The sequence below is a fragment of the Dasypus novemcinctus genome, chromosome 1 (assembly GCF_030445035.2).
Source record: "Dasypus novemcinctus isolate mDasNov1 chromosome 1, mDasNov1.1.hap2, whole genome shotgun sequence".
In the NCBI taxonomy this organism is placed as follows: Eukaryota; Metazoa; Chordata; class Mammalia; order Cingulata; family Dasypodidae; genus Dasypus; species Dasypus novemcinctus.
This window is the reverse complement of record NC_080673.1, coordinates 183,695,536-183,748,725: the sequence shown is the minus strand read 5'-3', so window position 1 is coordinate 183,748,725 and position 53,190 is coordinate 183,695,536. Positions and strand designations below refer to the sequence as shown.

The following is a 53,190-nucleotide window of genomic DNA, read 5'->3' as shown; positions in this document are numbered from 1 at the left end:
CAAGGGTGGGGGGGAATTAAAAAAAAAAAAAATCCAGTTCCCCTGAGAAGACACAGGAGCTCTGAGCTCCTCAGCAGGAAATGCCTGGCCTGAGATCAGGCCCTCTGGACATCGGCAAAAAGCAGGACCATGTTCATTACCTCCCACCATCTCCGAAACTGTCTTCCTAGACTTGTCTAGGAAGCATCACAAGGCAGGGGCTACTCAAACCTAAGCCTTCAGTCTCCAGGTGCTATATAGTTTCCAGCACAGCCCTCTGCCCACTCAGGAAAGTTTACATAGAGCTAGACAACTGGGATTCCCATCGAGGCCCAGCATTACCCACTGTGTGTTCTCAGGCAAATCACTTAACCTCTCTGATCTCTGTTTTCCTCCTCGGCAGGTGGGTACACATGGGGTGTACAACCTGTGCAGTTGCTTCAGGCCCCCCACTTCAAACAACCCTGTATTTAGTCTGCTGCTCTGCTGTAGATATCTTGAAATTCTTCATAACTTTTGAAGAGGTCTTTTCATTTTGCACCAGATCCTGCAAATTATCTTGCCAGCCCTGCTCTTCTATAAAATGGGAATCATATCAACCTCAAAAGTGTGCCATGAGAATTAAATGAGAAACTGTCTCTTAGGTGCTTTGCCTGGGGCCTGGAAAGAGTCTGTTTCCAGTAAATGACAACTGCTCCCTGTCAGCACAAGTTAATTTTCTCCCAGAGTCTTCTCTGGAGTGCTCAGCTAACCTCCGAATACTCAGAGCCCACGGAGACAAATTCAACACCTGCACTGCCTCAAGGAAGTGGGAGACATTTGGAAGCAAGCAAGAATTCCCAGAGGTGGGGTGTTGTTTCAGTTTTTTCCCATATGAAGGCACACTGAACTTCCCCCCATGACTTTGACACTGCAGATGGAACTTCCTAGGGGACTCCAAGACTAGAAATGCAGGCCATGTGAGTAGCCAGAAAAGCCCCAGGCGAGAGCAGCTCTGAGCTGCTCCCCTAGTCAGACGACTGGCACCTGACATCACTGGAAAGCATGCAGGCTTTGCAATCGGTCACCTCCTGAACATTCCTGAAAATCCTCTCAGCCCCACCTCTCATGCCAGCCACTGCCGTAAGGCTTTGACCAGCTTTGCCCTGGTGCTGCAGGCAAGGAGTCTGGGACCCACCACTCACCTCTGTCCTCCTGCCTTGGAGAATCTCTGATACCATTTTATGGGGTTCCCCAGAACCTACCCAACCCAGAAGTGGGAGAGAATTCATGAGTAAATTCCCCTAGAGTCACCCTTAGGAGAGGCAGCTCTATTGGAACAGAACCTCTCCCTTTAGGAATGTCTGCTGTTCCAGTTACTATTGCCGCATAAGGAATGATTCCAAAACATTGTTTCAGTATCTCTCATTGTTTGTGTTGGCCAGGAACTCAGGGAGAGCTCAACTAGGTGGTTGTGGCTTGGAGTCTCTACACAGTGCAGAGAGATGCAGGCTGGAGTTGCAGAGGAGGCTGCCCAGGTTTCTCTCTTTCTCTGTTTGGTCTCAGGATTTCCTCTTGTGTGGGCTAGCTTGAGCCTCCTCACAGCATGGTGGTCCCAGGGCAGCCAGACTGCTTGCAGGGCAGCCCAGAGCTCCAGGGGAGTGTTCCAGCAAACCAGACAGAAGCTGTCACACATGTTGCAGGGGACACATCCTAGGGGGGGCCCCTTGGTCCCTGCTCCTGGGTATCTATAGCCTTGTCTGATACCCTCCCTCCAGGCTGGGTGGGACCTGTGGCAAGATTCTAACCTACAGAAGAATGGCAGAGGTAATGGGATGTCACTTCTGCAATTATGTTCCATTAGATGACAAAGGTGAAAGGGGGCTTGCAGTGTAGTTAACACCCTTAAACAGTTGGCTTGAAGTTCATTGAAAGAAAAGTGATCCAGAGCGTGCCTGACCTAATCAGGTGAGTTCTTTAAAAGAAGGGCTCAGCCATCCTTGAAATCAGAGAGTCCAAGCAGCTAAACTCTCTCTCTCCACTGCTGTCTTGGAAGAAGCTAGCTGAAGTGGATTCTACAGTCACAGGGAAAGGAATTCTGCCAGCAACCCAAGGGCGTTCAGAAGTGTTCCTTCCCCAGTTGAGCCTCCAGATGAGAACACAGCCCACCCAACACCTCGACTTCATCCTTGTGAATCCTGAGCAGGGACTCCTGCGAAGCCCTGCCCAGACTTCTGACCCACAGAAACTGTGAGTTAGTAAATGCATGGGATGGTCCGCATAGAACACAAAGACAAGATGACCTAGTCTTGGATGTCACACAGCACCAGTTCTGCTGCCTTTTTATTGGTTACAAGTGAGTCGCAAACCCACCCAGGTTCAAGCAGTGAGGTGGGAGATGCTGCTGTGGCCATTATGCAGAGGCTGTCTGCGACACCTGCGCAATCTATTTTAATTTATGGCTCATGTCTGAAGCTAGCTTTTTCGGTGTCTACCTCATCTTAATTTATACCGCATGTTCTCTTTCCCCCATTGGTCTTCACGTGGGCTTCCTCTGAGGCCTGTTTGAACCCCTTCAGAGGGATTCCTGTTGAGGAATCCCCAATACCAGCAGAGATTAGAGGTTTCCAAACACAGCCTCCAGGCATTTTCACATCGTATTTTTATAGATTTTCCTTCACACCACCTTTGCTGCTCCCAGCGACTGGTTCCATTGGCTGAGATGGGGAAAGCACGGGCGTGCTGAGCTCACTGGAAGCGTGTACCTCAGCGCCCGGCTCTGTGCTCCCTGAAACCGCTGCACTGAGCCGGGTCTCAGAGTGGACCCGAGCTGAGGAGCCCCCAGTCTGGGCCTGCGCTGTTCCTGGGGGCACAGAGGGAAAAGCCAGAGTTCAGCACCCTGAGCCCTGGCTGGAACGCTGGAGGCGCCCTTGGCTCTCCACCAGCCAGGCCACTGCCCCGCGCGCCCCCAGCCAGGAAGGACCTTGGAGGACATTTAGGCCAACCAGCCATCTGGTGCTCAGTTCCCTTCTCCAACATCCCCACCTAGTGGACCTGCTGGAGTGCTTCTCCAGTGGGGATCAGAATCCTTCCCAGTTGCCCCAGGGAAGGAAAGGGCAGACTCTAGGCCGAAGAAAGAGGCCACTCAGCAGCTTGAGTCTCCGAGCCGCCTGCCTTGACCTCTTTAGCAAGGCAGGAGTATTGACCAGCCAGGCACTGTCAACAGAAAAGGATTTTCTAAAGTCCTTTCGCTTCCTTGCAATATTAGAGCTGGCCGAGGAGATCTTTTACATAAAACGGAGGGGAAAAACGCCACAGGGTGACGCAGGGGAAATGGGAAGCCCGTGCCCGCCACCGGGGGAGACGGTGGGAGGAAGAGGAGAGGGAGCGGTAGGGGAAGCAGAGCGGGTGTGGGAGGTGTGCTTCAGAGGTCGAGGGCCGGTGACACGCTGCCCCGGGCATCTCAAGTGGCGGCTGTGAGTGCCTCAGAGAAGCCCACCACGTGGCCCCTCCCAGCGTGGCACAGTGCGGGACATACCGGGCCTGCCACACATGGCTGATGAACGAATGCATGAGTGAATGACTCAAATCCCCCAAACGAAAGGCAGAAACGCAAGGAAGGACATTGTACAGCAGTGACCACAGAGGCTGCCAACAAATGAAATCTTTGTGTTTCCTTCCGCAGGGAAGTACCGCTTTCACTTCAGAGTCCTGCTATGTGAGAAGGAGAACGAGCGCCTCAAGGGGAGCCAGAGGTGTGGGCACAGGCCGGCCACCCCCAGAAAAAGGGGCCACGGCCTCACAGGCTCTGGCTGTGCTCCAGCAACTCTCAAGGGCATGGGCTTTTGCGATCTTAACTACTCCAAACTGAGGTGCTCAAAACTATAAATTCCAAGGGGTGTCATGTTCATCATCTTTCTATTTTAAAGACCAAGCAGCAGCAGGAAATTGGCACCAAATATTGCACGGGACGTACTTATACTAAAAAAATGTTTCCTTGTTTCTCTGAATTTCAAAGGCAACTGGCCATCTTGCATTTTCTCTAGTGACCCTGTTCTGGAGGCAAGCAGGTTAGGTCACAGCCCAGGTCTCATTTGCTGGGCAAACTTGAGCAAGTCACCTAACTGCTCTGGATCAGTTTCCCGGCTTTGCCACTCATTAGCTGTGTGAGCAGGGGCAGTCCTCAGCTTCTCCCTGCCTCCATTTATTCGCCTATAAAATGGAGATGTGACAGTGCCTGCTTCATAAAATAATAGTGAGACTGAATGAGTTAAGGCATGTCACACCCCTTTGCCCAGTGCCCGGCCCTCTATCAGTATTCATTCGGCAAATATTAATTCAGGATTCCCTTTGTTCTAGGCAATGTGCTGGTTTCGGGGCACACAGCAGTGATGTCCCAAGACACAGCCTGGTACAAGAGCTTCCTTCTACCATGCCCCCTACCCTGCCCATGTCATTTATGCTTAAAGTCTCCCTGTCCCTTGAACATCTTTAATTTCCTAACAGCTCAGGGAGCATTTGTTTGAACTCACTTAATTTTTCCCTTTACAAACGTCCAGTGTTCCCTCCATCGGGGTTATCACCACTATAAATCATCATCTGTGATCCCATGCTTAGAAAGAGGTAGGGCTAGAACCCACTCATTGGAGGGTTTTACTGGGTTATTTATTGTGACAGAAAATGTAAATGCGCTGGCAGTAAACAGAAGGGGAAAAAAGCCACCTCAGCACTATGTGCGCGGCGTAAATGCAGATGGAGAACCGGGGGAGAGTGTGTCATTTTTAGTAAGTAGAGCAGATACTCCACTTGGCTGAAAATACGAAATACCAGAAAATCCTCCTGACTTTCTATGTTATTGAAAGAAATTTAAAGTTGACCTGCTTCTTCTTTCAGGACCCTGGAATGACATTGTATTTCCCTCCACTTGGTGCTATGCAATGTGCGACGCTGATAAAACAGCAAATAAAGCAGGAGAAAGAGCTGGTGAGGGAGAGCAGCGCTCCCTCCATCGCTCGCACTGCAGAAAGAGCCTCTCTAGTGCTGCCAAACTTCCCTCTTTGCTGGGCAATTTCATACCCAAACATTCTTTTCCAAGTGGTTAAAAATATATTGCCCTGCTCCCTGAGGATAACTTGCCAAGAGAGTTAGGAAGTGGTGAGCCAGGGCTGCCCAGATCTGCTCAAGGACAAAAACCATCGCCTTGTGGAGCACGGGTGACGTCGGAAGGGAGGGGGCTTTGCTCCTTCTCATCTTTTCTTCCACTGCAGGGAAGTCCTGGGACATCATACTCCTGGCTCCCTGCCTACCTCACTCCACTCTACCCCGGAGAAGGTGGGATGTCCTAATGAGACTGGCGAGTTAGGCTGGAGAACCTGGATGTGCTCGAGCCAGCCTCACCTCTCCTTCGGGTCTGCCTGCAGAGAGCAAAGTTCCCTGTGCTCCACCAGGCTGGGAAGCTGTGCTCCGCCAGGCTGGGAAGCTGTGCTCAGGTAGGTAACTGATTCTGGGCTTGCGGTTCATAAATTACCCGTATAATGTAGCCTTATCAAGAAAACGGTGCTCTTTTGGCATTCTCATTATTTCTCGATGGGTACAGTGCTCAGACAGAGAACAGGAGCTCGTAAAAGGGTTGCCTCAAACTCCAGTCGCTGATAGACCATCTCCCTGACAGAGGTGTCTCAGATGGTCTCCAGAGCGTTCTCCTCCTTCCCAGGGTCCCTCACAACTCACAAAACACAAGCAAGGCCTTACCTTCAACTAGAAATCTTGAGAGAAGTTAGGGAAGTCAAGGCAATTACATTCCTCTTCCACATTCAATTCCCAGCCAAGACTGCTCAAATGCCTTCAAGAAACCTCCCCTGATTTTCTAGCTAAGTTGAATGTTCCCTCCTTTTGATGTCACTACTGCTGTTTATTCTTGAGGCATATACCCCGGCATGGATTATTTGTGAAATGACACCTCTGCCTTATACAATGTATATGTGGGGGGGGGGGGGGTGTGGGGTTATGTGTGGAGTGTGTGTGTGGGGTGTTGATTGGTTCCGCAAATTTCTCAGATTAATAGAGTCATTTGGCAGCAACCTCATTCCCACAAGCCAATAAAAATGGGGGTGTGGGAAGCGGATGTGGCTCAACCGATTGGGCTCCCATCTTCCATATAGGAGGCCCTGGGTTTGCTTCCCAGGGCCTCGCCTGCAGAGAAATGACGGCCCGTGCCCATGGAGAGCTGGTGCAGCAAGATGATGGATCAAAGGGAGAGAAGTAGACACAGAATAACGTGCAGCAATTGGACACAGAGAGTAGACAGCAAGCAAGCAGCAAGGGGGGGGGGGTAAATAAATAAAACAAATCTTTTTAAAAAATGGAGGTGTATTAGTTATCTGTTACTACATAACAAATTGCTACAAAAATCAGCAACTTAAGGCAATAAACATTTATTTTCTCATGGTTTCTATTGATCAGGAATCCAGGAGCGGCCTTGTGGCTCTGGGATTCTCATGCGGCCGACACGGTCAAGAGGCCAGCCAGATCTGCCGTCTCCACAGCTTGCCTGGGGTTGGCAGATCCACATCTCCACAGGCCACCTGAGTGTCTCCTCAATATGGCAGCTGGCCTCCCTCTAGACAAGCAACCCAAGAGTGAAGCCAGAAGGAAGCCGCAGTCCTCCGGTGACCTACTCTTGGAAGGCTCACACCCACAATTCTGCCACATCCTACTCTTTAGAAGCAAGCTCTCACTCAAGGCGAGGGGACTCAAGCTCCAGCTCTTGAAAGGAGGCATGTCAAAGAAATTTTGAACCTATTTTAAAACCAGCACAGTTGACAAGGTGCAGAAAGAGGGAGGCAAAGGAGAAAGAATGTTAAAATGTACTGAATTTACTGTAGCCAGAATAAGACGCATTACTGTTGGAGCATTTGGAACTTTTGTCCCTCTCCCAGATACCCAAGAAAATCACTGTAGAGAAAAGGAAAGGGGGCCAAGCAGTAGATGGAGAAATGACATAAGGCAGAAGTTTTGTTGAAGAGTGGAGAAGGAGGAAGGGGGCAGGCATGGGGTGTGAGAAGTTGGAGAGCAAGAGGCTTGAGGGGGGACCGGGTTTACAGAGTGCCATGTGAAAGGCTAGGAACTGGCTTTCTTCTTCTTTCAGGGACACAAGTTAAGATCAGAATTACGTGTAAGGACTTATAGTTTGGGGGCTGTGTCATCGAGGGTAAGACTGGGCCGCATGGGTCACATTATTAACCCAAATATATTGACATTCCCTGAGAATTTCCACCTGAAATGTAAAATGGCAGGAAAGCACTATTTTTAAAGCTTCTTCCATGCATATCTTAAGACTAATTTTTTATCCTCAGCACTTAGCACAGTGCTGTTCATGTCGTGGATACTCAGATAATATTAACTGAGAAGAATCAAGTGAAAAAGTCCATTTGGGTTCTAATGTGACACAAGAGCCAAAATGCTATGATCCACGTAAATGGGAAATAAAAATAGTTTGGAGTTGCAGTGTGTCCAGACTCTTAGATGCGTCAGGAGAAACAACCGTAAGAGAATAAGAGTGAATCGGAGCAGGGTTGGCAGAAAGTTGAACCTGGGCCGAGGGCAAGGGTCCAGAATGCTACTTTCTCCTGAGACCCCAGCCTGCCTTCCTATTTTCTTCAGCCCACCTTGCACTTGAAAGCAGATAGGAAGTGAGAGAACTGACAGGGCTGGCCCCACAGCCTGGAACCCCTCAGCCCTGTAACTGGAGCCTCTGATCAGCTGATCAGAGTTCGGTCCCTTCTGGGGATAGTGGGTGGTATGTGGGGGGAAGGAAGGCAGGGGAGATGTGCTCAGAGGGAGGTGAGATGGGTGATGGGGTGGGGTGGTTTATTCCCCTCTGCCCTAGCAATTGTTACTTGGAAGAAGGGAACGTGCTACGCTTTCTCTCTCATTTTTACCAGACTTCTTGGAGGTGTGTGCAAGATAGTGCATTTCCAGGCTCACCTACAGATTGCAGAAAAGGGCAGGGAATTCTGTAGAGAAATTCCATTGCTACAGACGCCTCTTCCTGGTGGCCCTGGTTTGCTGTCCAGCTGACAGTAGGAGAAGCTCAAGTTTAGCAAGAGGCTGCTTGGAGCAGAGGCCAGGAGGTGGGATTTATGTCAGGCCTTAAGTCTCCGTTCTGGTACCAATTTATTGGAAAAAGTCATTTGTGCCAATTAAGCCCCAGTTAGTAAGGCTTGTCCTGTCTGAGAAGCAGGTACAGAAGCCAACTGCAAGGACAGGTGATCAATGAAAGTGACACATTACTTCTGCCTCTAATTCTTCTTAGACTGTTAGTCCTCAATTAGCTCTGTGAAATAGGGAAAATAAATACATTTGCCTTTCTAATGGATACATGGTGAGGGCTGAGCAATTTACATGGTGCACTTTGGTACAAAGATGAAATGCACTGAGATATTAAGATTCGTCTCTACATTAATGAGCTTCAGATGTGCAGGTTTGGGAAAGTTCAGTTCTTTTCTGCACTTCTCCACAAAAATAAAAGCAATATTTTGAGGATGAAACAATACTGAAAAGGGTCCAGGCCCTTCTCTTCCCTCTCCGCTGCTCAGAAGGGCTCTTCTCCTGTCCTAATGTGACATTTTCTCCTATGAATTTATTATCTGGATTCACAGCTCATATTTTGCTGGAAGGCACTGGGTCCTGTTGGGTGGTTGTTTATGGGTAGGGCCTATTCTGATCAGCTGGGCATCCATTCTGTTGGTTGGCGCTGGTGGCAGACACACCACTCCCCCCACTGAGTCTTGCCCTTGTATAGTCACCTCTGCTTGAGTGAGGGCGAAATCTGTGACCTGCTTCAAACCAATAGAATATGGCAAAAGTGGAGGAACGTCACTGCTGTTACTCCCACTGACCTTGAAGAACCCAACAATTATGTCCTGAGGTGACTTCTGAAGAAGGCTTCCTCCAGCCAAGCACCAGCAAAAGAAAAAAGGGAGGTGGGAGTGCTCAGGCCTAGAATCACAAGGAATCCAACTCTGCCACCAACCTGAATGAGCTTGGAAGTGGATCTTTCCCTAGTTGAGCTTCCAAACAAGCATGTAGTGTGGCCAACATCTTGACTGCAGCCCTGGGAGACCCTGAGCAAAGCACCCAGTTAGGCTGTGTGGGGTTCTGAACCCCGGGAACTGAGATAATGCACGTGAGTTAAGTCACTAGGTTTGTGGTATCTTGCTGCACAGCAACCGAAAACGAGTGCAGTGCCCTTGCATACCAGTTGCTAAATAAATACTTGGTTAGCACCCCTACAGGCTTCCTCCATGATGCAATTAGTTGCACATCGCTTCGTCATGCCAAATGTTATATAAGCCTTACATTGTTGACTGAAGTCTCAGGCAATTATGACATTTTCCTCTTAACTAGACTGTCAGTTCCACAAAGGCAGACTCTGTTCTTGTACTTTTACAAAAGACCTGTGGCAGAGCAAAGCACTTGACACACAGCCGTTTGTGATTTTAGTTTTGGGCCCTTTGTTGGTCCAACTAAACCCAAAGGATCTTAGATAAGACATCGATACATGCAGCATTTACTGTGTGCCTACTATGTGCCAAGCTCCTGGACGCGAGGAGAACAAGTTGTGTAACCTGCCCTTGAGGAGTTCTCCTTTAATCCCATCTTCCTCTTAGCATGTAGAATTGCAAGATACCCAGAGATATCTACAGTTCTTGGTCAACTTGTCAAGATTATGGTTCTACAGACCAGGTAGAGGTATAACTGCAGAGCTCTTCTGTGAATTTTTAGTTTCCAAGTAAAGACCCTGAGGAGTCCATCTTCCATTTAAACAGTGAATGACTACAAAGATAAACGAGCACACCCTGCCCACCTGCAACAGCCCATGTGGGCAACTCTTCAGCTCTATGACAAGAGGATATATCCATATCCAATCAGAACAGAGATCAAAGCCAGGTTAGGCATGAGCTACTTTTTATTCGTAGGCTTACAGAATATATAGAATTAAGAGGCATGTAGTTTGTTAACTCTATTTACCAAAATGAGCTAAATATATATATACAGCCTTAAAATGCATCCATTGTAGCTTGCATACTGCAAAGTTTGCTTTCATGTACATATAAACTACTATTATTTTACCTAAAGTATGCATTGAAAATACATAAAAACAATACCAAATGGCATATTGGCCTATTTTATCGCAGTCCTCAGACATTCCTGATAGTCAAGGGCATGGAGAGGGAATGCATAGTTTCCTGCTAGAAAAAAAGGCAGATTCTGATACAAGCGATGGAATATAGTAAGGTGAAGAGAGTCGCTATGTAGATCTCAGGAGCTTTACAATTCTTATTTTAATTATCTTTACAATTGGTTCTGTTCATTAATTATCAGGATGCTGTTCATTTGCCTGCTCAATTTACCCTCTACTTGCCTGGCTGGTGCAAGGACATCATTATCACTTTTTTTTTTCTTCCAGATTATTTCTCTTCTCCCTGAAGAGTTTCCTCCACAGTCATCTGTCCTGCTTTTCTGCCCATTCCCTTTACACTGGCCCCACCTCTGGGCCACCCAATTCATTGCCTTAGCACCTGAAGGACTGATTTCCACACCAGGGTGCTGCTCAACAGCTTCTTTGGCCACTGCCTAATTAAAGAAGTATCCTCCAAAGCTGCTGCAAGTGAGGGGCTGCTAGATATTTCTGTAGAAAAATCAGGAAGCCTGCTGAAAAGATTTTCTTTAGGTGGCATGCAAATAGACTCCCCTCCTGCAGACCTCCATCTCTCTTTCATTAGACCCACGGTCGGAGAAATTTCCTGACAACCAAACCTCCGGCATCCCACACCGATTTCTTTCCTAAAAATACACAGCCTCTTACTCCATGGGGAAGAAAAATGCAACACTGCCATTTCCAGCGTGCTCCCGCAAAGGCTGAGGACGGCTGGAGCAATTCTTCATCACTAGTGCCTTCGAGTTTTTAATTTTTCCCTCATAAAACTCTTCTTGTTTATCTTGTGGCCACTGAGAAGAACCAGATGTGCATCAACCTTTCATCCTTCCCTCAGCTATGTGGAGGGGAGAAACAACTGTGCCAGCTAAAAGCCCTTTTTAGAATAACAGAAAATTATCAGAAACTTCTGGAAGACTTTAAAGAGCAGGGTCTTGCATGTAATAGCAATTCCGGGTGTTTTTGATTGTTAATTGGCCCAAATGATTGAACGGTGCCTATTCTACAATATTTTCCTTCTGGCTATGCATCTTTTATTTTTTTGTTTTATCTCAAAGTACTGCTATATTCAAAATCATGACACAAGTGAAAGACTTTCTTTGGGAGGGCATAGCAGAGTACTGTAGAAAGAAAATACCAGGCTGCTGTTCAGGGGGAAAGTTCTAGCTATACCACTCACTACGGATAATCTTGGAAAGGCAATTGACTTGGATTTTCTGTGTCCATTTCCTCTCTGAAATTAGAATAATACTAGCCACCTCTCACTCATGGACAAATGAGATAAACATACACTGCATTGAAAAAAACATAAAGCTTTGCCTACATTATTATCCTGCCCAAGAGCGCAGTGCTATTCAAACCTGAGGCCTGTCTTTGGAGGTTTTATAGGAGATCTATTCCCAACCCCAGGGAACCTGGAGACAAGCTCTCGCCTGAAGGCATGTCCCGTGGCCTTGCAGACAGACAGCCTGGAAGCCCAGCCACCGAGGTTACCAAAAGGAAACAAGCTGAGAACACCATCACCCGACCGTCAGGGAAAAGAGGCCAGCGCAGCCCTGAGAAAGCTCATCTCCACGAGCCATGGGCCCCAGCGTTTGTCTGCTTTGGTTTGGGGAGTATTTTTGTTGTTGTTGTTTGTTTTCCATTATTGGAAGAAAGTTTCTTGCAGACTTTGTTTAAAGCTTCAGGGATTCTTGGGAGGGAGCAGTAAGATTACCAAGCAAAGCTTCTGCCACCTTGTGCCAAGAACATCCGCTCCTTTGGTAAATTGGCCAGAACAACTATCTCCTCCCACAGCACAGGGACGCTGGTCCCTAACCTCACATACCCATTTTAAAAAACGAAAACCCGACCGCAGCGGAGTGGATGCCCTGTGCTCTCATCCCCTCCCCTGCCCCGTTCTTTAGCTCTTTCTTTTACCTCTAAGGCCCCACCTGGACCAGCAAGGCTGCCCATCACAAGCCCAGCACCACGTGCTTCCTGAGCTTCCGGGTTCTCGGCCCTGCTTATTAGAGAGGTGAGTTCAGAAGGTCAGTGTCCACCTTCCCCCTCCGAGGGGAAGCTGTGATGAAGAACCCCAGGTGCTTCTTACAAGCACCTGGAATTGGGAACATTGTGAGCTGGCACACGTGCCAGGACTGTCACGGACACTCTTGGCCAAGGGTCAGTTTTTCCACCCAGGCTCATCAGAGGGGTGCCATGTGCTGGTCTTTACAGCCCGAGGAATAGCAGAGAGCTGTCCCACTTCCAGCCTGCCAGGAGGGGCTGTGGGCATTTGTAGTTAATTCAAATAAGAAGGCCAAAGAGTGCCACAGAAAGGCGCAAGACCACAGAAGAAAGTGTGGCTTGTCCGGCAAAAAATGAAAACAAACCACTCTTCTCCTGCTCACTGGTGCTTAGCTGAAAATAAGTTTCAAGCAGTAGCACTTGGCGTGGGCATCAGTTCATTAAAATCCCTGGTTCCCCCGGCAGGAAGGTCTCAGCCTGCAGTCCCCCGAGTGGCCCCAAGAGTGCTGATGTACCATCAACACATCGTTCTCCGAAGTGCCATTTATTGCCTGGGTTCTGCATTGCTTCAAGTCAGGAAACAACAAATACATTCATATTTGTGGCAAAACATCTTCCTACTCACGACTTAGCAAACAATCCTTGAAAACTAACAATACAGAGCAGGACGATTATGCAACTTTCACAGCTAGAAGCCAGGTCACTGGGTTTTTCTTTTAGAGCCCCAGTGAAGACAGCAGGCTAACCAACACCCTCTGCAAACTCATCTGCACTAGAGATGCCCATTTTGAAAGAGGTCCCCTTGGCCCTCTAAGTGTAGTCCTGGCCTGGGGGATTCAGCTTGTCTGGCACCAAGGCAGCCCCTTCTCATCAGCCTCAGACCCACCCACTCCCATGACTGGAAAGGATGATCCCACTGCCGGCACACGCACCTTTGGGGAATGTGGGGAGGGGGGCTGGGAGTTTTCCTTTGCTCAAATGCTGGGAGAGGAAGGAGCATTGCTTAAAATGAGTGTATCTGCAGCCCCTTTGCTGGGGCCGCCTCGGCAGCAGCAAGACGAGTAAATTAACCAAGCAGGACTGCAGGTTGGATAAGCAGGTAGGCGGGCAGGCAGGCAAGTAGAGATGTTGGTATGCAATTCCTCAAAACATTAAGTTGTCCAGAGGGCAAGGATGTGCATCAATCACAGGGCCACCTCCAGCGTTCAAAGCAAATCAAGACCTGTGTAAAGTCCCCTTGGCCGCCACAAAATCCCATTGCAAAATTCTTACCAAATGCTCATCATATGGTAACACCTGTTCCCTCTCTCTGAAAGGAATGCAAAGCACCAGTCTTGGGCCTGTCTGTCGGGTTACCCACAAACTCAAAGGTGGGGTCAGCGAGGTGGATGAGTCCTGGAGACAATCAAATAGGCATCACCACTCTGGCCCCCAGGGGTCAGCTTAGATCCCCAGGGAAGAGAAGGGCTCACTCCTGGGCCTACAGCCCAGGCTGGGTCCAGAAACACGTCACCAGAATATTTCCTTGGTGGTAGAGGGAGAAATGTCAAATATTAAATTGTGAATGACACCCATCATGAGCATTCACGTGAGTCAATGAAATAGCCAAGGTTTTGCTACTCAGGAGGATTCCAGAATGCTGGGCATTACTCTTAGGAAACTGGAATGGCTCAAAATAGCATTGCTGAGTGTTATAAGATTTTAAACTAATCATCAGCAAATCTTTTCAGCTGACTTTGGCTTTAAGTGTTCTGACCAAAAGGATTGCTAAAATGGCAGGAGAAGGGCCTGCAGTTTTTTAAAAAAATTAGATTGCTAAAATGGCAGGAGAAGGGCCTGCAGTTTTTTTAAAAAATTACTATTTCATGATAGGAGCTGTCCCATCTATCTTATCGAATTCTGTCTTTCCTCGTTTTAAAAAAAAAAAAAAGCTCATTGCCTTCCCAGATGGTAAGAGTTAATGCTGTTCTCTTTTCTCAGTAATTACAGGCTTTAAGATGTCTTTTTAAATGGTAGAATGGACATGTCATGCAGTTAGCCAATAAATGCAGTCCCTGATTAAAAGGTGAGTTCTAAAAGTTTGAAAACTTCTAACTATTTCCCCAGGGCATTTTTAATGTCAGAGCTCTGAGTGCCTCCCCCCTCCCCCCTCGGTCGTCTCTTGTGAGAGCTAATGCTACTTGTCTTTTAAAGTCACCCATCGCACCTTCACAAACTTAAGTCAACAATTATGTGTTCAAAAATCTTTGTTTTCCCTTTGAAACTGGATGCAAAAAAGAAATCTCTCCTGTCGGTGGAGACGGCCGTGAAGGAGCGAGGCGCCTGCACATAAATCTCCTTGAACTTTTTGAAGAGCTGCTGCTCTTTATCCCACTGGTAGATCTGGGAGAATGTGTAGTCACTCCCCAGAGCCAGGTAGTGATTGTCTTTGAAAGAAAAGGGCTGCAGAGTCATGGCTCCCCGGGATGGGAGAGCCTGGATCTCCACAAACTGCTTACTGTTCCACCTCATGACCCTGGAGTCCCCGATGAAGCGGGTGAGGGACAGGTAGAGGCTATTCTGCATTCGAAAGCTCTTCACGGCCAGCACGTCCTCCATGTTGGGGATGTCGCCGTGGGGGACGAACTTCTTGGAGCTTTTGTTCCACTGCAGGATGATGGGGACCTGGGAGCGGCTGGACAGGATGAGATGCGATTTCCCGTCTATGTCAACAAACTCGGCATCCGTGTCCCTGAACCACTCGTGCAGGGACTGGTACGAGTAAAAGCCTTTGCTGTTCCATTTATAAACCGTCGACAGGCCGGCTTTGGAGCTGTCAGCGATGACAAAGAACTTCTCGTCGTCGATCTGAAACAGCTCGATGTCGTTGGGCTTGGAAATGCGAGAAACTTCTATGTCCTGGAATTTGACAAACTTGGTCCAGCTCTCGTCGTACTTGTAAATGTGAGAGCCGCCGAAGAGCTGGGCCACCACGACAAAGACCTGGTCGTCGATGAGGATGGCCTTACAGCCCACGATGGACTGACCTGTTCTCCGAAAGAAAGGGGACGGATTAGTGCCGCCACAGTTAAAATGCGCTTCCGTAGACACTAAGTATGCAAGGGCTGCTCAGGCCTCTGGAGACGTCAGAGGCAGGCGTGCAAGTCAATAAATGGACTAAAACGCCAAATGAATTGTCTTCATGCTATTCGAAAAATTATCTCCCCGCTCCATGAAGTAGAATGAGGCAATTAAATGGACTTTTTCTCTTGGGGTGGCAAAAAGGTGGAGGAAGTGGGTCTCAGGCAGGAGGGGAAAAAAAAGTGTGAGGGATCTCATAGATATTTTGAATTCTTCTGATTTCCAAAGCCAAAGGAAGGGGAGTGGAGGGAGAACAGGATGGGGCTAAAACTTAAACTCTAGATCAGGGCTGGAAACCCAGCCCTGTGCCTGATAATCTTTCTGACCCAGGGTCAGTTAACTCAACTCTCATCTTGAAAGTGAGATTGATACTATCAGCCCTGACCTGAGACTAAGTGAGATCATTGACAGTAAGTGTTTAGGACAGAGTGCCAGGCACACGGGAAGTGGTCAACAATTAGTAGCCACTGTTATTGGATAATTGAAGCAATTATCTTGATAATCAAAAGACCTTGCCCCTTTAAGTGCTTGCCCGCAGCAATGAGCAATGATCCAAATGATCTAGCTCAGATGCCACAAAACTAGAACTTGCGCGGGGGGCAAAAGGGGAACATTTTCAGAGGTGCCTCTGCTCCCACCACCGTCTCCCTCCCTGCACCCATACCCCGACACCTTCCCCTGACTTTCCCATTCCAGGAGACCATCTAGCAAGCCACAGGACCACCCACGTCTCAGACATTATGGATCCTCCAGTCTAGATCATTCACTTAAAGGGCATTCCTTTTCCTTAATTATTTGGTAATTTGAAGCAAAGTGAATTTAGTCTGTAAATTACAAGGAAAATTACCCAATTTCTGTCCTTAGTATTAGCATTGGTACAGACTGTGTGGGTTTCAGGATGGTATTATTTCCCCTCCCCCCCCCCCCCCATTCTTCTAGCCCTCTTGTAAAAGACTGGTCCTTTTCCTTTGTTTAAAACAAATTATTGCATTTATTTTTTCTGAGTATTAAAGTGTTCAGTGATCACCAAAGCAAATACTGAAAATAATAATAGATAACACTTGGAGAGTGTGAACCAGGTCTAGGCACTCTTCTAAGCTCGTGACGAGTATTTAGCCATTTAATTCTTACAACAGCCATATGAAGCAGGTACTGTTATTAACTTCACCATTCCCATTTTACAGAGGATGAAAATGAGGCACAGAGAGGATAACTTATACAAGGTCACACAGCTAGTTTCATGGCAGAGTGTGGGAGTCAAACCCAGGTAGTCTGGCTCTAGTCTGTACTCTACTACCAAAGTACCAAAAAGCACAAAGAAGAAAATAAAACTCACTTGCAATCACTGAAATAACACTGTTAATATCTTGATATGTTTCTTTAATTCATGCATATATTCAAATGTGCTTTTGTAGAAAATATAAATCTGGGCTTATAGGATACATAAGCTTTTATAACCTACTTTTTCACTCTATCCCTATGCTGGAAATAATTTCCCATGTCCTTGACTTTTCTACAACTTGATTTTTTAATATTACACAGTATTCCATTGCATGGATGCACTATAATATTTAACAAATCCCCTACTGTTGGACACAGCAGTAATTTCCATTTTTTCACTCTTGTAAGTAACAGGTTTCCTTGTAGAAAAATCTTTTTTGAAAATCATCCAGAGGTATTCTTAAATATAAGAATTTCTGGGGTGAACACTGTGCACATTTTTAAGGCTTTGGGGTTTCAACCACCAAACTGCTCTTCAAAGCACACCCATTTCCACCCGCTGACAGAGCAGAGCATGCGCTCCTGGCGCCCCTCCTGAGCAGCCTGGCCATGAAGGCCCTGGCCACCTGGAAGCAGCCTAGAGGCCTGTATGCCTCCGCCAAGGGCCATGGGAGACAGCAGGAATTCCTTCCTTGGAGAAGCTCCAGAACGCTTCTCTCCAGGTAGTCACTTTCACCTCATGGAGTTGTCAGGAGCACGAGAGAGCATCACCTTGTGGTTTTTTTAACGTAGGAAGACAGATTGCTGGTCAAACATACTTAGCATGCAGAAATCAAAAGGCAAACCAAAGAAACCAAAACACAGGAGAGCTGAGAGGAGACAGAGAGAGGAAGAGGAGAAGAAAGCAGGAGAAAAAGCTCGGGGTAGACAGGGCCATAGGTTTCTCTCTCTTTTCTGCAGATGGATGTTCAGCTGGAGGCCTCTTCCTTGCACTGTGGCCAACGGGGCAGCAAAGGGGAAGGAAGGCCCTCTGCTTCCTCAGAGCCCCGCTCTTAATGGGCATGTCGTGAGCAATCTCCTTGCCTGCACTGGGATTGCCCCATGGCCAAACAAGCTAACAAACGAGGCATGCACAGCCTAGCAAGGGGAGAACGTTCAAGGCCAGAACTTCCAGGGGCCTTGCTTAGCCATTGGTCATCTGCTCAGTGCACACGTGCTGTAGCACTCTCCCTCTGACCAGGCTAGATTCCTGGCTCTCCAGAAAAGACCATTCTCCTGCCTTCCCAGAACAAGCACCCTGATTCTGTAACTGCTCCCCCCCCATCTCCTTCAGGCTGTTCACTCCTGATTCCAGCAATCTATTATGCTTATGAAAGTTGTAGAGGGGTTTTGATTAAAGTCAAAGAGTCTGGGGGAGAAGGAGAGCTGCCCCTAGCTTATCCCCAACACCTGGGAGGAGTTTACTAAGTGCCAAACACTGTGCTAAATCCTATACAGACACTGACCCATCAACTCTTTATGATAGTTCCATGAATTCAGTACTGCGGTAGGCCCATTTTACGGATGAAATGGAAATTCATGGAATGCCCAATTTATAGATGGAAGGGGCTCATGGAGATAAAACTGCCTGATCAAGGTCACCTGCTAATGAAAACTGGAGCCAGGATCTAAAAAAAACAAAAACAGTCTGAAGTTGGCACTCATGAGCTTAATGACTAGATTATGGGATCTCATTCTCGGGTTGACTGTGAGAATCCAGACTGTGACTAGTAGGGCTTCGTGTCTGGACTCTCCATGGCTCAGAAGGTTCAGATTTCAAGACTGAATGGCTGAAGAGCACCTGGAAATGAGCAAGGTCCAGCGCCGGCTCTGCCCCTGGGCACCCTCTGCATCTCAGTGACCTCCTCCTCCCCCAGCTGCCTGCTCCCCATTCAGGCCATGACTGATTCCCTGAATTATGGCAATAGCTTTTGTCCCCTCCCCGCTGCAGGCTACTGTCAGCCCATGAGCAGGTCACAAGTCAGCTCAGATCCCACCTCTGCACAAAATCCCCTACAGCTGTGCAGTGGGTTGAGTAAAGGCCTAAGATCTTCCTTAGATCTGCATGATTAGCAATTCTTATCCCTCTGACCTCATCTCCCATAACTCTCCACTGCAGTCTGGCCAAACCAGCCCCATGAACGTTCATGAGGGCCAGGCGCCCAGCCGCTTCTGGGCCTTTGCTCGTGCCGTTTGCTCTGCCTGGAATGCTCTTCCCAGCTGCCCATATGGCTCAAGCCCTCAATTCCCAGGGTCTCTATTCAAATTACATAGTCTTACTGAGGTCTTTATCAGACACTCCACTTAAAATTTCAATCCTCCCACCCCCAGCTCTTCAGATCATCTACCCTTACCATCCATTTTTCCTCTTTAGCACGTTGCTAGTGAATGTGCTATAGTATATATTATGATTGTCTTTTTTATTGTCTATGCCTCTTCTACTCTAATGTAAGCTGCTTGCAGGCAGAGGTTTTTCTCTGTTTTGGTCACTGCTACAACCCCAGCAGCTAGAACACGTCTAACTCAGAATAAGTGCTCAAGAAATCTTTATGACCCTAATCAAAATTCCAACAGCCTACTTTGCAGACATGGAAAAGCCAATTACCAAATTTATTTGGAAGGGTAAGGGGCCCAAAATAGCCAAAAACATCTTGAAAAAGAACAAAGTAGGAGGATTCACACTTCCTGACTTCCACTGTAGTATAAAGCTACAGTGGTTAAAACATCATGGTATTGGCATAAGGGTAGATATATTGACCAATGGAATCAAATTGAGAGCTCAGAAATAGATCCTCATATCTATGACCAATTGATTTTTGATAAGGCTTCCAAGTCTCTTTAACAAATGGTTCTGGGAAAACTGGATATCCATATGCAAAAGAATGAAAGAGGACTCCTATCTCACGCCATATAGAAAAATTAACTCAAAGCAGATCAAAGACCCAAGAACTAGCACTGTAAAACTTTCAGAAGAAAATGTAGGGGAACATCTTCAACATTTTTGGTAGGCAATGGTTTCTTAGACTTTACACCCAAAGCATAAGAAACAAAAGAAAAAAAGAGGTAAATGGGACCTCCTCAAAATGGAAAACATTTGTGCATCAAAGTGAAAAGACAACCAATTCGATGGGAGGAAATATTTGTAAACCATATATCTGTAAGGGTTTAATATCCAGAAGGTATAAAGAAATCCTACAACTCAATTTAAAAATGGGCAAAAGATGTGAATACACATTTCTCCAAAGAGGAAATACAAATGGCTAAAAGGCAGATGAAAAGATGCTCAACATCACAAGCTATTAGGGAAATGCAAATTAAAACCACAAGATATCATTTCATACCTACTAGAATGGCCACTATTTTTTTAAAATCCAGAAAACTACAAGTATTGGAGAGGATGTGAAGAAACAGGAATATTCATTCATTGCTCCTGTGGAAGCCAGTTTGGCAGTTCCTCAGGAAGCTAAGTATAGAATTACCATATGATCCAGCAATCCTACTACTAGGCAATGTGTACATACAAATGGAATATTATTCAGCGATAAAAAGGAATGAAGTCCTGATGCATGTGACAACATGGATGAACCTTGAGAACATTATGCTGAGTGAAATAAGTCGGACACAAAAGGACAAATATTGCATGATCTCACTGTTATAAACTAATTATAATAAGCAAACTCACAGAGTTGGAATCTAGAATGTAAGTAACCAGAAGATAGACTGGGGTTAAAGAATGGGGAGTTGATGCTTACCTTATACAGAATTTCTATTGAGGCTGATGGCAAAGATTTAGAAGTGGATGGTGGTGATGGTAGCATATTATTGTGAGTGCAATCAACAGTACTGAACTAGATGGATGAATTTGATTAAAAGAAAACTTTAGAGGTTGTATATTATTAGAATACAAATTAAACGATAAAACAGGACTATACAACACAGTGAATCCAGTGGATACAGTGGACTATAGTTAATGGTACAAGTATAAGAAGTTTTTTTTTTTTTCATGAATTATAACAAATGTAAGATACTAATACAAGGTGGTAATAATAGAGTGGTATATAAGAAAATTACACCCAATGTAAATAATGGATAATAGATAGAACTATTTTGATAATCTTTCATCAATTGTATCAAAGGTGACTACTGTTTAAAAAAAAACCATACAATTATAAAAAAGTGCTATCATCAGCTGTATAATAACAAATGTTTCATAACAATGCAAGATAATGTGGGGTGGTGTACGGGAATCCTATATTTTATGCATGATTGTTTTGTAAACTCACAATTTCTCTAATACAAAAAAGAAATTCTGTGAATGAATGAATGACAGTGAAGTAGGGGAGGCCACCAGCAGTTTGTCAGAAGGGCAAGTGGAGGGCAGTGCCATCCCTTCCTATGAAGGTAAACCTGGGAGGGAGGGGGTGGAGATGATGGTGACAGATCAAGGGAAGTGACTCAGCAGGCCGGAGCCTTTGGTTTCTCCATTTGTAAAAAGTTGGGAGAAGGAAACAGGCATTGAAAGCATTTGCTCTGTACCTAGGACTCACTGGACCCTCACAACATCTACATGAAGGTACAACTACTCTCCACATTACAAGCTCCCAAGGTTACTGGTGCCTCCTAGCTCTTGAGGGAGTCAAGAACATAATCGGTGTCCCTTGTTTTCCAACATCTGAGTTCTTCAAGGTGTACGTGCACGCCACCTCTCTCTGGAAAAGAGGGCTCCGTCCTCTATGTGTGAGCAGGCAACCACAGTAATAACTCCAGGGGCTGTTGCGAGTTCCCAATGAGATAAACGGGTGCTCAGCCAGCCCCACAACAAACACCGGTAACAAACACCACTCCTTGCACAAAAGCAGAGCTTCCCTCCACTCCCACCTCCGGCAAAGGAGAAGAGAGAAGGCACAGGGCCACTTCATCCATCTCTCACCTATTTTACAAGTCATTAAAAAAAAAAAGGGGGGGGGGAGGCAGGTAGGACACGGGGACATAAAGCCCCTGTCTCACCTCCCGTTCCCTTTTGATGCGAGGCCGCAAGGCCTCGGCTACCCTAGGCAGGTTCACCTGCGCTGCTGCGCTGAATCTGCATTTCCAAACAGAGCAGCTGCTCCCAGGAATGTGAGCTCAGCAGAGGAGACCAGATGGCCTGAGAGCAGTGGGAGCATCCGGATGTGTCTCTAGACCTTCAGTGCGGAGAGATTAGGCTCATTAGTAGCTCTTCTCCCCGAGGGTAAAACGACACTCTTCTCGCCTCCCTCCCGGTCCCTGCACCTGCTGCAAAGCCACTTGGTGCCTGAGAGATTACCAGAAGCCTCCCAATCTGGAAATTCTACCTAGGTAGGCTTCGTGGGACTGCAACCTTAAAAGGCTGCTCTAACTCCACATCGGGAGCCTCCAAAGGAAATCCTCTCCCGGGGCAGTAATTAGGCCTTTGTGGTGCTGTTTATAAAGTTGGTGTTTTTACCGGATTTCACTTTGATAAAAAGGTTATTTTGACCCTGTCTACTTGTTTAAAAATCTGCCCCTTTTCAGCAGCGCTGAGACACTGGGATCCCCTGCCAGTATTGAAAGAAGCATTGACCGGATCACATCCCAAGGCTTGGATTTAGGGATCTCTTGATTCTTATTTTGTATGTACTGAGTAAAAGAAAGCAGTGATCCCTAGGACCTGGCGACAGTAGTAGGAACAAGCAATAGAGCTCCACTCTCCCCTAGAACCTCACACCATGATGGAACATTCTTTCTGGGCTGTTCAACATAGTAGTCACTTGCCACCAGTGGCTATTTAAATCTTTTAAATTTATTTAAACTAAACACAGTGAAAAATCCAGTTCCCCAGTTACACGAACTGCATTTCAAGGGTTCAACAGCCACAGGTGGCTAGTGGCTCTCTTATTGGACAGCCCATTAAAGAATATTTTCATCATCAGAGGAAGTTCTGTAGGACTGTGTTGTGTAGAGGGTTCTGGAAAGTATGCTTTAGCTCTGTGGAAATCATTTCTGAAAGAGGCACTTTATTTTACATCTTGGCTCCTGTTAACTTGAAGATGTCATTCATTCACAGAATTTCTTTTTTGTATTAGAGAAGTTGTGAGTTTACAAAGCAATCACCTTGGCTCATGTTAACTTTTTTGAGAGGACTGCCAGATGGGTGTTGTTATGGGTTGAACTGTGTCCCCTAGAAAGATAGGCCATAACCGATCAAGTTATAACCCCTGGTTCTGTGAATGTGAACTTATTTGGAAAAAGGATCTTTGAAGATGTTATTTGTTAAGATGAGGCCACACTGAATTAGGGTGGGCCTTAAACCAGGGCTGGTACCCTATAAAGAGAGGAAATTTGGACACAGTAAGTGGGAAACTAAGAGATGATGGCCATGTGACAGAGGCAGAGATGGAGTAATGCCACAAACCAAGGCACATCACAACAACCCAACCCTACAGACTTCAGAGGCAGTGTGGTGCTGCCGACACTTTGATTTGAACTTCTAGTCAAGCCAAGGAGTCTGTGATACTTTGTACAGCAGCCCTGGAAAACTAAGACAGGTATGTTAAGGAAATCTGGTAGACAGAAAATATTTGGTCTTTAGAAATGCATCTGAGGTCACGGACTTGGCCCAGTGGTTAGGGCATCTGCCTTCCACATGGGAGGTCCGCGGTTCAAACCCCGGGCCTCCTTGACCCGTGTGGAGCTGGCCCATGCACAGTGCTGATGTGCGCAAGAAGTGCCGTGCCACGCAGGGGTGTCCCCCGCGTAGGGGAGCCCCACGCGCAAGAAGTGCGCCCCGTAAGGAGAGCCGCCCAGCAGGAAAGAAAGTTCATCCTGCCCAGGAATGGCACCGCACACATGGAGAGCTGACACAACAAGATGATGCAACAAAAAGAAACACAGATTCCCGTGCCCCTGACAACAACAGAAGCGGACAAAGAAGAAGACGCAGCAAATAGCCCCAGAGAACAGACAACTGGGGTGGTGGGGGAAGGGGAGAGAAATAAATATTTTTTTTAAAAAAAGATAGAAACCATGTTTAAAAAAAAAAAAGAAATGCATCTGACCAGGTCAGTTACATCAGCCTCATGGTCAGGATGGAGGACAAACAAGATGAATACCTGGGCAACGACAGGAAACCCTAAGAGGGGAAGTCAGCACAGCCACACTCTGGGGGGCAGTCAGGAGAAGGCCTCAGTGGTGCACCCCAGACTCTGTCCTCGGCTTCGGCTGCTCAGAGTCTCAATGGACAATGTGTACAAAGAGGCAAAAGGATGATGGTTCACAGAATCTGTGAGTGACACTGAGCAGGGAGGCCCATGGAAACTGTAAGTGACAGGACCAGAAATCAAAAGATGTGGCAAGGGGCTTGAAGACAGGGTAAATCTAGGAAGAGGAAAGGTCCAAAAGGCCTACTGCTTCAGTTCAGGGTGGAGAAGGCTTAGCATTCAGCAGCATAAGCCACAAAAACGTAGGTTGTGGATTGGATCATGGCCCCTACAAAGACATGTGCCCAGACCTGTGGGTGTGAACTCCTTTGTAAATAGGATCTTCAAAGATCCTCTGAAGATGAGGCCAAACTGAATCAGGGTGGGCCTTCATCCAATGTGACTGGAGTCCCTAATCAAGGAAATTTGGACACAGAAGCAGGAGAGAGGAGTCAAGAGAAGTCAAGATACCTTACCTTTGGACTTCTAGTCTCTAATACAATAAATTTCTATTGTCTAAGCCAACCAGTCTGTGGTATTTGTCATAGCAGCTGTGACAAACTAACACAATATATATACATTTCATAAAATGCATTTTATATTTATATATACACATATATTATATATAAGCATATATAATATTTATGTAAACACACATATATTGATATGTAGACGATGTGACTTCTGGAAAGTGCCTGCCTCAGATGCATCCCATCCCATCACCCTCTCCCTTTTCAAAAGGTTCACCAGAAATAATAGGATCACCTCCTGAGGTTTCTGTCCTCACCAATAACTGACCATGCTGAGAAAAAGTTGGACAGACAATGAGGTTGGGTTGGAATTTGTTTCCCAAGCTCTCCCTCGTTAGGAAAGAGGACGGTCCTTCTCTGGCAGGCTTTAGGTGATGCTAAAGTTAGGTCAATCAATCTGCTCAAAGCCACAACACACCTGTGATATTGTCGTAGCTCCGGAAATTCATCTCGATGTGGTCCCACTCCAGCACCATGCAGTTCTCCATGCTGGGTTGAGCAATGGCCACGTACACGTCGTTCTTGGAGTTGAACGTGTCCACTGAAACCGACTGGTAGGGCAAAGTCTGATGGACAACAAAATCTGGAAACGGGTGTTTAAAAAAATAAACGTCATAAAATTTCTTGTGATCGCCTTTTTATCACACGTTCTACAAAGGACTGCAGAGGGAGGAGGAGGACAGGGGAGAAGCAACACCGACATCACAGCGTAGTTTACTCTGGAAGATTCCCGAAGGGTTCTGGCCTGCACAAGATTACCAGCCTGAGTGCACAGCTTTGAATACAGCTTCCTGTAGATAAATAACTCCACAAGCTAGGCTAAAGGATCTCCTTGTTTTAAAGAAATGTGTTGAGTCCTACTTTTCCAAAGAGCAAGACAGAAAGGAAGCCACCGAGCGGCATTCCTAGAATGGTCAGGGCTCCCTACTCTGTGAAGCGGTGCCGGCCTGAAATTCATTTGGTAAATGCTGTGTTTCTAGCCCTCAGAGCTGCCCAAGCAGGAAAGAAACTTGTTTGGTTTTACTAGCTCGGGTGATTCTCAAACTTACCTGAGAAGGGGGCCCATCTTCCTGCTGCTTTTATTCTCCCGGGCTTTTTATTACCCCTGCTGGGTATTACCCTACGGCAATTGGAGAACCCAAATCACACCAATCCCAAAATTGCACTCCGCGCTTCTGGAAACCAAACCAAATCCTCTGAGATGGAGAAAGCTGGCCTGAGTGTTGGCCCTGGGTGCCTGGACTGGGTGCAGGGATAAGGAAGCACTGGTCTACGCTGCTCTGCAGCTCAACGGGCCGCTGTAGGAGCTCTGCGAGGCTTTCCCAGCAGCTCGCGGCCTCCTCGCTCGGCCTGGGCTCTACGCCTGCGCTTAGGGAAAGTCAGTGCTCTTGACTGTCCTGCTCCCCTGAGCCGCAAACGAAGTTCAGGAAAAGTAACTGCACGTCAGCGGCTCTTTCTTCAGAGGTGAGCCCTGCACGCACTCTTGGTGGGCCAGGTGCATCCTGGGTGAAATGTGGGGAGGTGGTGGGCGCCTGGCTAAGGAAAGTCATTCCCATGAGAGACCCTGGCTTTCCCCTTCACCTCCTCTATTCTCCTCACACCCATCTCCCCTGCAGGGTCTTTCTGACCACTGCCACGCTGACCGTGGCCCTTCCCCGACCCCTGGGCTCATAACCATGCACCCTTGTTTCTCTCTGATGATTCCCTATGATAGAACTCCCCACCTAGCAACCTCAGAGTGAGATTTGGAGTGACAGAGGGGCTCTTGGAGTCTCGAGCCTTTTTACAGAACCAAAGTCTGCAGCCCAGAGAGGGCAAGTGCCTTGCCATCATCGCACAGCCGGCAAGGGTGCGTCCCCTCAACCCAGGGCTCGCTGAGGTTCAGACTGGCTTCTAAACTGCTGGGTGCCTCCCACAGCACCTAGCACACAGCGCCCACTCAAGAAACAACTGCTGGTTTGGAAGCCTTCTAAAAGATGACAGATGAGAGAGGCAATAAGGGACCACTCAGTAATGAGTAAAGAAGGGGTGAGAGAAAAGGAATCGAGGCAGGAGAGAATGTGAGAGCAGTTGAGCAAGGGTTGAGGTGGGAAGTGTGGGCAGGAATGGGAGAGCAGGTGGGAGGCAGGGGCAGGGGGCTAGAGTCAGGGAATGCACACAGCGTGCTGTGCAGGAAGGAGCACTGTGCCTGGAGTCCAACCATATGAAGCCACTTCCAACCCCCGAGACCGGGTGCTGGCCAGTTTACTGACCCACAACCTGTGGCCAACGATACTTACCCCCCAGGCCTGACGGCAGGGACAGATCGGTAACATTGGTAAAATAATGCCTATCTCAGGGGTCGGTACATAGTATGTGCTTTGTAAGTGTGGACCTGAGGTCCAAGAAAGTTCAGAAAGGCCAGTCCACCTTGGTCCCAGCCACTGCCAGCCCCATCTCAGGGCAGTTTCCATTTCATCTAAGATAAAGATGCAGGGGCTGTGCAAGTTCCTTAATCTTCCTCCACTTTAGTCTCCTCATCATATACTGTGATTTCAGACTCCTTTCAAACGGTGCCTGGCCTGTGGGGAATGCTCCATCCACATTCACTTCTGGAGGTGCCCAACACCTCACTCGGGGTACACGGTAGTGCTTAATAGATGCTTGTTGATGTACTGATTCCCTGCCCTTGTGGTCCTCTCTGAAGACCTGAGGACCTCTGGAGGTGGGGGCGGGATGGGGATGGAGTGGAGGTGGGGGCGGCTGAATGAATGATGCAGGCAGGCTCCGGGAGCAAAGAGCAGGCTGCCTCAGTACTCCTCCAAGCAGCAGGAGGGGACTAAGGCCCCGGCGGTGGGGAGGGAGGTGGCTGCAGCCGTCAGAGTAACCTCCCTGCCTCCCCTTCCAGAGAGTAGAGTGCCCTGGTGAAAAGCTGGGGCTCTTAGGCAAGACAGATGGGGCTTCAGGCTCTCCGTCTGCCACTCTTAACTCTGTGGCGTTGGCCAAGACACTTGAGCCTCAGTTTCCTTTTCAGTAAAAGGAGGATATCGCCTATTTCCTGAGAGCAGGTGAGTGCTTACTACTCTGGCTTGTCTGGTAATCCCTCCATGGTTTCCTGTATGTAACAAGGAGAATATGGAGCCTGTGTGAGTGCCTTCCCCCTCCCCCAAAATAACAGCTTTGCTCTGCTGAAGACGACACACAGGAAAATCTCCCCCTCTGTTCACTCCTGCTGGTACTGGCCGAATCTGCGCAGATGCCAAAAAGCACTTGTTGACTTTACGAGACCTTGCTTGGTTTTCCCTGTTCACAAGTAGACAAATGGAAAAAGAGCAGAAGGGGAGGAGCTGCTGTGGGCTCCCTTTCCTAGAATATGAAAGGACTCAGGGAACACAGCTGCATCATCTTAATGACAGCGGAGAGGGCTCTAACCCCCTCTCCTGGCTCTCGGGTTGCGTTCGCCTAATCCAAATCTGCCAAAGGTTCCAAACGCTCCCACGACGCTCATAACTCACTCGCCTCCTTCCTGCCTGTCGTTTCCCAATAGTGCTCTTAACTCTCAGAAACATTAGCATAAAATTAGCTTAGAAATGCAGGCCGTTTAAAGTGCAGACCCAAAAGTTTAAGTTTTGTGTTAAAGACTCCCCAAATGAAAAATAGCTGCCAAAATAGAGAGCATTTTACTCACCTAAGAGCCTCGAATAGTTCCATTTTAGTCTATTTTTGCCAAAACCTCAGTTTCATAATATTTCATATATTCATAATATGTTCTGTCAGGTATAGCATAGACTATTAAGTCACTTGTATTATAAATATAATTCTTCATAGGAGATGGAAGGAGGGAAGAAAGGAAGGGAGGGAGAGAGGGAGGGAGGGAAGAGAAGTGGGAAAATGACTGATGCGTATGTTTGTGTGTATGGGAGGGGCTTGTGTGTATGTTTGTGTGAATTTCCCTCACTCCCTTAGTTCATCTTTCACAAATGGCAAAAACACATGCATTGTGGAAAGATCTCAAAGAATGCACAGACTGATATGACATCAATTTACTAGCGTTAAAGTATTAATGGCATTCTCTGGAAAAAAGAGCCGCCGCTTTCATTCACATTGGATTAAGTTCATGATGTCAGTAGGACTCGTACTATTCAGTCCTTGCTCCCACTGGAATCAATAGGTTTTTGCATAGCTATATATAGCACTGGCAGAAAATAAATTATACATGATGCCGATCCCATTGGGAGAGAAACTGCACATTAATGCATTATTTCTCTTTGCATTTTCATCAGCCCTGAAATAGGGAAGCTAACAGGACAATTAGGATGCAAAATTCACTCCCTCTAAGGAGTTTTAGTGAATTATCCACCTGACGTGGAGAATCTTCAGTAGGAAACAGGGATTTCTGAGGTGGTTAAAAATAGACTTGGAGCTGAGGGTGATGGAAGGACGGCGATTCATCTAAAGAGCCATAACAGCCCAATGGCGGCTTCACAGTATTAATTACAAGCCTTTGCCAGGAACAGGATGATAAGAGGACTTTCCTCTCCACGGGAAAAACAGGGCAAGGCATCTACCTGAAGAACAGATGCTTTCCTGAAAATCTGAACTAAAAGGAAAGGAATGTACTTGGAAAAATGTGCTTCTTCCCAAACCTTTAGTGAGGCTATTATAACCACACTACAAACGCTTGGATTGGACTTTCCATCTTCCACTTCCTCCCCCAGGCCTTTAATAAAGCACAGAGAGGACAAGGCCAAGTGTGAGCAGAAGATAGCTCAGAAACTCACAACTTATTGACCTAGTTCTCATGTTGCGGGGATTACAGATTTAGGAGTGTGTCGTGTTGGCAGAAATTGTGAGCATGAGCTAATTTGTTCAAGATAAAACAAAGACAGAATCATCTCCCTGTTACTAGAAAACCTCATGCTGACCTTGTCAGTGTTAGTAAGAAACTGGTTAGCCAAGACGAAGACAGAGAAAGTCCCAGGCTCAGGGGCAGCACACAGCGCAAAGAGAGTCTGGGTTTCGGGCAGGTTTCATTCCAAGCCACCTCCCTTCTTCATCTGACAATGGACCATTTTCATAACCATCCACAGCACTCAAAGGTCGGAAAACATGTTTTCTTAGACAAATCATCCCCGGTTTGCAAGGCCCTCTGTAGCCCCTGTCATTCCCCTCATAAACCAACTAAGTCTTCACACACTATGACCAGGTATGAACGGAACAAGGCAAACGCTGCTGACTTCACCCAGGGTTTAGAGAACTCTCTGAAAGACTGAGAAAGAGGCAGGGAGGTGCCTCGGCCAACTTCAGGTTTAGCATTTAATACTCAATGGCCTTGAATGCCACCTTTCTGTGCAAATGTCATTGGCCATGGCCTCTGATTTATTGCACTGGCCCTACAGTACAATAAATAACCTCGTAGTGGCCTCAGCTGTTTCAAGGGCACCTGCCAATTACACAACTGAATAAGCCCCCAGTCAAAGGGTATCTCCTTGAGATTTAAGTTTTTCCATCAGATAGAACAGGTCTTGTAGTGTCCCTTATCTATAAAGAAAGATAGCTAGAAATAATTTTTACACTGTGGGTTTTTGTTTGTTGTAGCAGTTTGATATTATTTATAAGTTCCAGAAAAAGAGAAAAGATTATGTTTGTAAATTGGTCAATTCCTCTGGGCGTGATACCCTTTGAGTGTATTAAATTCAAAGGTTTTAGGTTTACTTGATTAAATCAAGATTGGGGCTTTGATTCGACCACATCATTTAGGGTGACTCAGGGTTGACTCCCCGCCCCCTTGGGGGGCTATATAAATAGACACTCACACAGAGGAAGAGACATGGGACTAAAGCGAGCTCCATAGACACTGCAGAGGACACAACTCTGATGCTGGGGCCCCAGAGAGAGCTGAGTCATTCACCTGATAGTTTGCAGCTGAAGAGACCAGAGCCCTGAGTGCTAAGAAGTCCAGGAAATAAATGAGTCCTCCAGCCTACAGCTGAGATGGAAGAAGCTGGGCCCAGGAGCCTTAAGAGGAAGAAGAAGGCTAAACCCTGGCAGATGTTGGACCATCTTGCTCCAACATGTGGCCAAGGACTTTGGTGAAGAAGTACCTCTTACGGTACCCTGAGCTGGACTCTTTAGGGCCTTGTACCTGTAAGCTTTTACCCTCAGTAGACATCCTTTACAGAAGTCAACCAATTTCTAGGATTTTGCATCAGCACCGCTTCGGGTAAGACATTTGTTTATTTGTTTCGAGGGTGGCAGCAGGGATTGATCTAAATGTGATTGTTCTTGGGTTTTCTTTCGTTTTGCTTTGTCTCTTGAGTTTCTGTAACTATTTTCTGAGTTCCCATTCATGCCTTCTCCCCCTGGCACACCTTATGGCTTTGTAGATACCAACTTTCAGCCTAAATGTTTATTTTTATAAGTCTGGAAAGGAGGTTGCAGACACTCAATTGATCCTCTTTCTTTGAAAACCTGACTTTTTAGCCTTTCATGTGGAGACAGTCACCTGTTCTCTCCAAGCTGTGACACTTTAAACAATATTTTAATTTTATCTTATAACTTAAAAAATGTATAAAACAAAACCTTGAGGCAGGCTCTGAAAAACAAAGTCAAGCTTTCTTTACACTTTTCCCTGGATGTGAGTGTTTTTTCTTTGATGACTAGTTGCTCAACTACATATCCTACTGGGCCCTGAGTTACAATTTACTGCATTATCTCTTTTTACATGGAACTACAAAAATGATTTATAGATATAAAAATCTGGTATTTATTAGTTAAATCTTCAAGAGACTTCAGCTTATCGAATCAAGAGAAGAGCAACAATAGAGTAACTTAGTAATTTAATTACTAAATTTAGTAATTTAGGTCTCTCGGCTTTGACATTCCCCGAAATCTAGACTGATTTACAGAATGTTCTTATGTCAAACTCACAGGTTTATACTTTGGTCTGAAGAAAAAAAAAAGACTTTACAGAACTTTGACTTTTGTAAAGAAACAAAATCAAAGCCGGTACACTTAGCAAAAATAAAAACCTTCCAAACTGTTGAGATATTTTCCTTACCACATCGATTCACTGCTTTCAGAATATCTAAGTGCTCTCTAAAGTAAGTTTGATAGAAAACTTTTACATCCACTTTCCCTCCTCGCTGTTGAAATTCTCAAAGAAGAACAAAAGGACTGTCTTTAACATCAATTTTCGCCAATACGGTTTCCGAATACCTGTCGTCGTGCACTCGTAGTCAAAGCTGGCCACGTCATTTAGCTTCTTTTCCCGGTATTCCGGTGGACCAAGACACAGCACATCAGAAACAGTGGAATTCGTCATCTTCAGCCACAGGTACAACCACTTGGCTTTGCAATCACACTCAAATTTATTGCCCCTTAAATCTCTAAAAACCAAAACACAGACAGACACAGAGAGAAAGAGATATGCTCGAAACAGTTTGGCAGCAATATGAAATTCTAGAATTGTTAACATCCTGATATTTTTCATACCCCTAAATCAGATCTTTTTAAAACAATTGTATTCAATGCATCCTATTCCCTGTGTTTGGCACTGACTTTAGTTCCTGGGGCCCATGATTTTAACTCTATGGCAAACGGAGCACTCTCAGTGCTGACAGATCATCATCTCTCCAAACCTCCTCTCATCTGTCACCACACCAGGCTGGAAAGTGGTAGTGGTGGGAGGAAAGATACTAGAAATACTCCAAACACAGGTTTTCATAAACAAAAACAGGGCATTAAGGGAAGACAATTTTCACAAACACTACTGAAACCTTATGCTCTTGTTAAACTGTCCAGTAAAGCAGTGACCAGCACTAGAAGATAAGGGTGCTGGAAGGGTATCTTGGCCCACCCAGGCAGCCTAATTTGCCATTGACCTTAATGTACTAAGTATATTATAAAATGGCAAAAGCCAGCCCAAGTCCAACTAGATGCTGTTTCCCAGTAGGCAGTGCTGTATTATAGATTTTTAGCTACCGCATAAAAAATGCAGTAAAGGGGGAGAGGGTTTAAAGACATGATTAACTGGGCACACTGGCAAGCACACATAAACTTAATTTTCATTACTTACAGTTCAATCAGAGAGTCTAAATCACTGAAGACATCCCTTGGGAGTGCTTTTATGTGGTTATTGGCCAAAGAACTAGAACAAAAAGTCACATTGTAATGTCGTTATCATGTCTGTGCCCTGTCACTCTGAGCTCGCTTAAATAATGCTAATGATTTAAAAAGGAGCTCTAAACCTCTTCATCACAATGTGGTCCAATTTCTGGCTTGGGCCATCAATACTGAGATAAAGAAATGGGTTTACTTATACATAGATAACAGTATAGAAGCTGGGATTGCAATTAAAGCTTTCCGGCTTTGTTTTTTAAAAGAGCATTTATTTGGCTCTTTATGCACATTTGGTAAACCTCCAAGGCTTCCCAGTTTCGCTTGGAATAAAAGCCAAAGTCCCTTTGATGCTTATGAGGCCCTCCCATGTCTAGTTACCTCCACTCCTCCTTGCCTAGGGGACCACATCTCCCACTACTCAGATTGTCACACCCACCTCCTTTGCTTACTCTTTCTCAAACAGGCTAGACAGTCTCCCAACTCCAGGCCTCTGAACTTGCTGCTCCCTCTGCTGAAATGCTCCCCCCAGACACCCAGATGGCCCACTCCATCACTTCTTTTAGGTTTGTTCTCAACTGTAATCTCAGTGAGACCTTCCCTGACCTCTGCACACCTCCTTCTCTTCTTTGCTGATCTCCATGGCACTACCGCCGTTTATAACATAAATAATAACAACTTCAGTGATCTGTTTATTGGCTGTACAACATGAGGACAGAGGTTTTTGTCTATTTGTTCACTGCTGCATCCTCAGCTCCTAGAAAATTGCCTGGCACACAGAAGGATACTCTGTAAGTCTTCGTTGAATGACTGAATTATACATCAACAAGAGAGTGTTAAAAGAAAAACAGTCTTGACCCAACAAGTTTCCTAATACTCCACCTAAGTGAATTCTGTCACTTGGGACTCTGAGCAAGGAATCAGTAAATTCTCCTTTACATAACAACACTGAGTTCTAACCCTTCATGATAATATAACAATATCACAATTTGCCAGAAAGTTTAGGGAATGATTTATTGTGATCAACTTCATTTTCCCATTAATGAAGGTTGACCAGCAACCATTTGGCATTTTAGCTCTTAGTGCCGAAGGTTTTTTCTTAAATGTCTTAGTCCTCTCCCACCACCAGGAAGTAGACCAGAATGCACTCGAGCAAATCTTTCCCCGATGATTCAGGATTTTGCAGTGCCTGGTCGTCATCCCACTGTGGATGAGCATCCGTCCCGCAGGGCTGATGACAGAGAAAAGATGCTGGGTATTGAAACGATGTACGTTGAGTCTGTGATTTCCCACAAGTGCCATGCTCTGGTGTGAGCTAGCCAAAAACTTTGCCCACTTTTTTTTTCTATTACATATATAAGTACAAACAGCAAAACACATAAATGATAGTGATGTAGACAGCTCAGGAACAAGTCCTTTAAAAGCATAGCTGAAATGGACCTGTGAAGGCAATAAAATGACCCTTCCTGGAAAGGTGAATTAAAGGAATGGGTGTTCTACCTTAGTGCTGACTGGCTGGCTATTTTAATTTCCCAAATGCTAAAACCAAAACCCGACAATGGGTTGGCTTAACAACAGGGATTTCTTGGCTCATGGATTCAGAGGCTAGAAAGCTTGCTTCCTCCCGGAGTCAGTATCTTCTGGCCGGCCAGCCATCTTCGGGGTTCCTTGGCTTTTCTGTCACATGGCCATGCATGCCTCTTCTCCTTTCTCTTATGGGTTCTGTTGACCTCCAGCATCTGGCTGCTCCCCGTGCTTCCCTTTTGGGGCCTTCTCTATAAGGCCTTCAGGAATAGGATTTAGACCCATCCTGATTCAGCTGGGCCACACCTTAAGGGAAGTACCCTCATCAAAAGGTCCTATTTACAATGGGGTCACACCCAGAGGAACGGATTAAGAACATGTTTTTCTGGGGTACACAGCTGTAGGCCACCACCCTGTGCCTAGTGGAAAGCTTTGAGCCCATTTCTTAAACCCAAACACACTTGCTTCAAGATATCGACTGAATCTGAGGACACCCAAAGTTTCTGAATTTTATTCCTTCCTATCTCGGTAACCACAAATGAATTAAAATGCAATTTCATGTATTGTTTTATCTTTCTTTCCTAAATGGTTTATTTGTGCATTCAGGTTTTAAAGATGTTGGAAAATAGGCATTATCCAGAGTATACACAAAGTCACTTTGTGCAATTATAAAAGATGGGAGATTAGTTTTAATTTTTTTCTGGTCAATGGTCACTTTTTCTGGCAAGTAAAGTACAAACATTTTTTTTTTTTTGCTAATTAAAGATTAACTATTTAACTAAAATTTTTAGCTCATTGAGAGTTATTGTATTGAAATGATAAAAATATACAGACTAATCAAGACCAAAAGAAGTAACCATGCCAAGTATTCCATTGAGATTTCAGAAAACAGAATTATTTAGATGGGTTAATCGTCCCCACTCACATTCAGTACACAGCATCTTAGTTTTCCACCTCATTTTGTCTACACACTCATGGCACTTCCTTCATTTCTAATTCTACTTAACAGCTCTCCATCCCCGGGGTTTTAGAGGACTGTGGGGGTGTGGGGGTAGGAACACCCTAGTTTTTAGTTAGAGATTGACCCTGCTCCTTCATTGCTTGGAAACCTAATCTATGTTTCTTTACATATGTATGTGAGTCTGAAGGTGTCAGGAAAGTTTATGAAAGACAAAAATCCTATGCTTAATTGAAATAAGCTAATTCCAGAGAGTGAATTCCTTAAGCAGAGAAGCCAACTCTTAAGAGTTGATGCCATCTCTTTGCACAGAGGTTAAAAAAAAAAAAAGGAGTGGCTCATTCTTTAAACAATATATTAAATGCTTTAATCACTTAGTACAGGTCCACCCTAATACCGGAAGTAGAGTACACATGGAAAACCTAGGTCTATAAGCAATCAATCAGAAATCAGTGAGAAAGGATCAGAAATATTTCCTGCCTGCTTGGCTCTATGTTAGACACTGTTGGGAAGTGTGTGGTGTGGATCCGTATGTAACTCAGAAAAATACTTTCTAAAATCTCATCCACTCCATTGGGTGTGCACCCACTGTAACCAGGACCTTTTGATGAGGTTGCTTCAGTTAAGGTGTAGCCCGTCTCAGTCAGGACAGGTCTTAATCCTATTACTGGAGTCCTCTATAAATGGAATGACTACAGAGAGAGAGAGAGAGAGGTAGAACCAAGAAGCTGAAAGCAATGAAACCTGGAAGAGAAGAGAGAGACCAGCAGCTGCCGCCATGAGCCTTGCCATGTGGTGGAGGAGCCGAGGATGGCTGGTGGCCAGTCTTCAGGAAGAAAGCATCACCTTGATGATGCCTTGATTTGGACACTTAGCCTCAAAACTGTGAGCTAATAGATTCTCAATGTTTAAATGGAGCCTAGGAAACTAAAACAGGGAGACAAAGGGAAAAACCATGAAATGGCACCAAGCCATCTAGCCAGTGTTTGCAGAAGAGTGCTGGCTGCATGGGGCTGACGGTGTGGGCTACAGGAGGGTGGGGAAGGAGATCAGGAATGACTTTCTGGGGGAAGACAGATCTTAATCCAGACTCTGAAAGGAAATGAAAATTCCAGGCGACCAAAGGCAAAAGGAACAGCATCCCAAGCAAGGCATGAGAGGAAAACTCAGCAGTAGGACATGTTGGGTGTGCACGTGGGCCCACTGAGACCCCTGCGGTACAGAGGTCATTCAGGGCAATGAGGCTGGAAAGCTGGAGAGAGGGGCTCCCTGTGGCCTTGACTGCAGGGAGGTAACACCTGCTGGGACAGGCCTAGTTCTCCCCTCATACATCAGGAGGTGCTCTGGACCCAGGCAAGGACTCCCTTGTCCCCTCTGAGTTTGGCCATGTCCCACAGAAAAGGAGGTGCCTCTTAGACACATGCACACGATAAGCACATATGGTGGTGTGTGCAAATACACAAGCACGCACACGCAAACTGTTGAGTACACACACCCATGGACACCCATGCACCAAGGCAGACAAACATCTATACACAATACCTGCATATCCACACCCTCCCGCAGGCAGGGGACTGGAACCATTGGGCAAATGAAAGGGGCCATCTGGGTCCACACAGCCAGTCTCATGGGTTTTGCTTTAGGTTCATAATCTGCCCAAAGCCTTTGATCAAAAACAAAGCTCCTCATTTCTGGCTTCTGGAAACTGGACTTATCTGCCCACAGCTGTTCCTCTCCAGACACCCACAGCTGTCTTCTTAGTAGACTGTGTCTGGCCCAACTGCAAGGGCTACTCGGCATGATGATGATGATGATAACAATAACAATAGCAATAACAATAATAAAACAATCACACCTAAGCATTTACCAGAAGTGATATGAGGGATGCTTTGTAAGCAAGCACTAATCCAAGATGTACAGCAATCCTAGGACCATTTTAAGGGTAAGAAAACCAAGGCTCAAAAAGGCTAAGCAATATTAACAAGTGGTGGCCTTCAAATTTGAACCCAAGTCTAGGTGAGTCCACACCCATATCCATACCCTCCATAGGCATGTGGGGACTTGGCATTTAGGTTGAATTGAAAAAAAAAAAAAAATCAAGGCTTTTACAGGAACAGAAGCAAGCCTGGAGCAGTAGTGCCAAACAGAAATGTGACTGTCTCCAGGATCAACTGCTGCTCCATATTCAGCCCTCCCACTTCTACTTTCTCATCTCCTTACTCTATAAGCTTTAACTCATGGCAGCGCTTTGGCTTGTTAGCAATCCAGAATCAAGGGCTCACTGAGTCCACTGACACACATCCAGCCCAATGTCCGGGCTTAGTGTGAGTGACTGTCTCGCTGATTTATAGCCACACTATTCGTCAGGGGTCCCCACACTGAAGGCACGACCACCCTGGCCCAACACTCTCATTTAAACCCTCCAATTTCCCCCATCTTCTTTATAGCACAGTGAGGTGGACTATGGAGATGAGAGATGTGTTATCTTCTTCAAATACAAAACATCTATCATGCAACCAGGATCTGCTTCCTGGCTAAAAAATTACTCCTACCAAAACAATGACTGTTTTTACATTTTTATAAACTCAGGTGTGATTTTTTTAGTTTCAAAAATTTGGGAAGTGTGTGTACTTGCGTCATTCTGATCTGCCAATTCAAATCAATTCGTTTCATTTTTTCTCCAGAGAGCTATTAAAGAAGCCAGAGAGCTTAGCTTAAACCAAAGATTAATCCGATATAAAAGAAAAAGCTACTTGCATTCAAATTAGAAGAACCATGAAAATGTCTCTATTCTACTCTGTCCCAATTCCAATCCTACATTTGACATTCTTTAATGAGTCATTTAATCCTCAATTACCAATCTGCATTTTGGGACACTCACTGATTATTGTGAAAGATAGAGGAGAAGGTACCTAAGTATCCCAGTAGGTGCATGTTACACGTTAATTTCCTTCCCACCTGTAGCTAAGCGACATAGGACCATGGGGTCTGTAAAGGTGATTCAGGATGATGGAGAAGATAAAAATGCCAAGGGTGTGAGCAACCAGAATGGACTGATGTCTGATCAACAACCTAGAAATCTCTTGGGCAACTTGAAAATTATATCCTTTTTTTTTTTTTTTTAATTTTATTGAGGTACAGGGATTGAACCGGGGACCTTGTACTTGGGAAGCAGGTGCTCAAAGACATCTGCTACCCCACCCTCACCCCTTATTTTTTTAGGAAACACCTTTAAAAGGACTTACAGGTGAGTCAGGTCACGCAGGCCACGGAAGGCATTTCTTGATATGGTTTCTATTTTGTTCCCTTCAATGAATCTAAGGAGAAAAGTAGTATAATTAAACTGAATTTTCTCTTTCCTTAATATCTCTAAAAATGACATTGGTATGATTTCTGAATAGTATCTAAAAGCATCATGAACTTTTAAAAATTTATCTCAGAGAATAAGGTCAGCTACACAAGACTCCAAGGGGGAATAGGAGATGGACATGCAAGAACGCACACATGGGAGTATGTTCTACACTCCTTCCAGAAACGGCATGGAAGTCTTCAAATTTAGAGTTGGCAACAGGAGAAAAAAATCATCTGGGGGTGGGGGAAGAGGAAAGCATTATACAAAGGCAAGAAATTCTCAAATCTCTGCAAGACTGGGACGCTTCCAGACAATTTCCCTCCTCAGTCCCTCTGACATTTCGCAGTATCTGCTGTTAATACATTTGTTAATATCATTGTCCCTTGAGGGGAGTCCATTGTTTTACATCTCTATATTAAAGATTTGGCTGATGGAGAGTGCTGTGAAGGTTGGCTGCCAGCAAAGTTGAGTTCATCATGTCCTACACAGTCAGATGTCTAAGCCAATGGGTGACAAGCCAGGATGTTTTCATGATCTCTAAGCCCCTAGGAAGTAGGAAAAACCATGAGGACAGGAAAGGGCTCTGTCCTACTCCATGCTACAATGTCTTCGGGCTCACACATGGGACCTTGTGCAACTCTGGCCATGCTTTAAAGGCTTTGTGGGCTGGGACACCTGAAGTGAATGCACCATGGCTATTCCCTAGGGCCACAGAGAATTAACTTTTGCCTTATATTATTGCATTCTGTCAAATACAAGTGGGTCTTTGATGAGACAGTCCAAAGGAGAGGGTTTGCAACAGAATGCCACTAGTTAGGGAAACAGGCCTGACTCTTGCTCTGGGAACTTTCTGATGCCTGTTTTTTAAAAACCAGAGGGTTCTTTAGTGATGGACTTCAGCATCGACCGATAAGCGAATCTCCTATTTCGAATCTTCTCTCCAATAATGTTGACACTAAAATGAACTGCCTGTAAGAGAAAACTAATTGCTTTGTATTTGCTACCTACCTTGGCTATTTATGAGCTCTGATAGACTCTAGTTGGATTTATCACTTTCCAGTCGCCCCACTTTTTCCATATTATGTATACCAGGAGAGTATACACATTATGTATACTCTGGAGAAAATTTCTCCAGAGACATCTTTCCTCAAGACATAAAATCGGCAGCAAGTTTTCTTTTGCCCAGAATGTATGTTTAGATTTCAAACATCTGCCTTGTGACATAAAATCGGCAGCAAGTTTTCTTTTGCCCAGAATGTATGTTTAGATTTCAAACATCTACCTTGTGACCTCAGGTAAGAAAGTAGAAAGAAAGCTTTGAAAATCCCTTTGGATGCTAGGTAAGGAAATCCAATCTGATAGCAGGATTAATATTATTACAAGGTTACAAAAGAGAAGAATGAAAAGACTTATAAGGAAAAGAGACATGAAAGTGGGAAAAGATCACAATCAGAAAGAGGGTAGAGCTCACTGATGAGGTGAAAAACACTACACATAAAAAAAAAGAGAGAAATAACCTTTTTTTAGGAGCAAATAAAATAAAATTAGACCCTTAGCAGCTGCTCACAGGAGATACTGCAAAGGGGATATAGAACAGCTGAATTAAAAATGGGAAATTTATATAAAAATAAGTAACCCTCAGAACCCTTCAGCTCTATTTCTGGCTGATCAGCAAATCCATGCCTCTTTATGAGACGTAAAAATATCCAATTCAATTTTCAATTGTGCTTACTACATGGCAAATTAAATGTCAGCAGAGAACGAACAAGTATCTTTCCTTCTTTGTTTCCTTTCCCCCTCTTTGTCTCCAACCTCCTCCTGCCCAGCAAGCTTATAAGCAAGTAAACTTTAAAAGGTCAGGGCTGAAAAGAGAATGGGGTTTTCTCCATTTTCTCCACCCCTAAACTCTGGCAGTCGTTCTGGTCCAGCATGGCATGCATTCCAGCGGTTCTACTGAGATAACGCAGGCTTGGCAAACAGACAAAAGGACACAACTTACAGGTATTCGAGATGAAATAGTCCAGCAAACGCATCATCCCGGATGATAGTGAATGAGTTAGAATTCAGCAAACTGAAAATAAAGGATAGGTCTCAATGTGGAGATGTATTCACATAGCCTAGCCATTTCTGTTTCTTTGGCTATTTTCTCCTCTGTGGGCAAGCCAGCGTCTTCTCAGCCTAGGAATGGCCCATTTGGCACACAACCCAACTCTCAGAAACTGCCAATGGACCGTGGCTGGTGGATTTCTTTAGACCAGATTTTCTGGTCATCCCCATTAGTCCATCCTTTCTACCCGTGGGTTTTGGTAAATATGATGTTATTTTAAAACATTCTAATGCTCAACACAACTAAACAGTCAGTGAAAGCTTTATGCTGCAAAAGGAATTGTAGCTATAAGAGGATCATGGAATTGTAGTGATAAGAGGATCTGAACCAACTCCCTATTTTAGAGAACTTTGACCCCAGAAAAGTTAAGTGACTTGACTAAAGTCACACAGCAAGGACAAAAAAAAAATCCTTTCTACTACATTATACATTTCCATGAGAAATAATTTTAAAAATTAATTTAAGAAACCTTCAGAAGAGCCTATCTTCACATAAATTTCTATACAAATGTATACAGTCACCACTTAAGTCCATTTAGCAAAAGAACACTTAAAATTGAATTTCCATTATATGGAAAGTAAATTTTAACAAAAATTCAATTTCTATGACCCTTCAGGTTTAAACATATTAAGCAAAAATGATAGGCATAGAACATTGCAAGAATAAAGCTTTCAACTTTAACTTTATTTACAATGAGTGGTGATCTATGTTTCATTTTTCCATATTTTTCTGTAGCACAAAGCTTATCATCTCAGCTTTAAAAACCAGAACAAATAAAGAAAATGAGTTATGTACCCATGACTTTGCCTATTACTGGTCTGCCCTTAAAAGTTACTTTTTGAACATTTCTTTTCATCAGCAACCATAAATTGATGTGAGCTGCAGGGCATGGCGTGGCCACCTGCCACAGTTTCTTGGACACTGCTTGCTAAGCAGAGCTGGGATGCAGTTACTTGGGCTCTGCGCCCTGGGTTAGAATCCAGGCTCTGCAATTTGACTTCCCTGAGCCTCAGTTTCTTCATCTGTCAAATGGAGAAATAAAAATACCCTCCTTAGAGGGATGAAGTCATGATTAAATAACATATGTAGGATGCTCCTGACAGTTTAAGGCATCAGTGAATGAGAAATAACTCCTATTTTCAGAGTACCATTAAGATTTTTAAATGCAGGCTTTCTTTTAAAGTGAAGGGAACAGTTCAGTTAGAACTTTCTGGTCGTAATTCAAGGCAATCACCTCTCCAGTTGCTGGATATGGGTGTCGGGATCTACAATAAAGTCTTCGAGGAAAACATTGTTCCAAACTAAGGAAAGGAAACCAAGCAAGGAGCCTCAACTGGTTGGGACAACACAGGGCAAGTTAACACTGAGAGCCAGCCCCTTCTAAGACTGTTCTGGCTTATTGTGGTTGATCAATTACCAAGAATGCTAGTAGTTACATGCCAATGACCCGTTTTTCCTCTTTTTCTATGATATATATGGATTTCTGGGAGTGATGGTGGCAGTGGTACCTTACGTCAAACACTCAAGCAGCCTCCTCAATGTTGTCATCCTCTGGTGAACACTCCCAGTATATTTTCTCAATGTCTGTTTACTTAAAATGGTTCGGAATGACAAAAGTAACAAGCAATAAAATCTGAATTACAACAACAACACAAAAGAGCCAGTCCCTGTTTCCTCATGGCACTTGGGTACTCAAGGAAGGACTGACACCAAAGAGGCAGAGGTACCCCTCCCAAGGAATGCCCTTCAAGGGACCCCCACCTCCCCATTTTGCAGAGAGAACTTCCCATACTCACAGCAGCTGCAGGGAAGGCAGATGGGAAAACATTCGGTCCTTGATTTCTGAAAACGTTCCATTTACCAGGCTCCTATGGAAAAAAAGGCAAAAGAGGTACGAAATGAAGCCCAGGTTTATTTTAGGAAGTGCTGGGAAGGGTGGATAATTGACCTCATCCTCCACCTTGACCTCAGACTCTTCCTCTCAGAAGTGAAGCACTGATAATATCTTCAAGGAAGTAGAAGAGGCCAGACATCTTCCAATGAAGCAGATCACTGGGAAAACTAGTCTGAGCAAGAGAAATCTTTAACATCAGTCTAGCTCCTCTCACAGACTTTATCTCAGTCAGTTTAAATCAATTCCCTCACTTCCTTTTCTTAACTACAGGAGGCCCTGGGCTGAAAATGGATAATTACTTCACCTCTGCCCATGATTCTGTTTGTGTAGACACAGCTCTAATGTTGGCCAACGAAACTCCGGGTAGGATTAAGCATTCCCCTCGGGGAGCACATCTCTGAAAGGCACTCAGAGCACTTTTGATTAAATGCACCGTGAAAACCCTGGGGGAAAACTCAGAGACACCTGAACTTGAATGTGCAGAGGGAAGCAATGCCATCTGCTAGAGGAAACGGTCATCACGGGGGCAAGAGGCCTTGGCTCTGTTTTGCCATGACATCCCCCATCCTTCTGGTCATAGCAGGACTTCAATATATTATTTCAGAGCAACTGAGTTAGCATGCAGATCAAGTAGGCAGCTGCTGGTCTAAGGGACTTAACAAGGGGAATTCCTGCTGGCCAGACTCTCCTGACTTTTTGGAAATGCAAACCGGAACCGCCTCACAACAGGGCACTCTGGGGTCCCCACACTCTGTGGGAAACAGAAGAGTACAGCCCAAGAGAAAGCACCCTGAACGCCAGCACCCGCGGACACTCTCCCCCACCTCCCAGGGATTTCCCACCCTTCAGTTGAGGGGGCATCACCTTAGCACCTTAGCCCAGAACAAGGGCCTCAGTTAAGCAGGAATATTCCCTAGCAGTAAAGGAGCCCAGAGCTCTTTCCACAGACCTTTCGAGAGCTGGTCATTTGGTTGGAGTGGCTGTGTGAGGGCAAGTTGAAAGCATTTCTAGGCAGGTGACAGATAGCGCGAGCCCCTATCTTGTCAGTTTCTCCAGGGTTCAAAAGGCAGTCAACATAATGAGTGGCTGGGAAAGGGGCAAGAAGCCCTCCTGAAGGCAGGCTGACCTGCAGCACTTGGCAAGTGGGCTGGGCAGCCCCCACGCCCCCACCCCAATGCCCAGCCCTGTCCGCACCCCTCTTCCAGGCCACAGGGGCAACCCCTCCACCCCCAGAAGCTGCAGCCCTACCTGCCCTATGGAGAAGCCGTTGGGGGCCACCATGAGCACCCCCTCCCCGGGACTGAGGTGGGACAGCCAGGCCTGGCCTCTTCCCTTTGCACTCCCTGCAGTCACGTTCAGCTGCTCACGTTCACGCCCCTACACCATCACCACCCCCCTCCCACACACACACACTTATCCCCTGTTCCAGCGCCTGTCAAACTTTAACGTGCCCTGAAACCACCTGGGGACGCCAAAGGCAGAATCCCGGGCCCCCTCCAGAGACCCTGCTTCAGCGCGGGCCTCGGAATCTGCATTAACACAAGCTCCCCCGGGTGGTCTGATGCAGGTGGCCCGCGGGCCACACCTGGAGAAACACACAGACTCCGGGTGGCGTGTTCCTTCCACCCTCCCCAGGGATTCGAGACTCCACCCACGTCCCGTGGCGCGCCCCCCACCCAAACGCAAAAAACAAAAAAAAAGGGAGGGAGTGGTTGGAGAGTGGGGTCAGGGTCCGGCTGTCCCCGCGCGGGAGGCAGCGAGTCCCTGGCGGCGCGGAGTGGGGGCAGGAGGGGTCCCACTCACAGGGAGCTGATGTCGCCCGGCACGATCCTGGGCACCCAGGAGGAGCCCACGCAGATGATGGACTCCTTGGTACAGCTGCAAGTGGCGGGGCAGCGCGCCAGCCGCCTCACCTGCGCGCTCCGCGGGATCAGGCACGCGGCGCCGAGCAGCAGCAGCGCCAGCGCCCAGCGGCCGCCGCCCCTCCGCGGCGCCATGCCGGGGGCCCCCGCCCGGGCCGCGACCCCGACCCCCGCCGCCGCGCCGCCGCGCGCTCGGACCCGGCGCCGCCGCAGACGCGGGCGCCGCTCGCTGCTCGGCCGCCGCCGCCGCCGCTGGCGAGGACTGGGGCGCCGCGGGTGTGGGAGGCCGAGCCGCAGCCGAGCAGCATGCTGGCCGCCACCCCCACTCGGCGCCCCCCCACCCGAGCCCGGGCTGCTGGGCGGCCGCCGCCGCTGCGCCCGCCGCACCCGCGCCTGCCTGACATCAGCACTCGCGCCCGCAGCCCGGCTCTGGCCAATGAATACTGCACGCCGGGGGCCCGCCCCGCGGGGAGGGGGCCTGGCGCCCAGCCCGCCGGCCCGCGGGGCCCCCGGCACGCCCCCCGCCCTTCCCGGACCCTCCGCGGGTGCTGGGCCGGGGAGGAAAAGTTGGGTGACCTTGGAGGCGGGGCAGGGGGTACCCCCTCTGGGGGAGAGGGAGCGGCCTGGAGGAAAACCCTGTGGGAACCTGACTGGGGAGGGGGGTGGGGGGGGAGGATCAACCGCCCCCAAATCTCTCCACTGGCTCGAAATTATCGGGAGGAGGCCCTGGGCTCCTTTGAGCCGGCCCCAAACACCAAGTAGGGGCTGGCGGGGGCGGGGGTGGATCGGGGTGTTGGGTTCGGGGCGCTTTGAGGAACACAGAATTGTTATCACCCTTTATTAATTTTTAAGAGGAGATAGGGAGTAAATGCTGTCCTTGGGTCCAGAGGGGTTGGTTTTGCTTGTCATTGGCGATGGGGCGCGGGGTCTGTCCCCGGATTCCACAGCACCCCAGAGTGAGTGAAGTTAGCCACCCCTCCATGTAGAAGGAATGTGGGAAAGAAAAGCTGCTGTCCTGGGGCTTGCGCCGGCTGTGCTGGAGGCCTGCCTGCTGCTAGCATAGAGAAAGAGCAAACGCCTGCGGAAGTTTGACCTCTCGAGCTCGCTCCCTAGTCACCCACCCCAACCCAATTAAATGCCAGAGGATAATAACTGCTAACAGAGATTGGGACATTCTAGGCACTGTACACTTAATCCTCTCTGAACCCTTTGAGGCAGGGCCTATTAACGCCCCCAGGTTACAGATGAGGAAACTGAGGCACAGTGAGCATCCGTAAGTCACACGGTAAATGACTTCACAGGGATAGGGATTGGAGCCGGGGCTGGCCCGTAAGGGAGCCCTGGCTGGGTCTCTCCTCTCCTCTGTCAAGTTTTGATAAAATGAGCTTGAATCTTGCCACAAGTTAGTGGGCAGGTGGGAAAATAGGGAAAATGACCAAAGAAGACCCAAATGATGTTTCAGGGGGCTCAGAGCGGGAAATCAAGGCACCATCGGCAGGCTCGACCTCCAGGAAATCACTTCATATGTTCATTTGCCAGAAAATGGCAGTACCTGATGTGTCATTTATTACCATAGGAGTCATCAATACGCTTACCTCTTGAACAATCATTTTGAGCATGTTCCATGGAAAATACCGGGCTGACTACTGTGGGAGGGGCAAAGGGAACTTGAGGTCTAGGTGGGCAGATAGCCCTAAAGAAATCACTCTACAAGCTTACCTGGGGATCACAGACTGACCAAAAGGTTTCAGGAGTTGAAAGTGTGCTTGTTGTGGAGAAAGTGAAACTACAGTTGGAAGTTCATTGCAGGTGATCATTTTATATCCAGCAGCCAGCACTAGTACTAACCGGTCTAAGGTATCATCATTTAATTCAACTACCCTGAGAAGTAGTTCTCATTTTATAGATAGGAAAACTGAACTCAGAGCTGTTTTTCTCTCTCCCAAGTCACACAGGACACAGCCAAGTAGGATCATACTCCAGACTTGCTCTGTGTCTACCCCCGGCTGCTGGGTTTGCCACATGGGTGGCAAGCCTTTGCTCAGAAAGCACTTTTCCTGGGCCTGGAAGCCCAGTGCCAGGGAATGAGAACGCAGACCATTGCCTTGGGAGGGTGACAGGCCCATAATCGTGGTCATGTGTGCTAAAGCGGTTGTCTTTAGAGGGACAGGCTACTGCTTTATAGAAGGGAGGGCAAGAGGGGGCGCAAATGCAGCTACCTTCCTGTTGCCCCAAGAAAAGGAAACCTGGTTCTCAGCTACATGGGAGCAGAGTGATGGGAAAGAGTGGGATGGATAAACTCTCTGGCCCCACAGTTAGACAAGTTTAGGTTTGCATTCCAGCCCTGCCACTTACCAGTTATGTAATCTTAGGTAAGTTGTGACCCTCCTATGCCTCGATTTCCTCACCTATAAAACGGGTGATAGTTGGATCCACCTTCTGGGGTTAAATGTGATCAAGAATATGAAAAGCTTAATGCCACACAGGAGGGACCGAGTATGTGTTCAGAGTTCTATGTGACACTGTGGGCAGAGCAATTCTCAGGTCAACCCTGGGATTGTAGGCTAGGGGTGAGGGATGACGGGATGTGAAGGGAGATGAGTTTTCTTGACCTTGGTGCCTCCATTTTAATCAGAGATAAGGACACACAGCCTAGTGCATTGGTTCTCATTGAGGAAGGGTGGGCACATTTTGCTCCCTCCTCCAGAGATACTTGGCAAAATCTGGAGACATTTTGGGTTGCCACACTGTGGTGGGTGCTACTGGCACCCACTGGGTAGAAGACAGGGATGCTGGTAAACTTCTACAATGACCAACAAAGAATTATCCAGCCGAAAATGCTGGGGTTGGGAAACCCTAGGCTAGTGTTCTGGAAAGGCCCTTGGCACGAGGAGTTCCAGAGATGCAGATGCTAGACCTGGTCCCACCACTCACGAATCAACCTTCTTGATCATGCCACTTCCTATTCCCCTTCTGTTTTCTCACCTATAAAATAGGAATAATGAGGCCTTTCTTTCTCTTTCCGAAATAAATATGTCATCAATATTACTATCCTTACCCTCCCCAAGTTAGGACTAACTCTAGCTCATCCTCTCCAACCTAGAGAACTGGAAACTTCCTGTCTGACAGAGAGAATACTTGGGTAGCTTAGCTGGCAGAGTTATTATTTGTTTCGGCTCTGTTAGAGACACTAAGCAAGTGAGTGCTTGTAAATTATAAGGCGCAGTTTATAAATTAAGATATAAAAATGGAAATGCAGATTACTTTGGTTTGGTTCCAAGATCTTCAGCAGTTAAAAAGGGAAGGGAAAAAAAAAACTTAATAGACAATCAGAGAGACACAATCTGTTTCCAGGAAAGAACTCGAGTTTTTGAAAATCTGAAAATCCTTGTTCAGATGTACACTTACTCAAGCTGTTTCCATGACGTGAGCATGCATTCCTACAGGGGATGAGATGGTTCAGGCCACAGGACTGGCCTTTGCTGAAGTCCCAAACCTCTTCTGCCCTACATTACTGCATGTATAAACAGCTCAAAGCATGGTTCCTCCATCCGCATTCTCGTTCAGCTACCCATCAGTTCTTTCAGCCAATATCGACTGAGAGCCTGCTTGGTGCTGGGCACCAGGAATAAAGTAACGACTAAAACAGGCACGGTCCCCACCTTCTTTGGGGGCAGACATTCAATAAAATGAAGTTACAAACTAACATGCAATTGCAAACTGTGATAGTATCTATGAAGGAAGAGAAGGGGGGATGTTTAATTTAGATGGGGTGGAGGGACGTGTTAGAGAAGTCCTGTCTGAGAACTAAGCTGAGAACTTTGAGATGAGAAGGAGCCAGCCAAGTGAAGTGGGCTAAGGGGAGAGGGAAAGACTAAGGGAAAGGCAGCCTGGCAGAAGGCACAGCATGTGCAGAGGCATCAGGATGGAAAGATGCCAGTGCTTTGTGTTTCTGAATGAAGTCCAACGAGAATGAAGGGGAGGGAGATATGAGAAGAGGACTGACAGGAAGGCGCCAAATCATGCAGGACCTTGTAGGCCAAGGTAAGGAGCCTGCATTTCATTCTAATTGCCAAAGGGAGCCACTGATGGACTTTCATAAAGACAGTGGTATGCTATCATTTCTGCTTCAAAACAGTATTTTTGGCTACTGAGTAGAAAACGGATCGGAGGAATGGAAGTAAAAGCAGACAGCTCAGATAAGAAGCATTTGAAGCAGCCCTCGTTGGAGATGATGGCAGCTGGAACTTTGGTGGTGGTGAAGATGGAGAAGCGTGGCCAGATTTTAAAGGCAGAATCAACAGGATTGGCTCTTGGTTGGATTTGTGGGTGGAATGGAAGGAAATGTCACAAATGTCTCCCAGGTTTGGGGCTGGGTCAGTGGATAGATAGATGGTTGGTTTGGCTGGGAGAGAGGTGACCTAGAGTGGAGACATTGAGCTTGAAATAACCATGTGGCATCTACAAACAGATGTCTAATTGGCAGCTAGATGATCAATGGGGATGGAGAATGTGGCAGTTTGGTATTGTTCATGAATTCCAAAAATAGGTATTGGGTTGTTTATAAACTGGTCTGTTCTTCTGGGCATATTAGATTGTATTCAATTCAGAGGTTTCACTTTTCCTTTATTAAATCAAGATTAGGGCTTTTATTTAACCATGTCATTAGGGCAACTCAGTTTGAGTCTCTGCCCCCTTGCCGCCTTTGTGGGCTGTATAAACGGATGCTGAATCAAAGACAGGGAAATAAATACACAGAGAAGGAGAAAACAGAGGGCTTAGTTTTGGATGCTGGAGCCCCAAGGAGAGAACTGAGCTATTTGCCTGACAGTTTGCAGCTGAAGAGACTAGAGCCCTGAGCAGTTGAGAAAGCCCAGAAAGAAACAAGCCCCAGGGAGAGAGAGAAGCCTTATACTAGCCTACAGCTGAGATCAGAAGAAGCTGGGGCCATGAAGCCTTAGGAGAAAGAGGAAGGCTGAACCCTCTCAGAGACCAGCCGCCATCTTGCTTCAACACATAGCAACAGACTTTGGTGAGGGAAGTAACTTACTCTTTATGGCCTTGTGACTATAAATTTCTACCCCAAATAAATACCCTTTATAAAATTCAACAGATTTCTGGTATTTTGCAGCAGCACCCCTTTGACTGACTGACACAGGGAGAAAGAGATGGTATCTCTCCCAGGTAATACATTGAGTCCCCTTAATAAGCCCTCAATGCAATGTGGTTGATTGATTGAATGAATCAATGAATAAATGACCTTTTTGAAATGCAGATATTACAGAGAAATATCTCTCAGGTATACTCAACAAAGAACAACAAAAGTCTTACAGAGAATGTGAAACTAAGACTATTGTGGTTTGGGAATGTATTTTAGACCAAAAAACCTCCAACTTCTAAATCAAACTGAAAATTTTGTAAGAATCTTGCTTACAAGGCCTCATCATGCTTCTAATCTCCCTCCTTCTTTCCCAACCCAAGTCTACCTCCCTGTTCCCCACTCTTCCCCACCCCTGTCTGGCCTTCTCACTCGGTTTTTAAGCTTTAGAAAGCCTTTGCTAAAGTCTAACACTTCTGACTCTGATGCTTGCTGTAATAAAGGAAGAAAAGTATTCATCCAAACCTCAAAAGGTACTTGAGTAGCCAACATCACCCTAATACCAAAGCCTGGTAAAGATACCATGAGAAAAGAAAATGACAAAACAGTAACACTTATGAATACAGATGCAAAAATCCTTGACAAAATACTAGCAAATCAAATCCAATAGAATGTCAAAAGAATTAAATACCATGATCATGTGGGATTTATCCCAGGTATGCAAGGGTGGTTCAACATAAGAAAATGAATTAATGTAATACAGCACATTAATAGAACAAAGGGGGAAAACACACACACACAAGCATCTCAATTGGTTCAGAGAAGGCATTTGGCAAAATCCAGAACCCTTTCTTGGTAAAATAACTCAGAAAAATAGGAATGGGAAGGAAACTTCCTTAAGATGATAAATGTCATACACAAAACATCCATAGCCAACATCATACTCAATGGTGAAAAACTGACCGCTTTCCCCATAACATCAGAAACAGGACAAGGACGCCCACTGCCATGCTGTTATTCATCATTGTACTGAAAGTTCTAGCCAGAGCAATTGGGCAAGAAAAAGAAATAAAAGACATCCAAATTATAAAAGAAGAAGTAAAACTTTCCCTATTTGCAAATAGGATCATATGTATGGAAAATCCTTAAAATTCACAATAAAGTTATTAGAGCTAATAGATGAATTCAGCAAAGTGGTGGGGTACAAGATCAATATGCAAAAATCAATCATATTTCTATACACTAGTAATGAATAGTCTGAAGAGGAAATCAAGAAAAATATTCCATTTATAACAGCAACTAAAAGAATAAATTTAACCAAGGATATAAAAGACTTGTACATGATAAACTATAAAACATTACTGGAAGAAATCAAAGACCTAGATAAATGGAAGGAAATTCTGTGTTCCTGGGTTGGAAGTATTGTTAAGGTGTCAATAGTACCCAAAACGATTTACAGATTCAGTGCAATCGTAATCAAAATTCCAACAGCCTTCTTTGCACACATGAAAAAGCCAATCGTCAAATTTACATGGAAGGGAAAGGGGTCTTGAATAGCCAAAACCACTTTGAAAAAGAAGAATAAAGTTGGAGAGCTCATACTTCCTGATTTTAAAACTTATTACAGAGCTCCAGTAATCAAAATAGCATGGTACTGGGAAGCAGACTTGGCCCAATGGATAGGGCATCTGCCTACCACATGGGAGGTCTGCGGTTCAAACCCCGGGCCTCCTTGACCCATGTGGAACTGGCCCATGCACAGTGCTGATGTGCACAAGGAGTGCCCTGCCACGCAGGGGTGTCCCCCACGTAGGGGAGCCCCACACACAAGGAGTGCACCCCTTAAGGAGAGCCGCCCAGCGCGAAAGAAAGTGCAGCCTGCCCAGGAATGGTGCCACACACAGAGAGCTGACAAAAGAAGATGATGCAACAAAGAGAAACACAGATTCCCGGTGCCACTGATAAGGATAGAAATGGTCACAGAAGAACACACAGTGAATGGATACATATATGCCCCTTTAATTAACACCATGCATTAATATAGTACATTTGTTATAATTATTGAAAGAATATTATTATAATTGCACTATTAACAATTATAACCCATGGTTTACATTAGGTTTTATACTGTTGTATAGTCCTGTGTTTTTTTTTAATTTTTTATTCTACTAACACATATACAACCAAAAATTTCTCCTTTTAACCACATTCAAATATGTAATTTGGGGCTATTATATTCACAATGTTGTGTTACCATCGCCACTATCCATGACCAAGACTTTTCCATTACCCCAAATAGAAATATTCTAGTTTATGACTCTATGAATTTGCTTATTCTAACTATTTCATATCAATGAGGTCATACAGTATTTTAATAGTAGCCATTCCGGTGGGCATGAAATAGTAACTCATAGTTTTGTTTGTTTGTTTGTTTTTTAAGATTTATTTATTTTTATTTTATTCCCCCTGCCCCCTGCCCCAGTTGTCTGTTCTCTGTGTCTATTTGCTGCGTGGTTCTTCTTTTGTCTGCTTCTGTTGTTGTCAGTGGCACAGGAATCTGTGTTTCTTTTTGTTGCATCACCTTGTGTCAGCTCTCCATGTGTGTGGTGTCATTCTTGGGCAGGCTGAACTTTCTTTCATGCTGGGCGGCTCTCCTTACGGGGCGCACTCCTTGTGCATGGGGCTCCCCTACATGGGGGGGACACCCCTGCGTGGCAGGGCACTTCTTGCGCGCATCAGCACTGCGCATGGGCCAGCTCCACATGGGTCAAGGAGGCCCAGGGTTTGAACCGCGGACCTCCCAAGTGGTAGACGGATGCCCTAACCACTGGGCCAAGTCCTCTTCCCTCATAGTTTTGATTTACGTTTTCCTCATCCTTTTTTCACAAGGCTGCCAAGTCTTGGAAAGTCTATGGAAAAAATAGTCTCTTCAACAAATGGTGCTGGGAAAACTGGATATTCACATGCAAAAGAATGAAGATGAACCCCCTACATCACACCATATACAAAAATTAATTCAAGGTGGATCAAAGACCTAAATATAAGAACCAAAACTATGAAACTCATAGAAGGAAACATAGGGAAGTATATTTAGGATCCTATGCTAGACAATAGTTTCTTAGACTTTACACCAAAAGTACTAGCAACAAAAGAAAAAATAGGTAAATGGGAGTTTGTTAAAACTAAAAACTTTTGTGCCTCAAAAAACTTTATCATGTAAATAAAAAGACACTTACAGAATGGAAGAAAGTATTTGGAAACCATATATCTGATCAGGGTTATCCAATATATATTAAGAAATCTTACATCTCAACAAAAAAAGACAAACAACCCAATTCAAAGTTGGGCAAAAGACTTGAATAGACATTTCTCCAAGGACAATATATATATGTGAACAATAAGCACATGAAAAGGACTCAATATCATTAGCCTTAGAAATGCACATAAAAATCATGTGACACCATTTCACACCAACATTTAACATCAAATGGATGCTATTTTAAAAAAGGAAAATAACAAGTCTTAGAGAGGATGTGGAGAAATAGGAACATTCATTCGTTATTGGTGGCAATGTAAAATAATGCCACTGTGCAAAACAGTTTGGCAGTTCCTCAGAAAAGCTAAGTATAGAATTACCATATGGCCCAGCAATTCCACTTCTAGGTATGTACTCAAAAGTATTGAAAACAGGAACTTGAACAGACACTTGCACAACAACATTAATAGTGGCATTTTTCACAATTGCCAAAAGATGGAAGCAACTCAAGTATCCATCAACCAATAAATGGATAAGCAAAATGTGGACTACAAACACAATGGAAAATTATTCAACCATAAAAAGGATTGGAGTTCTTATACATGTTACAATATGGATGAACTTTGAAGACATCATGTTGAGTGAAATAGGCCAGACACAAAAGGACAAATACTGTATGATCTCATTTATATGAAATAATTAGAAAATGTACCTTCATAAATTCAGAAACTAGAATATGGGTTATTGCTTAA

The 53,190-nt window shown here is 45.8% G+C and overlaps 1 protein-coding gene across 1 annotated transcript; it reads right to left on the bottom strand.

Annotated features, from left to right (window-relative positions):
* Positions 1-9,910: 9,910 nt before the first annotated feature.
* On the bottom strand, positions 9,911-44,288 carry LGI2 (leucine rich repeat LGI family member 2). The gene is made up of 8 exons (XM_058300267.2): positions 44,026-44,288; positions 42,125-42,196; positions 40,221-40,292; positions 38,115-38,186; positions 32,347-32,418; positions 31,488-31,657; positions 24,709-24,873; positions 9,911-15,210 (listed from the first exon to the last, which is right to left on the bottom strand). Exons 1-8 carry the CDS (start codon positions 44,217-44,219, stop codon positions 14,393-14,395), a joined length of 1,635 nt encoding a protein of 544 aa, XP_058156250.1. The 5' UTR covers positions 44,220-44,288; the 3' UTR covers positions 9,911-14,392.
* Between the last annotated feature and the right edge of the window lie 8,902 nt (positions 44,289-53,190).

Bases quoted from the DNA above. Each gene is read 5' to 3' on its own strand.
- LGI2 (XM_058300267.2), bottom strand. From the start codon at position 44,219: ATGGCGCCGCGGAGGGGCGGCGGCCGCTGGGCGCTGGCGCTGCTGCTG. The intron at 31,658-32,346 runs GTAAGTAATGAA...TTTGGTTTTTAG, and splicing joins TTAGACTCTCTGATTGAACT to AGATTTAAGGGGCAATAAAT. The intron at 15,211-24,708 runs GTGTGTTGTGGC...TTCGGAGAACAG, and splicing joins GAGCTACGACAATATCACAG to GTCAGTCCATCGTGGGCTGT.